The 72,089-nt window shown below is 42.6% G+C and overlaps 1 protein-coding gene across 2 annotated transcripts; it reads left to right on the plus strand.

The window, feature by feature from the left end:
* Positions 1 to 5,984: 5,984 nt before the first annotated feature.
* IL20RA (interleukin 20 receptor subunit alpha) lies at positions 5,985 to 55,540 on the plus strand. 2 transcript variants are annotated; one of them, XM_012927582.2, is made up of 7 exons: positions 5,985 to 6,189; positions 37,077 to 37,212; positions 43,900 to 44,078; positions 45,379 to 45,554; positions 46,088 to 46,232; positions 50,165 to 50,304; positions 53,499 to 55,540. In XM_012927582.2, exons 1-7 carry the CDS (start codon positions 6,099 to 6,101, stop codon positions 54,285 to 54,287), a joined length of 1,656 nt encoding a protein of 551 aa, XP_012783036.2. In that variant the 5' UTR covers positions 5,985 to 6,098; the 3' UTR covers positions 54,288 to 55,540. The 2 variants fall into 2 exon arrangements, with proteins under 2 accessions (XP_012783036.2, XP_036350058.2); XM_036494165.2 differs by lacking the exons at positions 5,985 to 6,189; positions 43,900 to 44,078 and having other exon boundaries at positions 37,143 to 37,212.
* The last annotated feature ends 16,549 nt before the right edge of the window (positions 55,541 to 72,089 follow it).

A 72,089-nucleotide genomic window follows, 5' to 3' on the forward strand; every position in this document is an offset into this window, starting at 1 on the left:
CCCCTGTCTTGACCTTTGCAACCGGTTGCTGCAGCCTGGCCTGCCCATCCTCAGTCCCAACTCTTGCTAGTGAGTGCTACAGCCTAGCCCTGCCCAGTCCACTCCCATTCCTGACTCATGGAAATCAGTAGGTGTGATAGCCTAGCTTGCCATGCCCCACGTCCCAGCCTGGCTCCTGTATTTGCTGATGAGCTTAGGTTGACCTGGCCCTGCCTGGTCCATCCCCTTCCAAAACCAACCCATATACTTGCAACAGGTGGAACTACCCTGCCCAACACCCAGGCCTGAATCACATGCTCACATATGGAATAGGAGCTATGGCCCACCAGGGAAGCTATGGCCCACCCGGGGAGTTCCCAAGTTTACCCACCAGAACCATCCCAAGACCCAAATCTCACACATGCCAGTGGGTGCCATGTCCTTACCTATAACACCCCCCTCTTTCCTGGCCTATGTATGAGTGGTGGATGTTGTGGCCAGGCCAGGCCTGCCACACTGTATTCTTGCGGGGTGCCTGCAGGTGCTGCAGCATGGGCCAACTCAGTCTGTACCCAACCCTTGTACCCCTGAGAGTTCCATGGTCATGCACAGCTCAGATTGTCACTACTCCCAGCTCCTAAGAAAACCAGCTGAAATTGCAGATAACAGGAGTGGGCCCACATACTCCCCCACAGAATCTAACCCCAGACCCAGTTCTCTTGCATTCTGGCTAGTGTCATGGCCTAGTCTAACATTCCCCGTGCCTATTAAGACTCTCACTGGCAGACACTGTGATCCAGCCCCTCCAGCTAGGCCCCCAGCCCAGGCTTTAATGTACACCAGTGAGTGATATTCAGCATTGGTCAATCCTAGCTATTCCAGGTTGATCTCCCACAGGGCTGGTGCTTCTGTCAAACCTTAAATGTCCTCACATTCTCCACCCAAGGTTGAACTGCAAAGTGGCCATTGGTGCCTGAGCCATCCAACCCAAGCTCCATTGCCCAGGACCCCACTACCGAGACAAACGGACCCACCTGGCTCTGAGCACATAGCCACCCAAACCTCCAACCCAAACCCTGCCACCTGTGTGCCAATCCCTGGGTGAGGCCAACCCCTTTGGCTCTGAACATCTAGCACCTATTTTTTTCTTTTGATGTCTTTCTTTGTAAAGTATCTGCTTAAACTTTTGCCCATTTTTACATTGAGTTATGTATCTTTTTCTGGATGATCAGTAGGTTTTACATTTTCTGGGTTTTAATCTACACATGAGGACATACACATACATTGCAAATATCTTTTCCTAGTCTGTATTGATCTTTCTTTTCACTCTGATCTTTTGAAAAGGAAATCTAATTTACCAAACTCTAGCTGTACAATACACTTTCATGGCTTGATAAAAATTGTGCAATCTTTTTCTTATTCTTCCAAGTTATCTTGCCTATTCAAGAAACATTCCAAAATGACCAACATTTTCAAAACTCTTTAAATCTTGATTCCTTCAGTTGTGGAACAAGGTTGTATCTGTTGAGACTGCCTCTGGGTTTGGACACAGCAGGTTGTTAGCGACCCATGCTTTTGCAGACCGGAAAAGCAGGATCTGCTGCTTCTTCCCACATGCTCTAGTTAGCATGCCTGCCAGACAACTGCTACCAGCTGAATGATTATCCACAGTTGTCTTGTTGAGAAGTTTTTGGATGATCATGAATGTCAAGGTCATTCAACATTTGCAAGGGTTTTTAATCTTTATTACCACCATTCCTTATAGAACTGACTAAAGTAAGTTTCAGTGCCATTCATAAATCCTTCGAGATGCTGTTGTTTCACTGCTTAGGAGTACTGTCTCTATTTACCATAGCAGTTTTCCACTTCAAACAGAAATGATTGAACCACATCATGAGTTCTTGGGCTAAAAATTTTTGAAATCAGGTGGAAATTGGCTAATCTCCGGGCTACATTATGTATCCAGAATGAAGTGTCTGTAACAGAATAGGCCATAAACTATGTTACATACTATGGAGAACTTCACAGTTATGCGCTACAGCTACAGGCAATAACAGGCATGATTTCATGAGAATGATGTTGAGAGAAGGAAGAATACATAACAAATGATTTGGGAGACAGGATAGGGGCTGACAGAGGGGTTCCTGTAGACACAGCACCATTCTACTTCTTGGACCTGGATGATACTTAACAAGGCATTCGCTTTATAACAATTCATTGAGTCTTGACATCTATGTTTGTGTGTATTTCTGCATGTATATTACAAGTTACAATTGCAAATATTATTCTAAATGCATAAGCCTGGCTGAATGTTGGCCTAGCAGTTAAGACATTGGTTAGGATGCCAGTGCCCTAGGTCAGAGTGTCTGGGGTCAAGTCCCCGATTCCAGCTTCCTATTGAGGCTGACCCAGCAGGCTGCAGGGATGACCCAAGTAATGGGCTTCCTGACACTCCCATGAGAGACCTGGGTTGAGAACCTGACTCCTAGTTGTGTCCTCAGCCCCTACTCAAGGACACTGCATGCGTTTGTGGAGTGAGCCAGTGGATGGGAGCTTTGTCTGCATGTCTGTCTGTCTCTGTCTGTTTTCCTCTCAAATAGATCATTTTTAGAAAAAGGAGAATTCATTTTTGAAATGTGCGATCCACTTCTCAAAAAAATTTTTTTGAAAGAACCAGAGGAATATCTGGTGAAGTATGATTCCATAAGACTATAAATATTAGGGAACATTTGGATTTATTCAAAGGCAAAAATGATCCCCAAATATCCACTCAGAAGAGTAAACTAAAAGCACGGCAGAAATTAGCCTTAATTAGTCCTTAATGCTCACTATCCATCTGTGACTCCGCTTTCCTGGCATTTATATCCCCTAATCTTTGCCAAGGAACTTTCACCAGTTCTTTCCTAATTATTTCCAAGTCTTCAAGTTCGCTATGCAAGCAGTCAAATGAATGCACCCTGAGCCTGTCCGTGACATACTTACCTCCTCCCACAACGTAATCTGCAGAGTCAACGTCACACCAAATTCTGACTTTTCCATCAGTTAATAAATGCCTGTTTTCCTGTGTGTGCTGTCTTCCAGGTCACACCGCAAGCACATTCACTTCATGAAGTTCTAGAGGCATGAGAGGGAATCTTTAAAACCACAGGCTTTTGAAGACAAGATTCTGAGCTCAGATTCCAGCTCTGCTGCTCATTAAGTGAGGGGCCTGTCTAAGCCTGCCCTCTGCTTTGGAAACTCAGGGTAGCATGACCAGCTAATACCTGTGCCACGGATTGAAGGAGGAAGCCAGATAAACTAAACACCAGAGTGTGGCCCAAAGCAAGAATTCAGGAACTTCATGGTGTTGTTCTCTATCACTCCTGGAAACCATTTATAGAAATAAATCTTAAAAGAAGAAAGAAAACGGACAAAAGGCTAAAGACTTCTAGCTGCTTTTAGATATCTCGAGAACTATGGAAATAGAATGAGTAGTTTTGTGAATCGGAACTGTGACCAGTTTATAAAAATATAAAGTGGAAGGTTTGGGTTCTGAATTTTGAAGAGCTTCTTCATGAGAATACTCCCCACATGGAAAGTAAGTGTCTTGTAAAATCAGCCTGTTGTGGTGGTGGAAGCCTTCGACTGGCTGCAGGGCAGGGCTCAGGTATTACTGATGGGGGGCATGCAGGCAGCTCCAGGCCCCTGGCTTCAGATCAGCTCAGCTCTGGCTATGTGGTCATTTCGTGAGTGATCTGGCACATAGAAGACCTCAGCTTCTCCTTCTGTCTCTGTAAAATCTGTGTTTTAAATTGATAATAATAACAATAAATAATGTTTGAAAGAAAAAAGAGTTATATAGAATAAGACAATACTGTATCTTTGATTTGTGGCATAGGTGCTTAGGGAGAGACAGGCAGGAAGTATTGATTTATGAACTTTTTGATCAGAAAGCCGAGAAATTCATATCCTAGTCCGTCAGGTCCCACAGGTTTAAATCACAATGGAATAAATCCTAGCTGTAGCATTGATAATAGGGGGCAAACGTATTTTAATAGACTGAGCGTTTCAGAAACGTTAGGAGGATCTGCTAGAATGCTTGAAGTCTGGATAAGGGAGAACTTAGACTGAACTTTCAACGTTAACAGAGGTGGATCAGAGTTTGTATATTAAAGGCACTGAGGGGCAGGTGTGGCAATACAGCATGCTAAGCTGCCGCCTATAATTCCAGCCCATGGTTTGAGACTCAGCTTCTCCACTTCCAGCTCCCTGCTAATGCACCTGGGAGACCAGCAGAGGACCACCCAGCGCTTGGGCCCCTGCCACCTACATGGGAGATCATGGATGGAGTTCCAGTGGACCAGTGGATGGACGATTCAGTGTTCTCTCTCTTTCACTATGAAATAAAGCAACTTTTTAAAAACAAAATGAAAAGAGCTGAGGAAATTCCCAAGTGAATGCCCAGGGAGTTCTCAGGCTGTTTTCAGCCTTTCAAACCAGGGGCATCCAGTACCAAGGGACCTAGGGCACCAAGGAAAGATGCAGGAGGGGCAGGCATGAAGCAAATGGCTCATACACCAGAGGTGGCCCACTCACTGCAGGAGAAACTCCAAGGCCCGGGTATACCATCCGCACCCACTTCCTGGGTGGGAGAACAATTTGGTGAAATCATGAAACGTCACTGTTCAAGTTCAGAAGAGTGAGTAGATGAGGATCCATCAGTGTCTGCTTCAGCCCCTTCAAGTTCTTCAATGGAGATATTGAAGAGTGAGGGACCCTGAAGAGCTTTGTTGCAAACATACTCCTGCCCTGTGTTTAACCCCCAAGGTTTTAGACGAGAATGGCAGAACCAAACTAGAGTTTCGATCATCAACAGATAAGCCCCTACATTGTTGGGAGACACCTCAATGGCACCATGATGGACTTCTGAGGGTACTCGGAAGACAGCTAGTCAAAGACTGGAGAGGAGAAAAACGGGAGGGAAGAAGAGGGGAAACCCCAATGCCTATTAAACTGTGTCGTAAAATAAAGAATTTTTTAAAAAGTAAATACAACAGTGACTCGGGAGAAGGCAGATGGTACAGGCAACATACAGGCCTCCTGAAACGTCCAGAAATGACAGGAGAAGCAGTGGGGCCTCCAGCAGGGGGAACCAAACCACCTTAGCTCTTCCAACAGCAAGAATTTGATATAAGGAGCTAGTTCCACCAATGCTGGGAAAATACAAAAGTAAAAGGGGGCCGGGTGTTAACAACCGAATAGTTCCATGGCATGGGCCTGGCACGCTTCGATCTGAACAAATTGGCAGCTCCAGCCAGAAGACCATTAAAGTGGCAGCAGGAAAGCCTTTCCAGTGTCCTCCTGCCCTCCAACGCCCCCTGTTGGTCAAAACCAAAGGAGTCCACTCGCAAGGGACACGGGTGCCTGCAGTCCCAGACCAACATCCCAGAGTGGCACATTGAGGGTACTCTGCCCCAGTCTCCTCCTTCCCCATCAGCAGATTTTTTTCCCCAATTATCGAGGACTCTTATTCCTCCTAAGATCTAGTTTTTGGGTCGTTTCTCTTATGCGTGCATTAGAAAAATTGCATTTTTATTGGAAGAAAAGAGATAAAAAGGATTTCAATTAAATGGTTTTATTCTATTTTTTTTTTTCAGCTTTGTAGCGCCCTAGAAAGAACCGCAACTGAAATAAGCTCTCAAGACTATTAGATGATCTCAACTCCTTCATCTCACTCTTCCTCGTGCCACTAGGCAGTCTGGGGGCCACAGCTCAGAGGTCGGGGTGCAGGTTGGCAGGGTTTACATGAAATGCAGCGCAGGGTACCTGGCACTCTTTCTCTGCGGCCTTGAACTCTGGCCATCAGATAAGGCCGAAGACCTAGATTGCTGGGCGAGGTTATCCTGCGAAAGGACCTATCTGGTTGGGGCGGTGCAACCGAACTGCAGGTGGAAACCCTCACCGGTTCGCTGGCGCTGAACGCCAGAGAGCCTCGGCCTCTGCAGCTGCGCGCGTACAGCGGCTCCGCAGGTGACTCGCCCGGACTGCCGGTGGGGCGCGGGGCCCCAGGAAGCTCCGAGCGCCCACAGCAGGCGAGTGGGACACAGCAGCTGTAACCAATGTGACCCAGCCCCGCGATCATGCGCGCCCCCCGCAGTCTGGGGCGCAGCCGCCAGGACTTGCTCCTACTGCTGCTGGCGCTGCTCGTGGAGGCGCCGCCGGGACGCGCAGGTACGTGGGTCGCGCACCCAGGCCGGGTGGAGCAGAGCTGGGGCAGCGCGCAGCCAGGCTCCGTCCCATCCTGCTTTCGCTCTGGGACAAGGCACTGGGGCAGCCCCCAGGAAACAGGCCCCGCGGCTCCCCTCGGCCTGGCTGCCGGTCAGGTTCGCCTTGACTGCGGGTTTCCCACTTGGGGCTGAGAGGATCCAAAGCGTGGGGCGGTCGTCCCAAATGGCACCCACCCGCCAGCGGCCTGCGGGGCGCCCTCGCCGGCGTGGCTCAGGCCCCTCACTCCCTGAGTTCCCTGAGCAGGGGAAGTTGCGAGGGGAAAACTCCCTGGAAGGAGACAGAAGGAGGCAGCGCTTCTGCAGCCAGATGCCTCTCTCCCTCGCTTTTTCCCTTATAGTTAAGGCCATGCGCAGATGCGTGCCCCCATGCTAAGGAAATCATAACGCCAACTGCAGGGTTTTAGTTTAAACTCTACCAAAGAGAGCCCATGAAATTTGGAATGATTCTATGTAACTTCTTCTTCTTTCTTTCTTTCTTTCTTTTTCTTTCTTCTTTTTTTGCATCTCTGGTATATGAGCAGAAAAAGATATATTTTTTTCAACCCAAGATAACTGGTATTCCCCACCCTGTCCTCTGAGAAGTGGTAGCAAAGCCTCCCAGGTTACTGTGCTTTGCTGATGTGCACCAAGGTCTGACCCAGTTTAACCCACCGCTGCAAATGCAGTAGTGAGTTTAGGAGCACAGTTGCCCATAAAATTGCAGACTCGCAGTTCCGTACAACTACAGACATAAGAAACATGCCTACGAATCTTCAAAGGATTCTTAAAACAATAGATATTACACTCACGGGAAAAGTCTCCTATCTAAATCCTAAGTCTGTAAGGAATCGTAATTGTCTTTTAATGTTCCCAGGTGAGCTGAATGAGAAAGGCCCACAATGGGCAAATACTGAGGCTTCAAGAAGCAAACATGAATTAGTTTTTTTCTGAAGCAGAAAGAGCAGAAGAAAATCCACTCTCTCACTGAGTCCAGGACTATAAAATGAGGGTAGTTCCAAAGTTGAAAATGCACCTTGAGAAAAAGATGTATGGATTCCAAATTTTTTTTTGCACCCAAACACACTTCTCTTTTTTTAAGTTCGTTTTCCATGGACACTTTTTTTTTGAAGTGCCATGTATCCTTGATCTCTAAACGCAATTTTCAAAAAGCAAATGAAATTCTTTTCACTCGCCTGAGATTGTGAGCTCTGTCTAAGGAATGCTTAGAAAAGCAGGTTAGAAAGTACTTACATGGAAGCATGTGTACAGCATGGGTGCTGTAAGCTGCCAGGTCACCTGCAGCGCCTGCTGAAGAAAGCAGGTGTTCTTGGAGTTCCCCCACCCCCAGGGAGGTGAATGCTTTACTTCAATGTAGTTTTTACTTCTTAGCACAAACATTCTGTCACACCAGTATGTGTTGGCTTGTGTGCACATGCCAAACGATCCCAACAGAGAGGAAGAAAAGACTCAATTTGTCAGCAATGTTTTAAGAGAAATATTGAGGTTTCGTTTAGGTCAACTTTTGAAGGGATTCCGAATGACTGTGCCACTCCTCTGAGACAGCTGTGACAGCTGTGACGCTGACTCATTCATTCCCAGCGCTTTCCCGGGATGAGATTTTTCACTCTAGTTTATCACACTCTGCCCTACAGTTCATCCATGCACCCCATTCCTTATAAAGATGAAGAACTGTGGACCCTGTTAGGTAAGACAAACATTCAAGGCCAAGGAGAGCATGGGATGATGACTTGCAAGGTCACAGCTGCAGGCTTTCCAGGAGCTCCCACTGCCCTTAGGACCATCCTGAATTCTCCTGCAAGCACCCAGTAGCCCACCCCTGCCTATGAGGCCAACTGTATACCTCCTACCATTGAATTCTAGCACCACTGGCCCTTTTCCAGTTATTGCCTAGGTAAGAGACTTCATACTTGCAGTTTCTGCTGCTAGAATTCACCTCACCGGTTCTATCCCTGGTTGACTCCTAATCACACTTGGCATCCAACGTCTACTGTGCCTCCCTCAAGAATGCCTTCCCCAAGTCCCCAAGGAGGAGAAATAATACAGAACGTGTTATGTTTGTCAATAAATGAGCTTGATTTTAATTTGGAAACCCTAAAATGAAATCTAATACTACTATAACGGTTGCATTTACTAGAATGCACATCCTGTAATTAACACAGTGAAAGTGCTGGTTGGGATGTGTACTTAATGTAAACACAAAAACATTGAGTATTTTATTTCACTGACAAATTCTTCTAGGACATTCTTCACACACACACACACACACACACACACACACACGATACTTTTCACTAAGCTATTGATTTTGCTCAAGTCTCACCCATTTTCCCATTGATGTCCGTTTTCTGTTCCAGTATTCAACTTGAGATCTCACATCACATTTTGTTGTCCTGTCCCTTTAGTTTTCTCTGATGGGTCCCAAGGATGTCTTGGCTTTTTTGAGCTTGACACTTTTGAGGGCTCTAGTCATGGTGTTCCCAAAATATCTTTCCATTGGGGTTTGTTTTATATTGCCACATAATTAGAATAAGGTTCTTCAGTGGAGGGGCACAAATATCAAGAATGATGTTGTTCTCTATGCATTATCTCAGAGCCTTTAGGCAGTCAACGTGTCTTATCAATGCACATGTTCACCTAATCCCTTGGTTAAAATGATATCCTCAGGGTTTCTGAATATAAAGTTGGTGTTTTTCACTTTGTGATGAATATATACTGTGTGGAGAGGAACTTTGAGATCATGCAAATATCCTGTTATTTCTCCAAATTTGCACCTACTAGTTTTCATATCCACCAGTGGAACTTTAAAAATATTGATTGATTGATTGATTGATTGATTTGAAAGCAAAAGTGATAGAGAGAAAGAGACAGAGAGATTATCCATATGCTGACTCATTCTCTAAATGGTCTACATGGTCAGGGATGAGCTACGCTGAAGCAAGGGCCAGGAACTCCATCCATGTCCTCACATGGGTGTCAGGGACCCAGGCACTTGGGCCATTATTTGTTCTTTTCCAGGCTATTAGCAGAGAGCTGTATCAAAAATGGAGTGGGTGGAATTCAAATAGACTGCACCACAACGCTAGTCTCTATCAACTGATTTTGACAACTACAACTATGTTGCCTCATAACGATTTTTAAAATTGCTCTTCTAGTTTTGGTTCTTTTCTTCCACATTTGTTAATTGGAATTCTCTTTTGCTTTCATTTATTGAGTCATTTAAATATCTCACTTTGAACTCATTCTATTCTCCAAGTCCTAATTCATTATTATTATATTATGTCATTTTCTTGCTCGAAGTTTTTTAGCTTTGGTGATTAAGAAAGTCTTCATTTGGCTTCTGGGTCCTTTTAAGAAGCCTTACTCTTTTTGTGCAATTCAGGAATTACCTTGTATTATCTGTGCCCTATACCTGGAAATAACCATCACTCTCCAAGGAGCTCTGTCTCCTTCTGTTGGAAAATAGTGTTCAGAAACCAAGAACTGAATACTAGACATGCTGATTACTACTGGAATATCATTTGTAGGCTTTACTAAAAGACAAAACTGGAAAAATAAATGCAGATACTAATTCTGTTAGACACACATCTATGTCCTGTCTATATCCTATATCTGTATCTAAACAAATAAACTATGTCCTCCCCAGTCTCTTTATCACTCTCTCTAAATATATATGTATATATACACAAAAATTTCTCTCCATAACTACATATATTAAAGAATATGCATTTATACTGATGCCACTGACTTCAATCCACAGCACAAGATTCATTCTAACAGTTATTTTTCTTTATTAGCTTCTTTCTCCAACACTGAGAAAGCCAGATGCCATTATCTGCAACAGGTTTACTTACTTGTTCAGTTCTGAATTTCTAGTCCATGCTCCTGTGAGAAATATACTTCCTAATGGGATTGCAACATCCCTGTGTGATCCTTTGGTCTTTAAGCTTTATTGCATCTGCCAAGATACTATATTAACCAAATTATCAAGTTAGGTTCACATGCTACTGTTTGAGTTTCATTGGGATTTCACTGTGTACCAACACTGAACACACCCCTCCCTCTCTTTTCTCAGTGTCTTCCACGCCAGCCACCTCCCCAGTGCAGTAATCCCAGGTCTTGTCCCTCTCCTGGTGTCCAATGTATCTGTTCAGTGTCTGTAACCTCCTGGGCTGACTCCTTAAACATGATGCTGAGATGCTTGGTCTACTGTACTCTCAACATAACATCTGAGCTGTTTATCTTCACATGATTCAGAATTAGATTCTTGATTTTAAAAATAAAAAGCATTTCTGATGCTTTCAAGGTGCCCTCGTTTCTTGTCTTTGTTGCCTTCTTTGGGACGTAGATTCTGGCCTCATATTCAAACTTGGAATTTCCTATTTACAATTTCACTGTGTGAAGGCAATTTTCTTTTTTTTTTTTAAAGATTTATTTTTTATTACAAAGTCAGATATACAGAGAGGAGGAGAGACAGAGAGGAAGATCTTCTGTCCGATGTTTCACTCCCCAAGTGAGCCGCAACGGTCGGTGCTGCGCCGATCCGAAGCCGGGAACCAGGAACCTCTTCCAGGTCTTTCATGCGGGTGCAGGGTCCCAATGCATTGGGCCGTCCTCGACTGCTTTCCCAGGCCACAAGCAGGGAGCTGGATGGGAAGTGGAGCTGCCGGGATTAGAACTGGCGCCCATATGGGATCCCAGGGCGTTCAAGGCGAGGACTTTAGCCGCTAGGCCACTGTGCCGGGCCCTGAAGGCAATTTTCTTTTGGTTCACTTAGAGTCTAGAGAATGAGAGTGTGACATCTTATCTTGGACTTGGAGTGTGTCTGATTGGGTCTTTAAGGCAACTAAGACTACTCTTTCCTAGAAAGAAAATTATTTGCACAGAATTGTTGAGTTTTTTTAAATTTTTATTGTATTACATTTGATTTTATAACACAGTTTCATAGGCTCTGGGATTCCCCCAATCCCTCCCCGTACCCTCCCCTCATGGTGGATTTCTCCACCTAGTTGCAGTATTACAGTTCAGATCCAATCATAATTCTTTCATTGAAAGCATGTACTTTGCATAGTGTCCAGCATCTTATTGTCCAGATAAATTCAATAGTTTCTTGGGGAGACCATCTTTGGTCTGAAGGCAGAGCTGGCAGAATATCATCCCGACCGATTAAAAGCCACAACATAACATCAACAACTGTTTACAACCTTATGGAGTTAAATGACATGGTACTGAGTGACCAATATGTTAGAAAATGCAAGTTGTTAGCCATATCCTGTGATTACTTCATTGACATTTCCGTTTTAGTTTATACACAACTGGCTGCTATACATCTTAAAATGGCTATAGGGTGCTATTCAGCTGCCTAGTGCCTATTTTCATTTTTATATTTAGCAGTTTATAGTATTGAAGCATAATTTTTACTGAACTTGGCAAATTTTGGGATAGTTCAAACTGGCTTATAACTAACAAAGCATATGTCAACAACTGAGGCACAAAACAGTTTTAGGAGGGGTGTGCAGAGAAATCTTCAATACCCCAGTGAGGAGTAACTTATTTTCGTGTCCTACCTAGGAAGGTATATATGATTCCAGGCTAACCATTTCCTGTTTGGTACTAAGCTTTGCTTGTTGTTCTCTGTCTATCTAATCTAATTTTGTTGTTGTTGTTGTTGTTGTTGTTGTTTTGTGGGGGAAGCTCCAGAGCGACCCTGATGGTCATTGCAAGAGAGGGTGGGGATCCAAAGTTGGAACTAAGTAAGGACCACAGAAAGCTCCTCTCCCGATTCCCAAAGGAAGTGTACTATTCTTCTGTTTCTGCAGAGTGCTCAGGGCTGCTGGCTGTTGTTCCAATGACATTGGCTCCTGTGGGGTAGGATTTGGGCTTCTTGCATCCCATGTGGTAGATCCAAATGGGGCTGGGTGACCTCAGAGTTCTCGGCCTCTGAAGGCACTCCAATTCCCCGTGGTCTCTTTGGCAGTTGGGATATAGTCCTTGGTGCCCGTGCTGATTATCCTTGGTGGCGATCCGGGAGTCTCCAGGGTTGGGATACAAGCCTCCTTCTGGCCCCCTGCTCCACTCTGGGTCCCCCTGCTCTGTGCACATGACCTCCTGTTAAGAGGTTGTCAGGATCGCTCTTAGAATCATTGAGTTTTAATGGTGATGTTCACAGCATTGCACTTTAAGACACAAAGGCAGTGCTTCAGCTGCTTCTCTGCTGCCTGATCAAATGCCAGTTCTGTCTGGAGCACAGAGAATGGACACACCTTGGCCTGTGCAGACTTGCCAATCAGTTTTCCTTTTGCTTCTTGGTTTCAACATGTCTCTATTTCCTCCAGCTGCCTCTCAACTGAGTAATGTAAAGTCCCATCCCAAATAGTTGTGTTTGATTTCAGCACATCCTTTTAATTCTCTCACCTCTGTAAAGATCCTATTTCCAAGTAGAGTCTCATGCTAACATACCAGAAGTTAAGATTTCAGAAAATTTCTTTGAGGCAACCTCGTAACACCTGCCCTACCCTCAAAGATTCGTAGGGTTATGAATAGGATCCATTGATTTGGCCTCCAATGTGGAGAAAAAAAGCTGATTTTTCTGCCCTGGGCAGTTTTTCTCATCTCCACCACACGAGTAGTCTGAACGGAAAGGCTCTTTGAGAATGCTGAAGGCAGAGAAGCAATCTTCTCATGCATTTTTCATAACATGCAAATAAGGGGGTGCTCAGTAAAGATGAGCGAAGATTGCAATTCTTCAGCAGAATGACTTCTTAGTCATGTGCCTGCCACCTGCTGCTCTAGGCAGGCACTTTAACTGCAAAACTCTCCCCTTACTCCAATAAGGGCCCTTTCCTTATGTCTCAACCCAGCATTCTCCTTGCCACCTCCACTTGAGGTTAAAATGTGTATTTTGTAAAATGTTCGCTGTATTGTCTATTAAGTGCTCAATTTGTTATTTTTAAAGTCAATACACAGATTTGAAGAACAAAATCGCATATCACATGCAATCCATAATTTAGGAGAATGAGACTGAATGATGCAGGATTCCCTTAAAACTCCATGCATGCACTTGGAGTTTTCAAAGCTTTTAAATAGGGACAGGTGTTTGACCTCATGCTTAAGACACCCATATCCCACAAGGGAGTTTCTGGGTTCTATTTCCTGCACTAACTCCTGATTTCAAATTTCTGTTGATGCAGATCCTGGGAGGCAATGGTGAAGGCTAAAGTCATTAGATTCCTGACACTCATGAGGGAGGCCTATATTGAGTCCTGCTCCTGGCCTCAGCCCCAGCCTACTCCAGGTCATTGTGGGTATCTGGCTGGAAAACCAGCATATTGGAGTTCTGTGTGTCTGTCTGTCCATCTCTTCAGTAAATGAAGTTTAAATATATCTCACCATAATATGATTTTAATTAGTATTCCTTTGAGTGTTTATTTTCATGGATTGTCATAGTTATGTAAAATATTTATTACATAATGTAAGTTCAGTTTTACTTAATGTATTAGCAAAAAAAAAGCACTAAATCTTTATCTGAGCATATTTTCTATCAATTACCAAGCAGTGACTATTCCTTTTCCTCACCTTCCTTTCTTATAAAACTAAAAATGAACAAACAAAAAATTAACAGGTGCAGAATCCCATGAAAAGGATGTTTTTCCTGAAGGTGGTACTTTGCAAGTGGATAGGAGTCAGGAGTTCTATGGCTATAAACTGACCTCAACGTCACTGGCTGTCATTGTGGTCAACTTGTCATGTGGCTCCTTGCAATGCTGAATTGAGTTACAGTTTGTTATGGCAGGAGCAAGACAGTGAAACAGGGGCCTTAAGTAGATAAAAATAAAAACTGAGGAAAGTCAACTTAGGAACATGTGATCTTTATGAATGAACAGAGCACCCCAGAACATGGTGTTTTTGTTTCGGTTTTTTGTTTGTTTGTTTGTTTTCATTTCATCGAGCCTAGTTTTTGTTAAGTAACTTTGCCATTGCTTCTCACCTTATGGAGGCCCTAACTGATGCAGACCGAAAAGTCACGGATTGATGACATTCTTCACAGTTCTTGGATGAAGATGGAATGGGGGAAAATGACATTGTCCTTCCTCTCTCCCTCTGCCTATCTTTTCCCATCATTTGTCATTTTATCTTTTCAGACTGATTTTTTCACTTCCAAATCTCCAAAATCTATGTGTTTTTAGACTCTCTTACTTTTTAATTTTTTATAATATTTTAATCTTTTTTATTAAAATGTTTTGATCTTGAAAGAGAGATGATATGCTTTCATCCATTGATTCATCCCCCTTGCCCCCCCCACTAGAAATTGGAAATTCAAGCCAGGTCTCCCATGTAAATGTCATGAGTTCAATTACTTCAGTCATCATTTCTTGGCCTTTTGGCTAAGATCAAGTGCAATTATTTCAGCCATTGCTGCTGTCTCCCAAAAAACTGCATTACGAAGAAGCCAAGAACTAGAGCTGGAACTCAAACCCAGAAGCTCTGAGGTGGGAATGAGGCATATTAATCCTTGTCTTTACCAATAGGCCAAACTCTTACCTCTTACATTTTTGTCTTATTGACTTTCTTTCTGAAAATATAAAACTATGAAGATTTTACTAGCCGGCTGACATTGCCTCTAGAGGAAATGAAAAGAGTGCTAATTGTGAAAATCATTTGAAGATATAGAGATATGTATTGTTATTTAATAAATACCTGTTGATTGAATTTGGAGTTTCTAATAGTTTCTCTTTTCCAAACCTTGTTTATCACAAGTGGTTTGTCTTTGGCCCTATTCTTTAATATTTTCCTATGGTGGCATATTATCAAGTACCAGATGCCCATATTCAAATTTCCTTTCCATAGTTATTATAATAATCATTATTACAAATTAAAACACTTTGAAGATCACAAAATGTGAAGAAAATTCAGACCCTATTCTTACATATTATTCTCAAAACTCCAGAGGCAGGAAGATACTCAACCAAGAGATACGTAAAGTAGGACTGATATCTGACAATGGGGCTGATATGTGCAAATTAATAGTGATATCCTATAAGTAGACATTGGGAAAGATATCTACAAAAATCTAACAATGAATTTCTTAAACTCAGCTTTTAGAAATGCAATAGAACTGGCATACATTCCTCAAAATATCCCACTAAGCTTTCATCTTTGGGGGAGAATCTCATTTTCAGACTTCTTCAAAGTCACTTTGAACAAATTTATATAATCAAGCCAGGGAATACTGTGTAGAGCAAAACCAAGCCTTGACTACTTAAAAGTGAAAGTGACTTTTTTACATTTTTAAAGCCAATTGCATTTTTCTTAGCATATTTGAAGACAATTATAGCTGAAAAGAACCATCTCCAAAATACCATGCACCATGCAATAGTCTGAAAATAGTCATAAACCCTCCCAAGCACACCAACTTAACGATATTGTGCTCTTTAATGGATTAAGTCTAACATATTTATTTTCAAAAGAAGATTCTCTTTTAAAGTCTTGCTTTCCTTCAACCACCAACAGCAAAATGCTCAAAACATGTTTAAGCACATGTATTTACTTATTGAGGTGACTACAAAGAAATAACCTGGATCTCTCTGTATGAGTTAAGCACCACTCACCCCCATAACTGTCCACCTAGCTGTCAGGATAAGGAGATCCTGATGGGATGTGTCTCAGATTTGTAGGACATCTGCTCCATGAAAGCTGAGCCTTCTCTGTGTTTCTGTCTTCAGTTGTATTCCAGAGTCTCTCACAGTTTCCAGCCTTTAGTAGGTGTCTAGTAATGACAGCTAGTAATACTCTGAATATGAACAAATCCACAAGGAAAATTATTTGAGTTTACCTATTTGTCTTCTATCACTCCTATCCCTCTATCTGTAATATGCAAGATTCATAATGAGCATAAAACCCTTTCTTTCCATTTCACTGTACTGGGGAGCATTTCCTGAAGGATGATGAATATCCCAGCGGAGCTCTGTAGCAATCAACACCATGTGTTGAGCATTCACCTGAGGGCTACACAGGAATGGGCAAGTCATCTGACCTCTCTGGGATTCTGCCTGCTCACCTCTAGGACAAGAACAGTAATTCCAGAAAACAAAATTGAACTAATAATTATTGAGTTCACTCTTTGTGCAAGCACTCTTAAGGGAGCTCTCAACAAAGAATATTATTTAATCACCCAAAGCAAGCCCAACAGGTAAGCAGTGTAGTTCCATTAAGGCACAGAAGTTAGCTTCTTCAGCAGTTCACAACTGGTAAGTGGTGGGACAAGAAGGAAGTTCCAATGTGACTTAAGGTTTCCTTTTCTAGAAATTCTTCTTGACCTGCCCACCTAAAGAATTACAAAGGTCAAAGACAGAAAGTAGGTGGCAGTCCCCTGTATACATAGGCAGTACTATTACAGAGAAAACTGAGGCAGAGCACAGTATAGCAATGAATAGTAAAGACAGAATGGTGAAGATGGGAGTTAGGGGAAGAAAATCAAGGTCAAAGGAAATGGTGTTAGCATCAACCCATGCTCTCTCCTGTTTTTCTCAAGAAAGTAGTTACTGAATTGTTTTTCCAGTGACATAACTTTTCAAGACACTGGTATATAATTAGGAGGCAGAGGGAAAAGGACAGCTCACACCTTTCAAAAGAAATGGTTTACAACCTGAGACAGAAGAAAACACAACTTTCCTTTCAGCAGGATGCAGTGAGAACAATATGTGAGATCATCTGCTTGAAAGTAGTCATACCTGGGAGAATCAAAATGGTGGAATAGGGTAAGGACACGTTTAAACGGACAGAGAAACATCTAATCAGGATGAAGCAGAGAGGACATATTCCAGCAAATAGGAAAGGACAGAACAACAGCAGAGGGGTACCTGGAGACTGACAGACACAGGAAAGCAGCGGACACAACGGTGTGGTGTTGCAGTGACTGATACTCCAGTGGCATTCAACTAACAGCAATCTGAACTCCACCAGCAGCCAGAACTCCACCAGCAACCAGATGGGAAAGGACTTTCACTGGGTGCTTGGGAGGCAAACCCAGACAAAGAACTGTCCGTTCTGTTGGTCCGTTTGATTTCAACAGGAGCAGAGACAGAGCAACAGATCCCAGATGGACAGTGCACGAATAGGGTGGATTTCACAGCCCAGTCAGCCATCTAGAGCCGAATTGGGAGTCATTTTGTGTAAGGAGGTAAAGGCAAGGGAAAGGACTGAGCATACACTGTGCTGGGAGTAAACTCATTTCTGACTCAGTGAACTGCAGCAACGTGACATTCTACAGGTTCCACCCAAGACAGGTCTAGGTAGCCATAAGACCTGACGGCCAGCAGATCAAGAACTGAAGTAGTGGTATGTCAGGTGCCATTTTGTACACTGTGGCAATAGCTTTAGGACTGCAGGGGACAAAGGTGAATTTCGCATGTGCTGAGCTCTCAAGAACTCACTGAGGTCCGTGGATTGCACTGGTCCCACAGGAAGATAATGACTGTGGCATCATATAGGTCAAAATAGGTCCGTGTGGCACCCAGACCTAACGTCCAACAGGTTCTGACAAGATCAGCGCCACCAACAACCTAACTATATAGACACCTGGTGTCTCTCTAATCCTGGGACCTGCTCCAACTGAAAGGGGGAGAAAGGTTGCAGAAACAATGGTGCAGCCTCAGCACGGTATCACAGGAGGTAGAGAGTGGTGAGCCAGGAGCTGGGGCTGTGGAGATCTAGAACCCAGACCTGGAACTCACTGGAGGTTGTGGCACAAGTGGCTACAAGCAAAGAGTTGTGTACCAACTGCAATAAGTAAAATCGCATTGTAGACCTGTGGATGACACAAGTTAGAAACCTGCCCCAAGGAGAAGTCTCTGCTAACCAGAAGTACAATGACCAAGAGCAAAAAAAGAGACAAAAGCACAATGAATATTACTGAAAACTCCCTGCAAAGGAACAAAACCCTATGCCAGCCTCAGAATTCACTGAGGAAGACATCGAGAAAATGGGGCACACAGAATTCATAACACTCATTTTAAAGATTCTGATCAACAATGAGAAGCATATACAAAAGTTCAAAGAATTTAAGGAAGCAATAAAGCAAATCAAGGTTGAAATATCAGAAATGAAGAACACAGTAGAGCAAATTAAAAATACAATGGGGAGTCTCCAAAATAGAATGAAACAAGCAGAAGAAAGAGTCTCAGAATTGGAAGATACTTCCTGTCACCAGGGGGAAGCAAACAAAAAGCTGGAAGCAGAGCTGGATCAGGCCAAAAAAAGTATTCAAGAATTGGAAGACACTATTAAGAGGCCAAATAGAAGAGTTATGGGAGTCCCAGAAGGTGCAGAGAGAGAAGCTGAGTTTGCAAATGTATTTAATGAAATAATAAGGGAAAATTTCCCTAATCTGGGGAAAGAATTGGGAAGCAAGATCCAGGAGGGACACAGAACTCCCAACAGGCTTGATCAAAAGCAATCTTCACCAAGACACATGATCTTCAACCTCTCTTCAATTGAACATAAGGAAAAGATCCTTAAATGTGCACATGAAAAAAAATCAACTAACATATAAAGGAATGCCAATTAAACTCACAGGAGATCTCTCACAGGAAACTTTACAGGCCAGAAGAGAATGGAGTGACATATTCCAGATTCTAAAAGAAAACAATTGTCGGCCTAGGATAGCATATCCAGCAAAGCTTTCTTTTGTCTTTGAAAATGAAATAAAATTCTTCCACAGTAAAGAAAAGTTAAAAGAATTTGCCTCTTCCAAACCTGCCCTACAAATGATACTTCAAGATGTTCTCTTGACAGAGAAGAGGAATAGCACCTGCCAAAACCAAAGGCAAATTGGAAGAACATCTCAGTAAAATGACAGTAGAAGACTAAACCAATGAATAACTCATTCTTAAAATGACAGGACCAAAGTACCATCCATACATGTTAAACTCTGAATGTAAATGGATTAAGCTAAATCGAACGTCATAGATTAGTAGACTGGATTAAAAAACAAAACCCATCTATTTATTGTCTAGAAGAGATACACTTCACCAACAAAAATAGGCATGGGTTTTGTTGTTTTCTGTTGGTTTCATCTCTTCAAAACACTTTCTTCTGATTAAATCATTCAATGACTCGTAAATCATACAGTAGCATCATTTTCTGCAAGAAAGTTCTTGATTTTCATTTCTTCAGCAACACGTTAGTCATTTAATAGCATGTTATTTAACTTCATGGCGTTGTTAATTTCTTTTTTCTCCCTGATGTTGATTTTGTTTTGTGGTTTTTCATTTAAGGGGATGTATAGTAGCTGTGTAATGGAGACTGTCTTATCTATAACATGTTATTTAACTTTATGGCATTGTAAATTTCTATTTTTCTTTCTATTGTTGATTTTGAAACATGACGTTTCATTTAAGGGGATGTACAGTAGCTATGAAATGGAGACTAACATCCAGATGTGAGGATACAATGTAGTATGCATTTCTACTTCCAGACAAAGATGGACTTTTAATGAAACTGTTCACTCTATCTTGACAATAGGGTTCTGGACTCTCTGCCATTGTCCATGCCCACAATGATGGACATATGACTGTGTATGAAGAACTATATTTTAGTAATGATATAGAGGAACTAGGTGGGGGGGAGGAATTGGGGAGGGGATAAGGGAAATGCCAGGAGCCTATTGAATTGTATCATAAAATGATAATAATAATAATAATAATAATAATAAAGTGTTACCAAAAGGCTGAAAAAAAAAAAAAGAAAGTACTCATACCTGACTTGCCTTTCTTTGGTGGTCAAGATGTAGTTATTTCTTTTTTTTTTTTTTTTTTTATATATATATTTATTATTTAACTTCAGTAATTACATTGTATTATGTGACACAATTACATAGATACTTGGGTTCTCCCCACCCCTCCCCAAACCCTCCCACCATGGTGGATTCCTCCACCTTGTTGCATAACCACAGCTCAAGTTCAGTTGAGATTCCCCCATTGCAAGCGTATACCAAACATAGAGTCCAGCATCTTATTGTCCAGTCAAGTCCAACGGCTTCTTAGGTATACCCTCTCTGGTCTGAAGACAGAGCCAGCAGAGCATCATCCCAGTCAATTGAAAGCTCCAACATACCATCAGCAAAAATTTACATCATTATGGAATTAATTGACATAGTAATGAGTAACCAACATGTTAAAAGTAAATGCGAGTTTCCAGTCACCTTCTGTGACCACCTCACCTATACTTCAATCTTAGTTTATACACAACATATAACATTCAAAACATAACATGTTGTACATAACATCATATCATCTTAAGTTAAGGCAAACATGTGGTATTTAACCTTTTGGGATTGGCTCATTTCCCTTAGCATTATGGTTTCCAGTTTGGCCCATTTGGCCACAAAGAACTGCATTTTGTTTTTTTTTATAGCTGAGTAGTATTCCATGGAGTAGATGAACCATAGCTTTCTTATCCAATCCTCTGTTGATGGGCATTTTGGTTGCTTCCATGTTTTTGCAATTACTGATTGTGCTGCTATGAGCATAGGAGTGCATGTTGGTTTCTCATAGAACAAGTGTTCTGGATATATTCCTAGGAGTGCTATTGCTGGATCATACGGTATGTTGAATTTGAGTTGTTTGAATATTCTCCATACTGATTTCCATAGAGGCTGTACCAGCCTGCAGCCCCACCAGCAGTGGAGTAGGGTTCCCTTTTCCCCACAACCTCGCCAACAAGTGTTGTTGGTGCTTTTATTCATGTGGGCCAGTCTTACTGGTGTTAGGTGGTACCTCATTGATGTTTTAATTTGGATTTCCCTTATTGCCAGGGAACTTGAGCATTTTTTCATATGTTTATTTGCCATTTGGGTTTGTTCCTTTGTGAAGTGTTTGCCCATTTCCCGTGCCCATTTCTTGAGTGGCTTGTTTGTTGTGACATTTTGGTTGTTTTGTAGCTCTTTGTATATTCTGGAGATCAGCCCTCTATCACCTATGTCATGTGCGAAGATCTTCTCCCATTCTGTGGGTTGCCTTTTTACTTTGTTGATTGTTTCTCTAGCTGTACAGAAGCTTCTTAGTTTGATGAGGTCCCAATTGTTTATTTTGGTCTCGATTTCTACTGCATTTGGAGTCTTTTTTAGGAAGTGAGGGCCTACCCCTAAGTGTTCCAGTGTGTTTCCAACATTTTCTTCCAAAAGTTTGAAGGTTTCTGGATGTAGGTTTAGATCTGTTATCCATTTAGATCTGATCTTAGTGTATGGTGAGAGATGTGGATCTATTTTTTTGTTTCTGCAGGCTATCAACCAGTTGTCCCAACAGCATTTATTGAACAGACCTTCCCATTTGCCTGGATTGTCGTTTGTCTTTTTGTCAAAGATTATTTGGCTGTATCTGTGTGGGTTTCCTTCTGGTGTTTCTATTCTGCTCCATTGATCTTCCTCTCTATCTTTGTGCCAGTACCACGCTGTTTTGATAACCACTGCCCTATAGTATGTCCAGAGGTCCGGAACTGTGATTCCCCCTGCTAACTTTCTGTTCTTCAGGATGGTTCTAGCTATCCGTGGTTTTTTGTGCTTCCAGATGAACCTTTGGATCATTGTTTCCAGTTCCATGAAGAATGTTTTGGGCAATTTGATTGGGATTGCGTTGAATGTATATATTGCTTTTGGCAGTATAGACATTTTAATGATATTGATTTTACCTATCCAGGAGCATGGGATGTTACTCCATCTTTTGAGGTCTTGTTCAATTTCTTTTTTAAGTAGTTTGTAGTTTTCTTCAAATAAGTCTCCTACATTTTTGGTTAGATTTATTCCCAGATATTTCATACTTTTCTCTGTTATTTTGAATGGTATCTTGCTGGTTAAGTCTTTTTCCATCTTGGGGCTGTTCGCATACACTATGGCTGTTGATTTTTGTTCATTAATTTTGTACCCTGCCACTCTACCAAACTCTCGTACAAGTTCTAGCAGTCTCTGTATTGAGTCTCTTGGCTCTTCTACATAAAGAATCATATCATCTGCGTATAGTGAGAGTTTGACTTCTTCGTTTCCCATTTGGATTCCTCTGATTTCTTTTTCTTGTCTTATGGCCTCAGCGAGTACCTCTAGGACTATGTTGAATAGTAGTGGAGAAAGTGGACATCCCTGTCTTGTTCCAGATCTCAGTGGGAAGGGTTCCAGTTTTTCTCCATTCAGTATGATGCTGGCGTTGGGTTTTTCATATATGGCTTTAATTATGTTGTGGATTTTTCCATCTATGCCTACCTTGGTTAGGGTTTTTAGTAGGAAGTGGTGTTGGATTTTGTCAAAAGCTTTTTCTGCATCTATTGATACTATCATGTGATTCTTGTTTTTCAGTTTTTGGATGTGGTGTATCACATTTATGGATTTCCGAATGTTGAACCATCCCTGCATTCCAGGGATGAATCCTACTTGATCTGGATGAACGATCTGTCTGATGTGTTTTTGAATTCTGTTGGCTAGGATTTTGTTGAGAATCTTAGCATCAATGTTCATCAAAGAGATAGGTCTGTAGTTTTCCTTCTCTGTTAGTTCTCTGTCTGGTTTTGGGATTAAGGTAATGTTGGCTTCATAGAATGAGTTTGGAAGGGTTGCCTCTTCTTCTATTGTTTTGAAGAGTTTGTAGAGGATTGGAGTCAGTTCTGTTCGGAATGTTTTGTAGAATTCTGGAGTGAAGCCATCTGGGCCTGGGCTTTTCTTTGTTGGGAGGTCTTTAATCACTGATTCAATCTCTACTTCAGTTATGGGTTTGTTCAGGTCGTTTGTTGCCTCTGGGCTAAGTTTTGGCAGGTGGTAGAAGTCTAAGAACTTTTCCATTTCTTGGTGATCTTCTGATTTGTTGGAGTACAGTGCTTTGTAGTAATTTCTAATTATGGCCTTAATGGATGCGGTGTCTGTTGTTATGTTGCCTTTTTCATCTTTGATGCTGGTAATTCTTGCCTTCTCTTGTTTTTTCCTTGTCAGTCGGGCCAGTGGGGTGTCTATCTTGTTTATCTTCTCAAAAAACCAGCTTTTTGATTCATTGATTTTGTGTATCGTTTTTTTTATTTCTATCTGGTTGATTTCCTCCCTTGTTTTGATGATTTCTTGTTTCCTATTGTGTGTGGGGGTCTTCTGCTGTTGTTTTTCCAATTCCTGGAGGTGTGTGTTTAGTTCCTGTATTTGGCGCCTCTCTTGGGCCTTGACATGAGCTCCAATTGCGATGAGTTTACCCCGTAGCACTGCTTTGGCAGTGTCCCACAAATTTTGGAATGTTGTGTCAGAGTTTTCATTGGTTTCCATAAATTTTTTGATCTCATCTTTAATTTCTTCTCTGATCCATTGTTCGTTTAATAGCATATTGTTCAGCCTCCAAGAGTTTCTGTATTTCCTGGGACATTTTGAATTGCTGATTTCCAGCTTCATTCCGTGGTGGTCTGAGAGGGTACATGGTATGATTCCTATCTTTTTGAAGTTATTTAGGTTTGCTTTGTGTCCTATCATGTGGTCGATCCTGGAGAAGGTGCCATGCACTGCTGAAAAAAATGTATAATCTGTGGCCTTAGGGTAAAAAATTCTATAGATGTCAACCAAGTCCAGTTGTTGTATTGTTTGTATGAGCTCTGTTGTTTCTTTGTTGAGTTTTTGTTTTGTTGATCTGTCTATTGTTGTTAGTGGGGTGTTAAGATCACCCACTATTATTGTGTGCATATCTATGTCTCCCCTTAAGTCCGTGAGTAATTGCTTCACGTAGCTAGGTGCGTTTGAATTTGGTGCATATATGTTCACAATGGTAATTACTTCCTGATGGATCAGTCCCTTCACCAATATATAATGTCCTTCCCTGTCCTTTTTGATGTGTGTCAGATTGAAGTCCACATCATCTGAAATTAAGACAGCTACCCCAGCCTTTTTTTCTCGTCCATTGGCATGAAATATTTGTTTCCAACCTTTCACTTTCAGCTTCTTCGAATCTCTTCTGGTTAGATGTGTCTCTTGTAGGCAACAGATAGTTGGGTGCTGTTTGATAATCCATTCTGTTAATCTATGCCTTTTGATTGGTGAGTTCAGGCCATTTGTGTTAAGAGTTAAAATTGAGAGGTTGTGATTTTGCCCTGCCATACTTGTTTTTGTGGGTGTTGATATCTGTGTTATTGCCCTTCCTTGTGTGGACTTTAGTGGGAAGATCTTCCTGTTTGCCATCTTTGCTTATGATTCACCTCCTTTTTTTCTGGATTTAGTGCATTTCTAAGGAGATTTTGTAGAGCTGGTTTTGTGCTGGCATATTCTTCTAATTTCTCTTTGCTGTGGAAGTATTTGATTTCGTTCTCAAATACGAATGAGATCTTTGCTGGGTACAATATTCTTGGTTGACAGTTGTTCTGATTCAGGATTTGGAAGATCTTTGTCCATTCTCTTCTTGCTTGTAAAGTCTCTTCAGAGAAGTCAGCAGTGATCCTGATTGGTTTTCCCCGGTATGTGATCTTTTCTCTGCTTCGTACTTGTCTTAGGATTCTTTCTTTGTCTTCGTTGGAGTGGAACTTGAGCACCATATGTCTGGGTGAAGATCGCTTTGGGTCATATCTGCTGGGAGTCCTCTGACCGTCCTGGATTTGGGCTGGGTTCATGTTCCAAGTGTTTTGAAAGTTTTCCTGTATAATTTCGTCGAGCACCATTTGCATTCCTGACTCTTTTTCCGCTCCTTCAGGAAGGCCAATAATCCTAATATTTGATTTTCTGAGGTTGTCTTTCATTTCTTGTATGGTCTTATTGGCTTTGTTCAGACTTGTCTCCAGCTGTTTCATGAACTGGGTATGTTCGTTTTGTGTGTCTTCTGTTTCAGAGATCCTCTCTTCTGCTGTATTTGTTCTGTTGGTTAGGCTCTCAATTTTGTGCTCTAAGTCAAGGATTTTACTTTTCATTTGTTGTATTTCTGAGGCTATGTGGTTCTTGAATTCCTTGAAGTCCTCCCAATTCTTCTCATTGTCTCTGACATATTTTAACATTATTTTTTTGAATTCCTTGTCTGGTAGATCTTCTATGTCTTCATCTCGCATCTCCGAAATAGACATTGGCTTTCGATCCTGTATTGGTAGGGTGTTGGCACTCTCATCTGGATCATTACCTTTTCTGGTATTTCTTCCCATTGTGTTAGTGTTTCTTTTTTGAGAGACCTAGGCACCAGTGTGCTGAGGGGTCTCCAAGCACTATCCTCTAGAGATCGGAGTCTGCAGGCGTGGAGTAGCAGGGTGTGGGAATTTTCAAGGCACTTTTGGTGCGTCTCCAGAACACTGGACCTCAGGGCGCCACTTCCAGGGCCCAGTGGATTCAAAGCGCACTCTCAGCTCGTCCCCTACAGGTATGCTACCACAGGGCGTGGGGGAGTGAAGGCACTCTCTGTGCGCACCCCCTGTGCGCGGGATCACAGGGCTCGGAGCACTGGACTATAGGGCGTGGGGTGTTCCAGGTGTTCTCTGGAAGCGCCTCCTGTGCAGGCCCGCCCACCCCAGCGCTTGCAGGGGACCGACCGCCCCAGCGCTAGCACGGGACTGCCCAGCCCAGATGGCGTGCTTGGGTTCCTGTGGTATAGCACCGCCCAGCTGAGTGCCAGACCGCAAAGGCACGGGGGAATATCCAATGTGCCTTTTGCCTTTCTCCCAGACACAGTTTTGGCAATTTCAAGGCACTCGCCCTGTGTCTCTAGACGCAGGAGTCTGGGGGTGGGGGAGGGGCGGGGAGAGGAGCACCAATTGTGTTCAGGCTTTGTGCATGCCCCTGGGGGGCCAACTCCCGAAGCCTCCAACCCACCACTGTCCCCACCCAACTCTCTCAAACCTCAGGTTCTTGCAGTCTGCCTCTTCCTCTGGTCGGAATTCTCGCCGCAGGTGTGTCTCCCAGCGACTGCTGTGTCCGTTGCTGTTCTCGGCGGGTGCGTCTCCCAGCGACTGCTGTGTCCGTTGCTGTTCTCGGCGGGTGCAGGCGGCTGGAACCTGGAGGCTGCGGCTGGGGCAGGTCCCGGCGGGGCTTGGCGACCAGGGTGGGCGGATGCCGGCGGGTCCCGGTGATTCAGGGTCCTGGTGACCAGGGTGAGCAGATGCCAGCGGGTCCCAATCACCGCTGGTCCTCCCGGCCACTGCGTCTGTGGGTCGGTCTCCGGATCGGTCGGCGGCTTTCAGTGTCTGCACTCAGAGGTGACTCAGCAGGTCAGGAGCGCAAAGTCGTCTCCCCTGCTCTTTCTTTTGTTTTTTCCCTGGTTGCTCTTCCGAGTTGTGTGGATTTTTTTGGTTCCACACTGTCCAGGGAACTTCACGTTCTTCTCCCTGTAGTTCTATGCTGCTCCACTTACTCTTTTGTTGCGTTCTAGCCCTCTCTGTCTGTGAGCTCTCTCACAGTCTTCCTCCTATGTCGGCCATCTTGCGAGTCGAGCAAGATGTAGTTATTTCTGACTTCCAAATTCTGAAATTGATTAATCATTCTCTGGTGCTTTCTGTATGCAATAGTTTTTATCCTCATCCCTACTGTAGGAAGCTGACCTAGGGTTAAATTAATTTCTTATGGCTAGTGAAAACATTTTTACTGCTTAGGAATACACTTGTAGCATATGGCAACCACTTGCCACGACTACTATGCCTTCATTCTAACTACTCAGCAGCTGCTGAGTATCTTCTGACCGTAATCCCCTGGCTGTGATGGAAGTGCACCAAGATAATGTCAGGCAGTAAAGACTGGTCAGTTCAAGCCATTCCACCCCAGTTCAGAAGCTCATGTGAGTCTGAGTCCTGCCTTGTTTCCAAGATTTAGGTCAGACCCAAAGGTCCCTGATCAGTTCAGTTCCGAAGCGCATATTTCACAAGTGCTGCGGACACAAAGACTCTTTAAGAGATGGTACCCAATAGCAAGTACCTCACTCAGATCCCCATGATTCTTTCACTATTCTTTTGAAGGACAGAATGGGCTTCGGGCTCTGGCAACTGTCTCTGGGCAGGGCTGGGCAAAACTGGGCAGGGTTTCCTCACTGCTAAGGCTTCTCTGGGTAACTATGAGCTTGAGAAACTTGAATGTCCCCAAAAAGGAAGCCCCCAGACTTGGCTGTATATTTGGTGATTCAATCTTCTGCAGTCTTGTTGGTTCCTTCACTATTCTCTCTTTTTTTAAAGATTTTTTTTTTTTTTTTGGAAAGGTAGATTTACCGAAAGGAGAGACAGAAAGAACTTCCATAAGCTGGTTCACTCCCAAAGTGGCCCAATGACCCAAGCTGAGCTTATCTGAAGCCAGGAGCCAGGACCTTTTTCTGGGTCTCCCATGTGGGTGCAGAGCCCAAGGACTTGGTCCATCCTCCTCTGCTTTCCCAGGCAACATGCAGGGAGCTGGATTGTGAAGTGGAGCAGCCAGTACACAAACCAGCACCCATGGGGATCTCAGTGACTGACAGGAATCCTCTCACTATCCTCTGCCAGCTTCCTCTCACTGTTTGATGAGTGTGCTGCCTGCAAGCCAGAAGATCTCAGCCGCCAGAGAGAGTGATGTGAGTAACCAGCAGCAGATTACAGGCCTGCTTGACCCTGAAATCCTCACCTTGTTTCATTGATGTTCGCTGGCTACTAATTAATGCACAGACTTTTTCTGCTGTATAACACAATGGAAATTTCAATTGACACCAGACACCTAATTAAAACTGCAGTGTGCTTGGACAGGGGCCCTGGTATTAATTTCAAAGACATTGCGAAAATGTCACATAACATTTTTGCTGCATGTGGATTTGAGAAAACTCTTAGAACCAACATAGCAGCCACGCTTTACAAAACTCTACTAATGAAGTAACTGTGCATTTATCCACTCCAAATCCCATTTCTGCATTCTCTTCCTGTTGGAGGGACTTTAGACAAAATATTATCTTTTTTTGTGCTACAGTATAGATGAGACTCCATTAGACTTTCTCAAAGACAGTCTATTCAGGCTGCCAAAGCAAAGTGTCATAGACTGGGAGAGGCTGACAAACAATAGAATGTATTTATTCTAGTTCTGGAGGCTGCCAAGTTCAAGGTCAGAGGCAACAGCAGTTTCAGTGTGTGGTGGTGTGGACGCACTTCCTGGTTCGTAGACTAAACCTTCTCCTGCATCCTACATGGCAGAAAGAGCAGGCAAGGTCTCATGGGCTGCTTCCTCAAGGGCATGAACCCATTCACGAGGGCTCCCCCATCACAACCTAATCACCTTCCGGCAGCCCCACCTCCAAGTGCCATCACATTGTTGTTGGGATTTGACACATATTTGGGGGATGGTGAAAGGGGAGACACACACATTCAGTTTATAGCACAAGATATAACAAAAACAAAAATAAGCCCTGAGAGAGACCACAAATCTCAATGATATGACATACAAGATACAGGTAACCGTTAAGTGGGTCCCTCTTGGTCAGCTCTTCACAGCTCTGTTAAAGCAGAAGCCATCAGCAATCCCTGCAACTCAAGGAGGCCTCTTCTTTCCCCTGCCCCAAACCTGGGTCAGGAAAGCTCAAGTTCTTATCCTTTCTCTTGGTCTTGTAAGTTCCATATTCTTTCTCTTTTTTATGATTTATTTATTTTTGCTGGAAGGAAGATCTACAAAAAGAAGGAAAGACAGAAGGATATTCCAAACACTGGTTCACTCCTCAAATGGCCACAACAGGCAGAGCTCAGCCGATCCGAAGCCAGGAGCCAGGAGCCTCTTCTAAATCTCCCATGCAGGTGCAGGCTCCCAAGGCTTTGAGCCATCCTCCACTGTTTTTCCAGGCCACAAGCAGGGAGCTGGATGGGAAGCAGAGCAGCAGGGATACAAACAGGGGCACATGTAGGATGATGGCACTTGCAGGTTGAGGATTAGCCTGTTGCACTATCACACCATATTCTCTTGCAAAACCAGTCTCCCACTCTATGTCTGCCATCAGGAAGGTTCTCTTTACTGAAGACCATGCAAACCCACATGACATCAAAGCATACCAGGTCTGTAAAATAGTCCAAGCCAACACTAGTTAAGTAATGCACACCTGCAGGAACAAGGACTCTTTCAGATCCAAAAGACGCTGCAGATAAACTGGGCCAATAGGCATACAGCAGAAACTGTCTTTGGGTACTGAAGGTAATTTGGTGTGGCTGGTGAATGTGATGCATTTGGAAGAACTGCAAAAGGAGGGGCCGGGCCAGACCATGAGGAACCATTGTACCAAACCAAAGCTTTGCTGATACAGCACTTCCCAGACCTGGAGCTGTGTGAGTGTTCTGACAGTGTTTTAGGTGGGCATGTGACATCTACAGAGAATCAGAGCTGCCTCCCGGGTCATAAAGCTACTTGAACAAAAATGTCTTATCTATGGATTGGCACATGACTTGTGTTATTCATATAGATGTGACCTATTTTCACTTTGGCACAGATCAGATTTCTTATCCGTACGAGCAATCTTGAAAATCAGCTCATCTTAATTAGAGTTTAAATTTCTTTTTTCAGAGGAAGAAAGATTTATGTGAGAGAGATGTAGTAGGGATGGGGGAGGGAGTGGAGGACAAAGTGGAAGCGAGGGAGGAAAACAAGGAATGGAGAGCAAAGAAGAGATCTTCCATCTACTGGTTTATTCCCAACATGGCTGCAAAGGCCTGGCCCAGCCCTGGCCAAGGCCAGGCTCTTCATCTGGGTCTCCCACATAGACAGCAGTGGCTCAAGCACAATGGCCATCTCCCACTACATTGCCTAGGCCGTTAGTAGGGAGCTGGATCTAAAGTGGAGCACCCAGGATACAACCAGGCACCCATATGGGATATTAGGATAACAGGTAGCAGCTTAAACCACTATGCCACATTGTCCCTTGCAAAGACTTCTTAAACCATGGGAGCATATTGAGCATCAAATTATTTTTCTTTTTAAAATGTGTTATTTCTCCTGTTTTTAGAAGTAGCAGTTCCTTGTTGTTGCTGCTGCTGCTGCTGTTGTTGTTGCTATGTTTAAATTACTCTTTGGCATCCTCAAAACAGATCATAGCAGATTCCTTCAGAAATCCTTTCTTGCTAATTGAGCTTTCACAGTGCTTTTAGGAGATCCTGTTTTCTCCCATGAATCAAGAGCCCCAGTCTGCTGCCCCCCTCTACCTGCACAGCCTGTGTCTGGTGACACCCCACTTCCCTCTGGGAGGCTCCTGCAGTTAGTCTTCCTAATCTGTCCATTTCTGTTCTTTCCCCCATCAGCCTTTGCTCCCTTTAGTAGAGAAGGGATCCATTTGAAACACAGACTCCTGGTAGTTGCTGCTGAAAAAGCTTCATTAATTTCCAGTGGATTTCAACTACATTTTAGAATCCTTCTCAAGGTTTACTGACCCGGCGGGGGGGGGGGGGTCGGGAGGGGAGGACAGGGAGGGGTCCAGCGCCATTGTCCTCCTGTGCTTGTTTTCCAGCTACACTGGTCTTGGATAGTTTCAAGGACACACTTTACTTGAATGAGTTCTTCCCTAGTTTTGAGTCTCTTGCTGGAATATAGCCCGCCCACCCCCATACCCAAGCTACCACCCAGCCAACTGGTGCAGGTTAAACTGCGACCTCCACCGCCAGCTATCAGACTGCTGGTTTGAGTCCCGACTGTTCTACTTCCAAGGCAGCTTCCTGCTAATGTGCCTGGGAAGAAAGTGGAAGATGGTCTAAGTGCTCAGGTATCTGCTACCCATGTGGGAGACCAAGAGTTTCAGACTGCTGGCCTTGGCCAGACCCAATCCCATCTGCTTCAACTATTTGGAAAGTTAATCAGCAGACAGATGGTCAGTATTTCTCTCTCTCTCTCTCTCTCTCTCTCTCTCTCTCTCTCTCTCTTTTTCTCTCTCTCTGCCATTCAGTTCAATCTTTAAACAAAGAGCGAAGTCCTGGTTCTTACTATCCAGGATCAGATTGAGAGAAGTTAAAGAGGTATTCTGGCAGGAAATGGAAAGCATCTCCATCTGCTGTTTCACTTTTCTAATACTCAAGCAGCCAGGACTGGGCCAGCCTGAAATCAGGAGCCAGGAACTCCATCTTGGTCTGCCATGTGGTGGTACACACCCAGATGCATCATCCCACCATCCATTGCCTCCCAGACACATTCACAGAAAGGTTGATTTGGAAGTGGAAGTGGAGTTCAGTCCCAGGGATGCAGTGTCCCAAGCAGTAATTTAACCCACTGCACCACAATGTCCTCCCCAACTACCTAGTAGTTTTAATACTTAAATTATTCTGATATCAATACATTAAAATAGTACATGTTTTCCTGTCAGCCTTGCCCTGTCTTTGTTTCAACTTAATTTGCGAGGGTAGCAAGGGAGCGAGGCAGTTGAGAGTGTGGATTCTGAACCCAGCTTTTTCATTGAACAGCTGTGTGGATTTGTGCAAGTTACTCAACTCCTCTGTACATCCGTTTCTTCAGCTGAATCATGGAGATGCTAACGAAAATCCCCCCCAGCTGGCTGCCATGGTGACTGAATGAGTTGGTTGTAGAAAGCAGATAGACTTATGCTGGGTGCGTGATAAGAAGTCAGTAGATGTTAGCAATTAGTTTTATGGTCTACTAGCTAATTTTCTACACAACAACATATTGTATCAACTAAATGACAAAGTTTTTTTCTCAATATTCTGTATATTTCTTAAATCGTGTGCAAATTGAATTTTTTATACATATAATGTTGACTATTACAACAGAGTCTTTTAGCCTGTCATGAATGAGTTTTTTTAACATTCATTTTAATCCTACCTGCAGAGACCTCTGAGGCCCTTTCTAAATCCAGAACTCACCCATAAGAACATGGGGTTTGTGTAGGAGAATTCTTACTATTGTGAGATTTGACCTGCTCCATCTCGGTCAGACCTCACAATAGTAAGAAACCTCTGTTTCCATAAAAGGCAAATCATGAAAATTCCCTAATAAAAACTATACAGGTGATTAAAATGATGGCCAACCCATTGCATTTGGTAAACACCCATTTCTGGAAGTAATAATCTTATGAACATAGAGACAAGATGTGCCTGATACCAAAAAGGATGACTAACATGGCTTAATTTGCTCTGATAAAAAAAAAATGGTTCATAAACCAACAGACCATGTCATAGCAAGGAATACTTTGTGTCCTGGGGAGATTTAGAGATGGGCTGATAACACAATGAGACCTACTTTTCCCATGATAGGACTGCTGCTGGATAATACTTTGATTTATTGGCAAGGGGGTAGTCCAAAACTGTTGTCTTTTCTGCCTATGCAATCAGAGAGGTAATGTGAGCCCAATTGGAGAATTTGCAGAAAAGCTGTGATGTTCTTTTTCTGAAAACAGTCTACAAAACAATAAAATCCATTTTAAAATGATTTTCTATTCAAAGTGTTTATTGCTCTTAAATCTTTGTATATTTATAATGAGCTTAACTAAGCCTTTATCTGTTCACTTGATCTTAGCCAAAAGGCCAAGAAACAATTTAGCATTTATCTTTTCATTTAAAAAAAAAAAGATTTATTGGGCCTGGCGTGGTAGCCAAGTGGCTAAAGATCTCAACTTGCAGGCACTGGGATCCCATATGAGCGCTAGTACATATCCTGGCTGCTCCACTTCCCTTCCAGCTCTCTGCTTGTGGAAATGCAGTGGAGGATGCCCCAAGGTCTTGGGACCCTGCAGCCACATGGGAGACCTAGAAGAATCTCCTAGCTCCTGGCTTCAGATCGCCTCAGCTCCAGCCATTGTGGCTACTTAGGGAGTGAACCAGCGGATTGAAGATCTTTCCATCTCTCCTTTGCTCTGCAAATCTGCAGTTCCAATAAAACTAAAAAAATATTTTTTTAAATTAAATTTAAAAATATTTATTTATTTGTTTATTTGAAAGACAGAGATCTTCCATTTGGAGGTTCACTCTTCAAATGTGCATGGCAACCAGGCTGAGACAGGCAGAAGCTAGGAAAGCATCCCATCCAGGCCTCTCATGGGAGTCTCGGGAGCCCGAACACTTTTAAAATAATCTACCACCTCCCCAGGAGCATTAGCAGGAAAATGGGTCAGAAGCTTAGGAACTAGGATATAGGCATTGCAAACAATGACTCAACTTGCTGCTCCACAACACCCATTCCAAGCATTTATCTTCAAAAATAAAAGTCTCCAAAACATTGTCACTGTGATTTTCACTTGCTATTAAAAGTCTAATTTTGTGATCTTTTCATTGGATTTTTTATTTGTTCATAAAGAGTAACACTGGGTCTAATGTTGTGGCACAGATAGCCAAGCCTCCGCCTGTGACCCCAGCACTGATTCATGTTCAGGCTGCTCCACTTCTGATCCAGCTCCTTACTAATGGCCTTTGAAAAGCAGCAGAAGATGGTCCAAGTGTGAGTCCCTACTGTCCATGTGGGAGACCAGGATGAAGCTCTTGGATTTGCCCTGGCTTAGCCCTGGCTATTGCAACCATCTTAGGAGTGATCCAGCAGACGGAAAATCTCTCTCTCTCAAGCTCCCTCACTCTCTCTCTCTCTCTCTGACTTTAAAATAAATAAGCAATAAACCTTTTGTTAAGATTTTTTCAAATAAAAATCTGAACCATTAACAAGAATCTTTTTTTCAATATCATTAAAATAAAAGTCACTTATTGGGGTTGGAGGAGACCATGTGTTTTCTTCCTCCAGTTTAATTTACTTCTTTTTATAGCTGCTTTAATTTTCAAGATCTTTTTGTATTTGTACTGTGCTTCAGTGGCACTTGATTACCTTAGAAATGTCAGCCCAAAGCAAGAAATACTAGCTCACAGAGTCTCCGAAATCGGGATCCTGGGATGGCTTTGCTGAGTGGTTGTATCTCAGGGTTTCTCACAGGAGTGGAGTCACAGTGTTCTGAAGGTTCAGAATGGGCCGGAGGGGCCCCACCAATCCTCGCCATCGTGCCTCTTGGTAGGTTTCATACATTCCTCACCTGCTGTGCAAGCCTATTACTTATTATGATCCTCTCCATGGCATTGGGTAGTCACCCAGAGAAAATGACCCAAGCAGGGAAAAAAAAGAGAGAGAAGATAGAAGTCGCTTAGAATCTAACCTTGGATGTAATACACCCACACTTGGGACAGATCCTGTTGGTCACACAGGTGAACCCAGTCATGAAGTGGGACAGAACTTTATAAGCTATCATTCCTTGGAGGAAGGGTTCCTCCAAGGAGGCCATCTTAGAAACTGACTGCCACCACTATGTATGGCTAAAGATAGAACTAACTCATGGGTAGACTTGAAGAAGGCGTGACTAGACAGTTCATAGCATTTATTATCAAATCTATTTCCTTTTCAAAAGGTATATGGGATGGTTAACTTGTTAAATGTTTTACCATTTTAGTAATTCCTGTTGGTTAACATATTATTAGTTTGGCAGTATATTGGATTGGTATAGCAATGATACAGCATTAATCAAAGTATCTGTTGAATTAATGGACATTAATGATTGAAAGCATATTCCAGAGTACAGTTTATTTCAGTGAAGCAAAAAGCATTAAATCAAAATGATCAATTCATAGCTTTGATTCCAAGCTATTTCTTAAAACTTTCTGGAGTATATTTTAGGCATTTTGAGAGATCTGTCAACTGTTTGCTTTTACTAACAGAAAAATAGAAAACAAAGTTTCAGAGGATGCTAGGTTTATGCAGCTTGAACATTGACTAAATATTCTGGGACTACAATACCTGTGATAACTTGTGTTTTATTTACAATTCCAAATTCATGTTTCCACAAGCCAGAACATTCTGTATCCTTACCAGCTGGTTCTACAAAGCCGTGTTTTGGTAATGTCTTCCATCAGTGATATAATAATGTACAGCTTTACGCCTTTTAGGATGACAATTTCTCTTCACATATCAAGGTTATGTAAAAGTGTAGAACCACAGCATGTTAGATCTGGAAAGAGCCTTGGCATTTTTTTGTGAAGGGATGGGAGATACTAAATCCAATGTTACTGCTTCCCCATTTTCTACTTCATATTTTTAAAAAAATGAAATTTGGAATATAGTAATACCCCTAAGCAATTTTAAATCATGGACAGTTGTTTACTGAATTTGATACCCTAAAAATGCCAAAAAAACAGCCACACTATTCCAAAGAATTTAAATTAGAAGAATTGAAAGTAAAAATAGACATCAGGCAAGCTGTATCCTTCCGAGATTCTCTCTACACCTAGTACACATATGCCACACACTGAGCACTTGACAAGCATCTCTTTTAGTATTTAACTTTCTTCTTAAAAGTAAAACACATTTTGAAAAATAATCAGGTTTTAAGAATCATTAAAATTTGCACATGCACATATACTTGTAAACACACAGTCAACTACTTAAATGTTGAAGAGCTTACCTTGATTAGAATACAGGCCATATTACAAAGCTCAATACTAAAGCAAAGAATATTTTTCTTTCTTTTCATCTGCTGTGGAAATAACGCATCACTTAGAGCTAGTATCAACCAAAGATTACTCCAAGCATAAAGCTGATACTTTTCCCTGACATTGCCCCGAGCGAATTTACACAAGAATTATGGCCCGGAGAGGTGGCCTAGCGGCTAAAGTAGTTGCCTCGCACACTCCGAAGGGATGCCATATGGGCGTTGGTTCTAATCCTGGCAGCCCCTCTTCCCATCCAACTCCCTGCTTGTGGCCTGGGAAAGCAGTCAAGGACAGCACAATGCCTTGGGACCCTGCACCCATGTGGGAGACGTGGAGGAAATTCCAGGCTCCTGGCTTCGGATTTGAGCAGCTCCTGCCATTGTGCTCACTTGGGGAGTGAATCATCGGACGGAAGATCTTCCACTCTGTCTCTTCCTCTCTGTATATCTGACTTTGCAATAAAAATAATTAAATCTTAAAAAAAATAATTGTGAGACTTAGCCAAGACTGGACCAGCTCTCGGGTATTGGGCTAAATTTTTTTTCCTGCATTTGATTTATAATATCAAAAATTGATATTTTCCAAGGCCATTAACTAGAAATGCACAGTTACAATAAGATAAGCTCTTTGTAAAGCATGATTGTTTATTACTTGGTGCGCCGTGGTCTTGCCAATATTCTAAATTAATATTTTGAGTCCTACATGTCATCACTGATTTTTTTTCATTTATTTTGATTATCAGCCTTGCTTTCTTTTACTAAAAAGAAGTATCCTCTGCTCTTGTCCCTTTCTAATTTAGGGATTGTTTCCCAACTCTTTGTTATTTATTTACATGGATTTTCTATGTAAGGATCCTTTAGGATGAAGTTAGGTAAACAAACCAATATTTAATTAGAGTTAAGCTTTTCATTGTTATTCTAATTACTGCTTTATCATATGCTTTGGTAAAACTGATTCCAAATCCAATCTCCAAAATTCTGGCATTTTCGCTTCAGTTATCTGCTGGTGCATCACAAATGATTCCAAAACTTAATGTTCAAAAGTAATCACTTTATTATTTCCTACAGTTTGGGGGGATTGACTGAGGCTCAGTTGGATAGTTCTGCTGGCCTTTCCTACAGCAGGTGGTACTGGCATGGTTTCATTCTGGTCCCTTTGGAAAGTCGTGCTCAAGTGGGCTATATTGATAATTGGGCCTTCCCTCTGTCACCTCTCAGCAGACTAGCTATTGTTTTACATGGTACCCAGGGGTTTTAAAACATCAAGACATCCTTAAAGGTTACTCCCATAGACACTTTCGTCACCTTTGTGTCCCAGGGGAGCACAGGTTCAGTTTGAGAGGAAATTCATGGGGTATAAGGACTAAAAGCCATGGCTCATTTGGAACGTCTCTGGACAGGATCTAGTGTTTATCCTACACACTGTCTTTTCCTTGCCTTCCACCAAAACCTTAATCCCTTTTGACTTCCTTTTCAGTTCCTTGTGTCTCTGATGATTTGCCTAAACCTACTAATATCACCTTTGTGTCTGTCAACATGAAGAATGTTCTACAATGGAATCCACCAGAGGGTCTACATGGAGTTGATGTTACTTACAGTGTTCAGTATTTCATGTGAGTTGAACCTTTCGCCTTTGCCTAATTCGTAAGCATAAGAATCTGAATCCTGTTCAGTATGCAATGATAAACCATTTATATTATTCAGTTGGTGTTTAAGAAGAGAAAGGTCTTGGCTATTTCAAGTTAGGTTGTCTTGATGTACTTTTTATATTAGCTTAGAAAACAGTTTCTTTATGGAGAGAGAAGCATTGGCTCAGGCAAAGGGGGTTAGTTAATTGAGGAAAGAAGTTGGTTGAGACATTATTGTTGCCTTCAGGAAACCAATTGCCAAATTCGACATAAATAGTTGTAACTATTAAAGACTGTAATGGAGGGCTAATCTCCAGAGTATACAAAGAGCTACAAAACAACCAAAATGTCAAAACAAACAAGCCACTCAAGAAATGGGCATGGGAAATGGGCAAACACTTCACAAAGAAACAAACCCAAATGGCAAATAAACGTATGAAAAAATGCTCAAGTTCCCTGGCAATAAGGGAAATCCAAATTAAAACATCAATGAGGTACCACCTAACGCCAGTAAGACTGGCCCACATGAATAAAAGCATCAACAACACTTGTTGGCGAGGTTGTGGGGAAAAGGGAACCCTATTCCACTGCTGGTGGGGCTGCAGGCTGGTACAGCCTCTATGGAAATCAGTATGGAGAATATTCAAACAACTCAAAATCAACATACCGTATGATCCGGCAATAGCACTCCTAGGAATATATCCAGAACAATTGTTTTATGAGAAACCAACATGCACTCCTATGTTCATAGCAGCACAATCAGTAATTGCAAAAACATGGAAGCAACCAAAATGCCCATCAACAGAGGACTGGATAAGAAAGCTATGGTTCATCTACTCCATGGAATACTACTCAGCTATTAAAAAAAACAAAATGCAGTACTTTGTGGCCAAATGGGCCAAACTGGAAACCATAATGCTAAGGGAAATGAGCCAATCCCAAAAGGTTAAATACCACATGTTTGCCTTAATTTAAGATGATATGATGTTATGTATAACATGTTATGTTATGAATGTTATTTGTTGTGTATAAACTAAAATTGAAATGTAAGTGAGGTGGTCACAGAAGGTGGCTAGGAACTCGCATTTACTTTTAACATATTGGTTACTCATTACTATGTCAATTAATTCCATAATGATGTAAATTTTTGCTGATGGTATGTTGGAGCTTTCAATTGACCGGGATGATACTCTGCTGGCTCTGTCTTCAGACCAGAAAGGGTATACCTAAGAAGCCGTTGAACTTGACTGGACAATAAGATGCTGGACTCTGTTTGGTATACGCTTGTAATGGCGGAATCTCAACTGAACTTGAGCTGTGGTTATGCAACAAGGTGGAGGAATCCACCATGGTGGGAGGGTTTGGGGAGGGGTGGGGAGAACCCAAGTACCTATGAAACTGTGTCACATAATACAATGTAATTAATGAATTAAAAATAATAAATAATAATAATAAAATAATAATAAAGACTGTAATGGATGAGCCTTTGACTTCATCTCTACCTCCAAAACCTATTGAAAAGAAGAAAGGATGCAAAAACAGGCAATGTATCTTCAGGCAACAAAAGAAATGGCAACACACTCCAGATTATGAGCCACGAAGCATCAAAGCCAAACATGGTGGAATCTGAAGATAAACAACTGCAGAAAATGAATTCAAATGCATACCTTCTCAAGTTCCAACAACAGAAAATAATGTTGGAATGAATGTCACAGTTCTAAAAGGTCTACCTAACAATACCACTATGAGGAAATTAGGATTTCCACACCAGAAATTGAGGAGATATCTCCCCTAGAGCCCCAGTTTGATGCCAAAGCAAGCCAGAGAAGGAGAATCTGAAATGGAAATCAGATTCAAAGAGCATGTGCAGGTGGAGGCCAGGTCACAATCCAGAGAAGCCTGCAGTGAGACACGTGCAGGAGAGAAAGCGGCTGGTGATGACTGGGAGGCAGCCCAGGAAGATCATGATCTGGTGGACATGTCGTGAGCCACATATGCCTCCTGCCATCTAGAATATGTGGGCAAAAGTGAGAAGTTGTTGGACGGAAGCAAAAGTTCATCTGTAGAGAGCAAAATCTCATTACCTGACCCCCTGCTCCTGCACCCATCCACCTAATATCCAGCAAACAGTTTGTTCCATTCAGAGTAATAGACCAAAAGGGAGCAGCACAGAATCCACTCATAAATACAGAGAGCAGAAAAAAAGAACCCAAGGGCAAAGTTACAACAAGCTCTTCCCAAGAAAATAAGTGAGGACTTCAGATAAGTAATTTTTCATAATTGTATCAGGGTTTATAAATATCTAGGGGTAATGCTCAAAGAGAAAAGTGTGAAAGAAGTTATAAGTTAAGAAGATAATTCTTAAAGCAAGTAGGCAGAACTCAGGAAAATGTTGGGAAGTCAAAACATATAGAAAATGAAAAGCATGTTTTAGCTAACTAACAGTAACGGTTGAACAAGAAGTGAAGGTTACTTGAAATCATGTATCATAAATTCAAGCTACATCTAAAGACAACCTTAAAAAAAAACAGCAACAAGACATATCCTGGTGAAGTTCTTGAACTTTAAGAAAATGAAATTATTTAAGCTGTCTTTACACAGGCAGCACTCAAGCCAGGCAGTACTCCCTGGCAGTACTTAACAGTGTGCATGTTCTAAAGGAAAGAAAGGTATGATCTAAACATCTTGCCAAGTTCAATAGAAAGATCTTTTCAAACAGGTGGAAACTCAGATTTCACTCCCCTGATATCTTCTTAGGGAGACAATGGCCCAGGGAAAGCATAACTCAAGATAATATCCAGCCAACAGAGAGAATATGAGGAATCCAAAATATCTTAATGTCATGGTTGTGGTTGAAAGCCTGGTAGCATGCATGGATTCTATCTGAATGTGGAACTGAAACCAAATAGAGGTGGGAAACATGATGAGAGAACTTTCTTGTCAATCTCTGAGCTTCATATAACAAACCACAAGATGGAAAAGAGCTAGAAGTGCGCTGAGTTATACAGTAGGAAGTCATAACAGGGATCTAAACTGAAAAGGTAATCCCATCTCAGAATCCGAAGGGGATTCTTGTAGACCACCCCCTGGATACTTACCTCCTCCTTATATAAATGATGAAATGTTTGCATAAAACCTACACCCAAACTCCTGAACCTATTAAATCATCCTTAGGCTGCTAATGCAATGATCGCCGTGCTATATTTAGGTAATAGTTTATGCATGCATACTACAGATGTGCTTTTTCCCAAAGTATTTTCAATCTGTAATTGGTTAAATCCATGGATCCAGACCTCATGTATAAGGAGAATAATTTTCAAAAGTCATTTTCTTAATTTAAAAGTGTTTTAAAATAACTTATGTCCCTTGTAGTGACAAAAGTTTTGGATTTCAGTAATTTCTTTCATTTTACTTCAGCTTTTTTTACAATTAGAGTTCAGAGTACATTTATTACTTTTACTAAAACTGTATGATATGATCTAATTTTGTGTATAAAGCAAGCTGACCACCCTTTGTTTATGCATAAACAGGACAAGATGTTCACCAGTTATGTCCACCAGATATTTCAGGGTAATGATTTTTGGCATGATTTATTTCTCTTGATGATATTTTTTTCTGAATTTAAAAACATGTATCATCCTGACTAAAAGATCAAGGTTTTTTTTCTTTGAAAAGAAAAATTTCAACCACAAGCCAGACAGAACCATCAGGCACCTTTTCACGTTGACCTGATTGACCTAGAGCCTTATACTTGTTTTCAAGGAGCTCCTCAAGAGCTGGTGTCATGGGAAGGAAGAAGACATCACTCTGCAAAGTGAAAGAGCCCTTGAGCTTGTTCTCATCTCCTCCTCCATTAGGTGGAGCAAGGAGCTTTCGTGTGATTCAGCCAGGGATTTTTTAGAAAAGGACAGAGTCATCACAGCTCTGCAAAGAGACCATGTGAATTGTGCAACTTATGAAATAGAATGTTCAAAGAGAAGCTTGCCATGTCAGAGATCTTGCATGCCCATGCCTGTGGAACTGCACAGGAAAAAGGGCACATGGTTCCCTGACAGAATGCTCCAGGCTTGCATCTAAATTTGCATTGAATTCACATCCAAGAGAAAAGCAGTTCAAATCACATATCTGAATTTTACTCATTGGGATCTGAGTGGATCCCTTGGTCATATTGGGTATTGGTTTCTTCATCTCTCAGATGGGATAAAAGTCATGGCATCTGCCATTTGGGGTTTCAAGAAACTTCAAGGAGCTACAATCATGTACAAAATCCTAAGCACAAAATCCTAACAGCACTTGGGAAATGTTTCTTCTTGTAAAAAGCAACGAGAGACACGCCTCCTCCCAAGGACCCCACCTGAATATCAGCCCTGCATAAGCATCACTGCTGGACTGTTGGTTGTGTGGTACCTGTCCTGTCATTCATTTTGCTTATCTCCACTAAGGCGCATGTTCTTCTTCATCAGCATCTATCATAGGAAGCTCCCCCGCAGAGTAAGGAAGCTGGAGGGTAGGGCCAAACAGGCAATGACAATATATTTCAAACCACAAGTCAAGACCTGTTGCTAGGTGATAAAATCTAGCCTAATGGAGAAGGCCCTGGCCTCCTAGGTGATAAAATCTATTTTGAGGGAAATGACTAGTGTTTAATGGAAAGAGATAGAAAGGAATAGAGTAACGTAGAAAAGGGGAAGGCAGGGGAAAGAAACTGAAACACATGGTATATAATAGGTTTAGGTGTTGTAAGACTAGTTTTAAAATGTCAGATCCTGTAGTTGTATAGGTTGTACCATACAAAATGTCAGATAATGTAGTCTTTGAGTTGGGTCATAATATAAAATGTACCACAGTTAACAACCTTTGAAGGACAGATATTTGGTTAAGATGCTGCTTGGGAAACCACATCCTACATTGAAGCACTTAGATTCGAGTCCTGGAATTGCTCTCAATTAAAGCTTCTTGCTGATATGCACTGGGGAGGCAGCAGGTAATGATTAGCATATGTGAGTCCCTGCCACCCACATGGGAAACCCATATGGAATTCCTGTCTTCTGGCTTTGAGTTAGCCTAGCCCTGGCTCTTGTAGACATTAGGGGAATGGCCCAGAGGATGAAAGACTCTCTCTCTCTCTCTCTCTCTCTATCTCTCTCTCTCTCTCCCTCCCTCCCTCATTCCCTCTCTCTCCCTCTGTAATAAACATGAACTGTTTTTACGAGTCTGAAAGCCCCTCAACCATGGTGAACACTTAGACAGATAAGTCCATCAATAGGATCTGACTATGTTTCCAATGTCTTTCAGCAAATAAAATACTTGAGAAATAGGAGGCAGTGCTGTCATCACCTGTTACCACATTCTGAAGATGGAAGACATCCTTGAGCACTGGCATGTCCTTTTTCTCAAGACACACTCTTCCCTTTTCAATTTTGATGCCATTTCTCTTCATCCTTCTTTAGCTGCTGTCTCCAAGTCTACTCTGTACACGACCTTTAAATCCTGACGTGCTATCCTACACCTTGCTTTGTCTCTGCAGGTAACTTCGTTCATGACCATATCTTCACTGAACTGTTTAATTACCCCTGATGCCCAAATCTCTACCTGCACTCATGCATCTCTCTGGGACATCAGCATTGTCATAACCCTGATATATTTCAAGTACCACATGTCATAACTCCCTATCATTCCTTTGTCCTAGCCTTCCCATCCTCATTTCCCAAATTTGCTCTTATTTCCTATTCCTAATCTTGGTACAAATCGGTGTTATCACTGTTTCACGCATCTGCCACAGATAGAGATGCTTTGACTACCTCTATCTGCTTAGTCATCAAATCCTTCCCCCTAGTAGTTCTTGATTTTGCCATGGCCATTCATTCTACTGGCAGCTTCCTTGTCTGGTCAGCAACATCTTCCACCTGCACCTAGCAGTTTCCTCTCCCCTGCTCTCCAGGATGTCATACCTAACCTGTCATATTCCCCATGCTAACAGAGCTAGCTTATTAAAGCCTTTGTCTCCCGATGTTTTAACACCTTCCATGCAACTTGGTCCCTTTCACCAGTGTGTCACACATAACTTAAACTCCATCTCGCCCACCTCACAGGTGCTAAAAATATTTCCTCCTCCCCATTTGCTTTGAATGTTGCATTTTCCATAGAGAGAGGAAGATCATTATGAACAACCTAGTCAACATCATCATCATCATCAAAAAAGACTTCGAAATGTGCTTCAAGCTATGAATCTTCGCCAAACTCCTGAGACCCATCAGATTTTTCAAATTTGTGAGAATATCAAAGTAATTTTTCTTCCAAGAAAAAAAAACAGCCTGTCACATGGGGAACTAAAAACTTACATTAAATAATTACCAGAATAATGGATCATACAATATGTTAAAAATTATTATAGCCAAAGAATAAAAATAAAGCACACTTTCAAAATGTACTATCTGTATTATAGTTCAAAGAAAAGAAAGGTGATTACAGAAACTCTGACTCACGCTCCTGACAGCTAATGAAAAAAATTGCCAGCAGCAAAAGTGCATTCTTTTTTATCTCAGTGACAGGCACTTTTGTTTTTCTGAAGAGAAGGTCTTCTATTCCATTTTCTATAAATGACTTGCTTTTTTTCTAATTAGAAAGCATAGCGGACACCACATTATTAATTCAAAGTTTCCTTCTTAACAGCTATGGACAAAAGAGATGGCTGAATAAATCTGAATGCAGAAATATCAGTAGGACCTACTGTGATCTTTCAACTGAAACTTCCGACTATGAACATCAATATTATGCCAAAGTTAAGGTCATTTGGGAAACAAATTGCTCCAAGTGGGCTGAAACTGGACGATTTTATCCATTTTTAGAAAGTAAGTAACACGGTTGTCACAGTTGTCAATTCAATAGCTGTTTTGATATCCAGTTGATCTGACTGCCTGGTGTCACATGTAATCACAACCTGAGACAACCTTGGCCCAAGGAAGGGACTCAGCTGGGCTTATTCTGTGCCAGCAAGTTGAGTGGGCAAGCCAGGGAGCTCCCCTAGGAAGGAGTCTCAGGGCTTCAGATTTAGAGTAAAAGGTTTAACCAAGTGAACTCTAAAGTTTCTCCCAGATGCAAAACTGATACTAGATACTAATAGTGTCAAAATCCAATTTGGTTCTCTGTTTAATGGCGACTGTGTAATTTAAAGAGAAATCAAATCATCATAATAGGGTAGGTATGTATATAAAAGATGTGGAATGTATTGGGGTGCATCCATAACGTGCCTGAGAGTGTTAGGTCAGAAATTTGGGAATGCAATAATGTAATTTCCAGGTGCAACATAAAATGAAAGCCATAGCTTCCTAGTATTTGTTTTGCAATCTTACTGCTCCCCTTTATAACTCAGCCATGAGGAACTCACCATAATGATCTCTGCACATGACACGGAGGCTCTGCAGCTGGCGCCTGTTCCCAGGGCTCAGCCAGATCTGGAGTCAGCCAACTACAGCCCTCAGGCCAAACCTAGGGTTTCTGTTTGTCTACAGGCCCACAGCTCAGAGTGGTATTTATCATTTTTAATAATTTAGAAAAAAATATTGTGTGATGTGAAAAATACATGAAAATCAGATTCCAGGTCCTCTTCACAATTTCAGAGTTACTGGAACCCAGGCCATGCTCATTTCTGCAGAAATCCTCCAGGGTTGCTTTCTCACTCCTTCCAGAAGACAATGGTTCCAACAGAAATCATACAGCCACAAAGCCTAAACTATTTACAGACCAGATCTTCATGACTGAAGTTTGTTGACCTCTGTTCTAAAGCATTCTAATCACATCTCTGATTTTTCCACTTTTTGAATCATGTCAATGTTGTTTAACATGGACTTTTCATGTCACAGGCATATTCCACTTTTGGTTATACTCATCTTCCTCTAGTGTTGCTAACTGATGTGGCTAGAAACTCAATGCGTACAACCCTTCAATCTGCAGTTTTCACCTAGTGCCAACATGTGTCTGATGATTGCTTTAGGCTCAGGTGTAACTTGGATCTACTTTGATACATTCTAAGGTTTCTGCAAGAAACTGGGTCTCAACTCTTTGAATAGAGAAGTCTTTGAATATACTGCAGCTTTCTCCCCAGTGATGTTTATATTTGAAAGTGATAACCCCTTTCCCATCCCGTTTTAGCACAAATCGGCCCCCCAGGCATGACTCTGACCCCTGAGGAAAAGTCTGTTTCTATTGTCCTGACGGCTCCAGAGAAGTGGAAGAAAAATCCAGAGGACATCCCCGTGTCCATGCAACAAATATACTCCAACCTGAAGTATAATGTCTCCGTATACAATACCAAATCCAAAAGAATGGTAAGACTGAGACAGAACATTGAGTGGCCTCTGTGGATGCCACTTTTTATAGTACAGCTGGAACCAGAGGGCCACTGCTTGTAGTTCCCCATGTGAATTTGGGAAGATATGACACTCAAAAGTGATGTCCTGTAACATACAGTTAAAGCCGACACACAGAAAGCTTACAGAAATGACTTCAGCTTTCCTGTAGAAAAACAATGTGAGCAGTGTGTGATGTTGGAGTGTTGCACTTCACTTTGCTTCTCCAAGAAGGAAAAATAAAAGTTAGCCAAAACATAGGACCAAGCTGAATGAGAAATGCATCCAATGTTACTCAATGGATTCATTCCTAGAATCAGTGCAATTCCTAAACACAGTGCACTGAGCTGAAGGAAAGGGGTATTTTGAAAATGTTGCTAAACTAAAAAACTTGTAGTGGCAGCAAACGAGGCAATGAGGTCTCCATCTTGTATTTCCTTCTGCAGTTAGTTGTCTGAGGTAGTTCCAGAAGTCTGCCTCTGACTGCCACTATTTGCTTTCCCCTGCCCTAGTGGTTCCAGTACGTGACCAACCACACATTGGAGCTCACCTGGCTGGAGCCAGCCACTCTGTACTGTGTGCAAGTGGAGTCCTTTGTGCCAGGGCCACCTCGCCCCACTCAACCTTCGGAGAAGCAGTGTATCAATACTTTGGAAGGTAAGCCACAAAAAAACCTCTGCTGGCCTAAAGAAGAAATCAGATAAACCTAGAAGGAAGACAGTTTTGACAAGGTTTTGACAAATGCACCTCAAGCAGGTTGGGACAAAGGCAGAAATACCTATCCTTAGAAATACATTGAACCTTCTGGGATGCAGACAAGCAGGTTGTGACAAGGCAGAAAAAGATATCTGTCACCAGTACTGCATCAATCAGCCTGGACTTTGCTTTTGAACTTGGCCAACAGCAGGGAGTTTTGCTTTTGAACTTGGCCAACAGCAGGGAGTGTTTTTGCCCCTCAGGGAGCTCTCAGCTCTCCTGCCAAAAATCCTCCCACAGTCTCACAGCTTCCTGTCTTGTGCAATTAAGACTTCTTGCACATGTCTTTTTGTTTTTGTTTTGTTTTGTTTTGTTTTTGTACTTTAAAGTCAAAGTCACACTGATTGATCGAAAAGTTCTCTGGCTTTCATAAACATCAGTCAATTTTATTGCTAAGAAGCTGCAATCACCCATATCCAAGCACTGGTTGGAAATCCAAGCAGTTCCACTTCCAATCCTGCTCCATGTCGATGTGCCTAGGAAAGAAGCAGCAGATGCCCAAATGCTTGTGATCCTGCACGCCCATGGGGGACCCTGGTGGAGTCCCAGGCTCCTGGCTTCTGCCTGGCCCAGCCCAGACTTTTTCTGCCATTGAAGAGATGAACCAGCAGGAGGGAGGTGTCTCTTTCTCTCCCTCTTCCTCTGCGCCCCATAACTACCTTCCAAATGTAAAAACTCTTAGAGAGAAAAGATAAAATCAGACACTTGAATACAGAAAAAAGCTTTGGTTCTCCATTGGGAATTCAGATTACAGGCGGTTCAAGTTGCCTTTGGATACCCCTTATGGCTTCATGAGGATCTTAGAGCAGCCAATCAGGAGTTATTTCCTTACTTTTACCCAGCTTTCCTGGACATGCAGGTGACATTCCACCTGTTGGGAAATGGCACTGGGCTGTGAGTGTGGCCTTCTTTCATCCCTCAGGGTGAGAGAAGCTTGAAGGTAAAATCTGAATCCGCAAAGAAAATGTTTTACAATGCTCTTCCCCCATAGCTTCTCAGCTCCTCCCCCAAACGTGCTGGGCAACTACTCACAGCCTTGCCTGCCACCAGCCATGAAGAGGAACCCGGCTTTCTTCCCCACCACCTGCAGGATACAACTATCCCACAGGGGAAAACCAACTGTAGAATAAAACGGGAAAAGAGGAAAGTGTTCTCCTGAATCTCTGTCCTTCTCAGGCCATTTCTTTAAGATGGAGTGTTCTCAACCATGTGTTTAAGAAAATTAAATCGCCCACTCAATCAAAACAGCCCAACAATGCAGATGGGAGATACTGCTTCTGTGTTTGGAGAAAGTACTCTATTTACCAACGGCTTTTCAGCACCACATGGCAGGAGTGGATTGACTGGGAGAGAGTCACTCATTCAATTAGCAGGGCTCAGACAACTAGAGCACAGATTAAATTAAATGCTTCCCAGTAAGCAGATGGAGCCCACTGTCTCCCCGGCATAGGAGAAAGATCAAAACTGTGGAGTATTTTTTCTTATTTCAAACTTTCCCATGACCTGCCAGCCGTTAGATAGCCAGAGATCCCTTTGCAGACACTGCTATAGGACCGGCTTCCTGAAATGAAAACAGGACCTCTTCAGCTTCTTCTTTGGAAACAATCTCTGCTCTCCAGTCTCTAACATGCAACTGCAGGTCGGTTCATTAGACTGTGTGCTGGGGTGCATGTGTGGTCATGACTTCTTTGCATTAGGACAGGGTCAGCCCAAGGACAAGGACCATATCAAGAGGATGGAATCAAGCTGGTGTCTAGACACCTGCCATGTGCACCTCATAGTCTTGGCACATTGCTGTGTGGTGCCTGTATGTGCATGTTAGAAAAGCCTGCAGTTGGACTCCAGTGGGATTTTTGCTGCTATCTATTGTTGATCACCCCCACCATCTGTAACACACCTGTTTTCTATTTTTACTTATTTATTTCTTTACTTAAAAGACAGTGTGACAGACCAAGAGGAGATAGAAGAGAGAGCTCTGCTGTGTGCTAATTCACACCCAAATGGATGCAAAGGTATATATATATATATGTATATGAAAGGCAGACTGACAGACAAAGGAGGGGGGAGAGGGAAAGAGAGGGAGAGAAATCTTCCACTTACTGGTTCACTTCCCCTATACCTGCAACAACCAGAGCTGGGCCAGGTTGAAGCCAGGAGCCACAAACTCTATCCCAGTCTCCTACATGGATAGAAGGGGCTTGAGTATGCTGACTCCAAGGCACATTAGTAGGACGCTAGATTGGAAGTGGAATAGCTAGGACTTGAACCAGGCACTCAGATATAAGATGTGAGGAGCCCAAGTGATGTCTTAACTTGCTGCACCTCAATGTCACTTCTCATCAGTGTTTCTAAATCAAAGTCCACCTTTCCTTGGTAAGGCCCATCCACCTTGTACCTTGTACAAGATGATCTGCTTTACTCAAAACCTACTGATTAAAAATGTTACTCTCATCTAAAAAATACCTAGAATAATATTTGGCCAGATTTCTGAGTGTTGTAGCCTAGCCATGTTTACACATGAAATTAACCATCTCAACCTCTATAGGAATTTCCCATATATAAAGATATTTTAAATGTTTTGTGGAAAATGACTAAAAGACAAGTTCATTTGGTTGCAAAAATGTTTGAAATCCATGCAGTGTTTTTGTTAATATATATTTTTTCATGAATCATATGAACCTTTTCTTTAATGTTTTTACTTGAAAGGTGGAGTTACAGAGAGAGAGAGAGACAGACAGACAGACAGAGATCTTCATCTGTTGTTTCACTCCCCTAATGGCTGCAAGAGCTGGGGCTGAGCTGGGCTGAAGCCAACAACCACAAGTTTCTTCTGGGTCTCCCACATGGGTGCAACAGCTCAAGGAAATCAGCCATCTGCCGCTGCTTCCAAGGCACATGAGCTTGGAGCTGGATGCAAAGTGGAGCAACCTGGTCTTAAGTCAGCACTCTTATGGAATGCTGGTGTAGTAGGCAGTGACTTAACTCACTGTACAACAATCCCCGTCCTCTTTGACAAACTTTTTGAAGACCCTGTATGTGTATTAATTTCAAATTTTTTTGCACAAAAATAAGCATATTTTAATTCCCCATCCATGAACTTTTTCTTCAAAGTTTCTTGAAATAATTTAGTCATGGTAAGTCTCAAGTCATCAAGTTGATATTCTGGCCAATAATAGGCCAGGGTTGCTTGTTTCTTAAAACTCTTCACCAGACCTTGTCATTCCTCTGTGGCCTTTCACTCAACCTGAGCCTAAGCACAACAGGGCGTGGAAGGACACTGCTACCATTTTCAGTGTACACCTGCTCATCCACCTCCCATACACACCCTCAGGAGAAAATCTGGGTAACCAATACCAGAATAGTTCTGTGACTCACATATGAGATAATGCCATACATTTGTGTCCTCTGTTGAATGAATGAAAAAGATAGAGTCGAGTGCATATTTAAAAGTGGGGCAGCTTAAAAGAATCTTCACAGAGAGTGTTTTGTTTGGCTTGAAATGCTGAGTTTTGCAAATATCAGGTGCACTTGCTTCAAATGGAAAGCATGAAATGTTCAACAAGATGTACAATGCTGAGTACCTTCTGAGTTGGATTACTAATATGTCCTTACTGTAAAGACTGGAGGGGAGTCCAGATAATGTCTTAAGACCAGCAGTTATCAGTGAGAATTCTGAGACCCTGTATCACCTTGAGCTAAGACTTCTCACTGTGCAGGTGAGAACTGGGTTCCTGAATGTAATAATCTACCCAAAGCCTCTTGGCATGCATTGCCAGGGACTTCCCACCCCACATAAACACAACTCTGTATCCCTTTCCTCCCTTTTTCTACAGATCAAACATCAGCGCTAAAGGTTAAAATCATCTTCTGGTACGTTTTGCCCATATCCGTGGTCGTGTTCCTCATTTCTGTAATGGGATATTCCATTTACCGATATATCCATGTTGGCAAAGAAAAACACCCGGCAAATTTGGTAAGTGTCAGGGTAGGAAAAACCTATAAGAGACACAGCTCCATTTGAATCTAAATAGCTGATAAATTTAAATTAGTTCCAGTGATGTGTTGGTTTCCAAACATGACCAAAGATTAAGATTCTTTAGCATTGAATGCATTTTATCCTTCACAATTGGATCTTGGACCACTTCCTCTTGTATACAGTTTGGTTAAGACATGAGCCCTGCTCTTCCTGAGGTTAAGAGTGAGATGACAGCAGGTTCTGGGATGCTGAAGGTATAGGAAGGCACTGAAGCCTTTTGCTGGGGTTATATTTCCATGCCAGAACTCACCTGCAAAGGGTGAGTGAGTCAGGGCATTACTGCAGGCAGAAGAAACAATAGCAATAAAGGGTGCATGTGTGGGAAACAATATCATATCACTAAACTAGAAGTTTCCTGAGAAAAGGAAAGGATAGAAGAGAACGGAAAATGCATAAAGGGCCAGGTGGTTTGAGGATTGGGGTGCTATGGCAAAGGGCTTGGGTTTATGCTGGTGGCAAAGAGAAATCCTCCAGGGGGTATTAAGTTAGGAGTGTCATCATCAATATTATGGTTTTGACTCAACTGGATAGTGGTTCCAGAAGAGCTTTAGGGGAAGGAAGACTAGAAACCAGATAAGCAGCTAGGGGCTATGTGTATGAGCAGAAAGATGGAAGAGCGGGATGTTGGCCTGAGACAAACAGGGAATGTCAGAGCACTTGAGATGAGTAGGAGTGGACCTGATCCTTTAGGGCAAGGAGAGGAAGAAAGTAGATGAAGGAGGAAACACCGTTTTATTAGACGATCTGCCACAGACCTCCAAAAGGCCAAACAAAAGGTTAACAATAATAATTATTTCCCTGGGAATTGTTTAAAGATGTGCTCTCGTGTGTGTGTGTGTGTGTGTGTATGTGTGTGTGTGTGTATAACATTATTGTTCCTGTTGATTCAGCGTTTAAATTGTTCTATCCTTCCATTTTTCAGAGTTAAGCTTTATACAGGCAACTTAACAATACCGATACCCAAAGTAAGCTTTTTAATGGCACAGGGAGACCTTTTCCTGGGAGGAAAATTCACAGACTTGATTATGTGATTTTTTTTAATGGAATTTTTGTCTTAAATGAGTTTACATTCTATTTGGTGGCAAGTAGTGTGGCTCAGTGGGCTAAGCCATCTCCAGAACACAGTATCTTCTATGAGTGGTTCAAGTCCCAGCTGCTGCACTTCCAATTAAACTTCCTGCCAATACACCTGGGAAAGCAGCAAATGATGCCTTACTTGAGTCCCTGCAACCCACATAGGAAACCCCTGGCTCCTGGCTTCAGCATAGTCCAAAGCTGGCTGTGTGGACATTTAGGGAATGAAACAGTAGATAGAAGATATCTTTCTCTCTCTCTCTCTCTCTCTCTCTCTCTCTCTCTCTCTCTCTCTCTCTCTCTCTCTCTCTCTTTCCCCACCCTCTCAATCATGCCTTTCAAATATCTACATAGATTTTCCTTCAAAAAGATTCTGTGGGTCTGGAGTGATAGCCTAATGGTTAAACCCTTGCCTTACATCTACCAGGATCACATGTGGGCGCTGGTTCATATCCCAACTGCTCCATTTCCCATCAAACTCCCTGCCTATAGCGGAAGATGGCTCATGGGAAATCAAAAAGCTCCTGGATCCTGGTTTTAGCCTGGCCCAGCCATGTGGTCATCCAAGGAGTGAACCAGTGAATTGAAGATCTCTCCATGTCTCTCCCTCGCTCTGTCTTTAACTCTGCCTTTCAAACAAAACAAATCCTTTTTTTAAAGTCCATGTACCTTCAGCAATACTTTGCTTATAGTTATTTTTTCAAATTAATGTAGTATTTTTATATAGTCATTTTCCTATTACTAAGGTAGAGAAAAAGATTTTCCATTTGTTGTTTCACTCCCCAAATGCCTGTAATAATCAAAGCTGAGCAGGACCAAAGCCAGAAGCCCAGATCCTAATCCAGGTCTCCCATATGAGTGACACGGACCCAGCCTTCGGTCATCACCTGCTGTTTCACAGGAAACACAGTAGCAGAAACCTGGGTGGGAAGTGGAGGCACCGGGACCAGAGTCAGGTACTCTGATATGCAGTGGGAGTGTCCCAGGCTCCAAATGCCTGCCTGCCCTCTCTCCCTAAGGAATATTTTAATCCCAAATAATATCTCAGTCATGATTTAGAATTTCTATATATGTCGTAAGTGGCAGGCGACTTGCGCCTTCCAGCTTTATTAAGTATAATTAAGATGCTGCCCAAGGGAAGTAAGAACCACCGCTCATGTTGCTACTCCTTCTCTGCACCCGGTTTTCATTCCCACTCTTATGTTTCATGTCCACAGGACAGGGAACTTCAAAAGTTGATGGAAAATGGAATCAAAGATAAATTGATATTGGTGCAAAAATGCTGAAATCGATGTGTGTAAGTGGTCATTAGGAAGTTCAGGGAAAGTACACATGGTGAAAAAAATTACACATGGTTTTCAAGCTTTTTTTGTACCAAAATCAGCTTAATTGTACTTTACACAACTGTTCCAAATACGCTCATATGGCCCACAAGAAAGTCTGGTAGCCTGCAAAATCACAACTCATCAACAAGAACATTGAATATTCTGCATAATGAAGAAGGCAATTTTGCTAACTCTGTCTTACCCTTTGCTATCCTTCCTATGACAGATTTCAATTTCACAGAATTAAAACACTTCAAGAAATCAAGAGACACACCTGTAATTCCTCAGCCAGTTGGAGGAGAAGCCACACACAGAGCCTGTGACATGGGGTGTTTTGTGTCTCTTGTCTCTGAGTTTATGATTCTGTTTATTCCAAGCATAATTTTCATTTTCATGAGTTGATAAGAGTAAGTCTGTTTGACAATAGGATGTGGACTCTGCCATTGTCCATGCCCACATCCATGGACACAAGAGTGTTTATGAAGAACTATGCTATAGTAATAACGTAGGGGAACCCAGTGAGGGGGAAGGGATTTAGGGAGGGGATAAGGAAAATCCAAGAGCCTATGAAACTGTGTCATAAAATGATAATAAGAAGAAGAAGGAGTAAAATTTTTAAAAAAGAATAGATCTGTAAAGTGGTCTGGTGACACTAGCCATTCTACTGAACAGCTGTTCTTAATATCTGTCTAAAGTTTAAAAAATGAGAAAACCATTCTCTTCTCTTTCTAGATTTTAATTTATGGAAATAAATTTGACAAAAGATTCTTTGTGCCTGCTGAAAAAATCATGATTAACTTCATCACCTTCAATATTCTGGATGACTCCAAAGCTCCCCAGAAGGATGTGAGTTCTGTGGAAGAGGGCAGGGATGGCTCTAGCGTTCTGGATCTGGGCTCTGGGAGGCTGCTGCAACCTCAACGGGAAGACGCAGAAGTGAAGCGCTTAGGGTATGCATCCCATGTGGCGGAACTTCTCTGCGACTCGGCAGACAGTCCCAGAGATCCTGTCCTCATCCAGCGAGAGCCACTCAGTGGAATCATACCTACAGATCAAACTGTCACCATGTGTGAAGAGGACGTGCAAAATGACACTGAGTGGGAACCTGGAGATCAGGAGGTCAGCACACAGAAGGAGGCATCCATACCAGAAACATCATTCGAGCAACAGGCCAACTCAGGCCCACAAACATTCCTGCATTCATATACCCCTCAGCTTAGAGACTTGCAGCACCTGGCACAGGCACGCAGAGACTTGGAGCAGGGGTCAGAGGAAGAACCATTGATAACCCTGGTTGACTGGGACCCTCACACTGGCCGTCTATTTATACCCTCCTTACCCAGCTTTGACCAGGAGCCCGAGGACTGGGCGCATGCTGAGTGTGCCCAGCCCATGGAGGAGAGCCTGTTATCCAGACTCATGGAGAAGCAGGCTCCCGACGACAAGCCACCCGAAGAAAGTGAAACCTATCTCATGCAGTTTATGGAGGAATGGGGGTTGTATGTACAAATGGGAAATTAACCCAAGATTTCCCTTTTCCCCATCCGTTACTGTGTCAAAACATGCGAGCGCAAACAAATGTGGGACCCAGTGATCAAGCACTTGGGGTAAAAGAAGTTTCTTCAGATGTGTCACTGACAGTGAGAAGGACTGGTCTCTTCTCTGTTCTCTAGCACTTGTTTTTTTCTGCCTCCTGTGTGCAGTTAGCTTACATGCACGTCTCTCCCCATGATAATGCCATTGCATTAGACGTCTTACGCATTCAATGCATGCTTTCCAGGTTGGCTGCGGAATTTATCCAAATGGATATGCTATGGTCTCTTTGTTTTTGAGTTCCTAACAAGCACACATCTACAATTATTTTCTAGCTACTTTTCAGGTGTATTTAGTGTTGTCAAAATTTTATAAAGATCTTGAATTTTAGAATCACCACATTTTCAGAATTTGATGTGAGAATCATGAAGCACTTTCTTGAAAGCACAAATATCACTAAGTCAGGGGTAAGGACCTCTGTCTGCTATGTAATCATGAATAATCCATGGTTAGAGTGAATAAGCCAGGCATGTGCCTTACAATGCAACATGCTTGGGGCTACTTCAAGAGGCTGTGCTTAATACTTTATGGGTAGTTGTGGAGTGTACATGAATTGTTTTTCTTTTGTAGTAGAAGCAAAATATCACATCAATAATTTACTAGGAGACTTTTTGTCATCCTTAATAAGAGAAAAATTCTGTGATGTTCTAAATTTAATTACAGCCAGGAGAGTGGAAGAGAGGAAAGATGAAGAAAGTCAATTTTTTGGCAAGGGCTAAAGTGGAGGCACAGCACAAAGCGCTGATTTAAGTTCCAGCTGCTCCACTTCCAACTGAGTTCCCTGCTAATATATCTGAGAAAGCAGCAGGTGCTTACCCTGGAAGATTCCAGGGAGAGATCCGAATAGAGTTCCAGGCTCCTGGCTTTGGCCTGGCCCACCACCCAGCTGTTGCGGCCATTTGTGAAGTGAACCTGAGGATAGAAACTCTGTCTCAGTATTTCTCCTTCTCTCTTCATTATTCTATCTTCCAAATAAATAAATAGATCTTTAAAAAATCAGTTACCAACTTCAGCTGAAAGTGACAAAAAGCTTTCTGGAATTCCTAAATGAAGGTTACAACAGTAACCCAAACCCCATCAGGAGCCCCAAGGAGCCACTGCACGCTGCTTAGTTCCCAACCAATCCCTGAGCAGCAAATTCTTCTTGTGGACAATCCTTCCACCCCAAACGTGCCTTGCTCTCTCCAGTCCTACCCTGACACCTACAGCCAATGCAGGTTCATTGCAAACAACTCATATTTCTTAGCTCTAACTCCAGTGGGCATTTTTGCCACTGCGGGTTAGCCTTGTTGTGGGTAGTTGTGGGAACTTATCGCAGGACCTGTTCCCTTTTTGGCTAACATCTTAGTGGTTCAGTGAGCCCCTTCATTTCAGAGATCCCTTGGTTTGGAGAGTTTGGGTTTAGCATTTCTCCAGACTAACCTAAAAGAAAATGCCACATTTTATAATTGAATATTGCATTTATTTTGTAGAAATGTGTTTTTGGAAAGATATTTATATTGTCTGAAAACAAGAATATATTGGACAGTGAAAGTCATGTTTTACTATTGTCATATGAAATAGTTCACTAAAATGGGCCAATCGTCGGAGTCTCTGGCGTATGTATGAGTGCATACTACATACCCACAAACTGGCAGATAAAAGTTGTATGTTATATGGAGTACCACATGATGCTTGTATACACTTTTATACTGTATAATGTCCAATCAGGGCAAACATATTTAGTCAAACATTTAGCATTTGTTTTTGGTAAAAAAAAAAAAAAAAATTCAAAAAAGTTTTTACTTTTTTTTATTTTTAGAAATATGCAGTATCAACATCCATATAATGCTACTTTGAGATAGAACACCAGCATTTCTTACTCTAACTTAGTGCCCTTCAACTTAGTGCCCATCCTCTCCCTACTTTCTCAGCCTCTCAATGAGTTCTGAACTCTGAGGAGTTCAGAGTGGTCATGGGTTCTTTTGTCTTTCTATGCCTGTCTTATTTCACTTAACATAATGATCTTCTGTTTCACCCATAAAGTTAGAAATGACAAGATTTTACGTTTTTCATGGCTGATTCATATTCCATGATATATATATATATTTATATATATGTATTTATATATCCCATTTTCTTTATACATTCTTTATACATTCATCAGATGATGGACACAGTGCTTATTTCCATTTCTTGTCTATTAAGAACAGTACTGTAATAAACATTGTAGTGCAACTGTTTCCCTTGGGCATAAACCCAGTAATAGCTCTGCTGGCTCATATGGTAGTTCTAGTTTCAGTTTTGTCAAGGAAGCACCATACTATGTTTCTCTGTGGTTGTGCTAATTTACATCTCCACCAACAGTATACATACGTTGTCTTTTTTCCCACATCCTAATCAGCCTTATAACCTTTTATATTTTTATAATAACCAATTGAATGGAAGTGAAGTGATACTTCACTGTGGTTTCGATTTTTATTTCCCTAATATTAGTGACGTTGGACATTTTCTTCATGTGCTTCGTCTGTGGATCTTCTTTTGGAAAATGCCTTTTTAAATCTCCCCATATTCTAATTAGATCATTGGTTTATTTTTTCTTTGTTTTTCGCTACTGAATTGTTTGAGGTCCTTGTATATTATTATTAACTAGAACATACAATTTGTAAACATTTTTCCCTACTCCCTGATTGTCTGTTTATTTCAAATTATCTTGCTATAACCAAAGCATGGCTATGCTCATCACAGAGCCAAATCTATAACAAACTTATCAAAAATAAAAAAGCAAGAAAATAATTCACACTACTAAGGCTCAGCACAATGGCTCAGTTGACTAAATATTCACTTTGCACATCCGGGATCCCATACAGACACTGGTTTGTGTCCTGGTTGCTCAACTTCCCCTCTGTCTCTTTGCTTGAGCCCTGGGAAAGAAGAAGAGGATGGCCCAGTGCCTTGGGACCCCACACCCTTGTAGAAAACCCAGAAGGAGCTCCTAGTTCCTAGCTCCCAACTTCCGATTGGCTCAGCCCCAGCAATGATAGTCACTTGAGGAGTAAACCGGTAGGTAGAAGCTCTTTCTCTCAGTCTCTCTTTCTCTCTGTAAATCTACCTTTCCAATACAAATAAATAAATATTTAAATTAAAAATAAATAAATAAAACACTACTGTAGAAAAATCACTAAACTACAAAGGAATATCTTAAGGGAGAAAGGGACTACCACGTGACCAGAACAAAAAGGTCAAATCATAGTACTAAAACCATACCTGCCAATCATTTGCCTTAACTGGATTAAATTCTCAGCCAAAACCATAGGCACACCAAAAAATAAAGCTATTGACCAATGTTTTGGAAAAACATAAATTCAAAAATATTCAACAAAAGACTAACAATATGAATCCAATGGCACATTAAAAAGATTATTTATCATGATCCAGTGGATTCGTCTCAAGGATGCAAGAAGTTCAGCACAGCACATTTCCACCTACTATTAAAACCAGTAAACAAGCACAAGATATGCCAAGGAAAATGCTAAATGAACATATGAGGAAGATTATTCAAACCTTACATAAACTTACTATAACTGAAGTATACTATTAAGCAATACTTATCTAGTAAAATTCCAGTAACTCTGCTCATCTTAGCCTTTGCCACTTGTTTACAAAATTAAACTCTATGATGCACTGCCTTAAACTGTGTCAGTTTGTGAAGCTGAAACATATAGGAAGCAGGCAGTCATTTAGCATAGTAGTTAAGACACACGTTAAAGTTCCTGTGTCCCGTAGAGAGTATGTATATAGTAGAGTAGCAGGTTTCCATACTAAACTCTGGCTCCTAATTTCAACATTCTCCTATTGAAAATCTGGAAGGCTACAGGGATGACTCAGTTGAGTTCTTGTCACCCACAGAGGAGACTTGGATTAAAGTTCCTCTTCCCAGCTTCAGCCTGGTCCATTCCTAGCTGCTCTGGGCATTTGGGGAGTAAACTAGTAAGCAGAGACAGTGTCTCTCTATCTAGCTGTCTCTCTATCTCTCACTTCTCCCTCCCAAATAAATAAAAATTTTAAGAAACATAAATCTGTTGGGTCTAGCACAGTGACTCAACTAGCTAATCCTCCCCGCCTGCAAGCATCAGCACCCCATATGGATGCCAGTTCATATCCCAGCTGCCCCACTTCCCATCCAGCTCCCTGCTTGTAAGCAACAGAGGATGGCCCAAAGCCTTGGCACCTTGCACCCGTGTGGGAGATACAGATGAAGCTCCTGGCTCCTAGTTTCGGTTCGACTCAGTTCTAGCTGTTTGGTAATTTGAAGAGTGAACCCGCAGATGGAAAATCTTTGTGTCTCTCCTTCTCTCTGTAAATCTTCCTTTCCAATGACAATAAATAAATCTTTTCAAAACCATTTTGTTTAAATTCTCTCTCCCTCTCTCTAAAAAAATTAATGAAACTGTTAATGGGCTTTCCTGATTTATAGAAATAGCAGAGCCCTGTAACATATCTTGAAATATATTTGTCTTAATCACGAACTGATAATCCATTCTTTCTGAACAACAGGTCTGACTCACATCACCTTATTCATATTTTTGGCAGAGGCATACAACTCTGCTAATAAAGATGGATTCTGGAGTCATGGTCTTTTGAAACGTCCACACATCTAAATAAATTCTGATCTAATGGTTTAATTTAGGACATAATTGCATTAATCAGAGTGTCCTGTTCTCAAATTTTGTGGAAATGATTCAGCCAGTTTTGAAGAGTAAATGTGTAACAGGAACTGTAAAAGAAATCCAGCAGTGGGACAGATGAGTTGTCCCAGTGAGCATGGGTGATGGTGTATCTTCTCCATTTCGCTTCAAAAATACTTCTTATTGAGCACTATGGAGTTTTTCAGTGTTCTCATCTGTGAAACATAAATAACTTCCTCCCTAAGGATTAACAGAAGCCACTGGGCACTTCCTGAGTGTGACATGAGTGTGCGTGGTCATCGTCACTAACTCCCAGAGCACAGACCATCACCCGTTCAAAGGCAGACCATGCTGATCTTGGTTTCCTCGCTTGAAAGGATACTGGCAACCTGTTTCTCACCCTGTTCCTTTCAGCTGAAATTCTTCTGCAGTTGAAGGATTTATGAAAGGAAGTCTAAATCTGAGTTGCTTTCACATCTCTAGTGGTTCTCAGTCCATCAACAGGATCTCTGATTTTGCTCTTCAGGACCTGGCAACAAGCAAACAGTGAGGATGGGAGGAGAGGAAGGTCAGGACATCCTAGATGCAGTGTGTGGGAGGAGCCTGCTGCCTGTCACTTCTCTGGCCAGGGCCCCGCCAGCTCTAAGAAGTCTTCCTCTGGGTCCCATGGGATGCTTCCATAGGCCTGAGCTTCTGATAAAGCCAGGAAGGGAAGTGTCAACACCTTGACAAATCCTGCTCACCCTACTGCCAACTGTTTCTCAGTTCCAGGAGTCTCTAGTCGGCTCCCACATCAGACAACTTTCCTTTGTGGAAACATTTACACGTGGCTGTGTCTGCATGATCCTGATGGACAAGAAGACTCCTGGGAATCCAATGAAGCCTACAGCCATGTCCTACAGTGGGAGTGCAGTGGCTTTATCTCTGCAGGCTGCACACATGTGAAAAAATAACTGATGACCCAGGGGTGAGCTCCACTTGAAGGAAATTAGTTCAGAGCAAAACTGTGTGCACAGCTCAAAGCACAGGTTTGCCCAGCATAGTGGATCTAATGAGAACATTAAACAGAGGACTGCGTCACCAGGGATGGGTGCTCTTGGTCGTAAATCAACTTGTCTCTGGCCCACGCTTCACCATTCCCACATCTTACAGATGAATTTCCACTAAATTATCTTAAAAGAACTGTATTTCTTTAGTTCCTTCTTGGTTCCTCCATAGTATATCTTCCATAAATCTTCCATCTTTACTTTTTTTTCTCCTCAAAGGCTTTGTTCAAAAACATGTGCCTGTAATTTTTTCTTAATGATTAATGCTATGGCTTTGGATATTAATTTAAGAGAGGAGATAGATATTAATATGTGCATATTCATGGTAGAATAAGTAGCAATAAATGGGGGAAAGAAGACAAATTACCTCTAACACTCCCACGCAGATATAATCACTGAAAAGATTAAGGTTAGAGAAATAACTCTCAGCTGGGGGTGATTTCATCCCCCAGGAGACCCTCTGCAGTGTCTCTAGACATTTTTGACTGTCACAGTTCATGGGGAGTGGCAGTAAACCTGCTCACTTTTCTGTGATGCACAGGGCAGCCTTCCCTCCCCTCCCCCTTCTCCCCTCACCTTCTCTCCTTCCCACCCACCCCCCATCAAAGAGCCATCCAGCCCAAAATGTCAGGAATGAGTGTGTGGGTTGAGGAACTCTTAGGTAGAACTTTCCAGATACTTGCTATACATGTATATGTATAATTGTGACTCTGTATGTGTAGGTTCTGCACCTGTGCATTCAACCACAGGTTGAAAATATTTGAAAAAAAAAATTTACATCCAAACTGAATACGTGCAGCTTTCTTTCCTTGTCATTATTCCCTTAACATACACAGTAACAATGATTTGAGTAATATTTGCATTTTATTATATAGTGTAGCTGATCTAGAAATGGTTTAAAGTGTTCAAGTACCTGAGGATGTATGTAACATGCACATTATGTGTAAGGGACGTAAGCATTGCGATTTGGGCACTAAATGGAAGCCTTGGGACCAATTCCCCACAAATACCAAGGAACAACCATGTATTTTCCTGCAAACTTGGGATCATACTGAACACTTATGTATCTCTCTCTTTTCACTCAAAACTACATAACTATCTTATTATTGTTAGACTTATACTACATTTCTAATGCACCAATCTTACTTCAACTAGAACTTTTGTGAAGGCAGATTTTAGGAATTTTTTTTTCTAAGCATAAGGCTTTTAAAATGTCTTTAGCCAAACACCAGTTAGAGCTATGAACTCAGTCTTCAAACCCCCTACAAAAGTTATTTTTCTGAACCCACTACCTCTCTGAAGCAGCCATATATCATCATCCATGGACCCCCTGTGCTTGATTCAAGTGCTGTTCCTCTTAGAACAAGCAGCACAGCTCACTGTGACAGGTGCTTGGAGGCAGCCTGGGCAGCACAAGCTCATATTTTCTGCCCTCTCAACAGGAATGTTGCTCCTTCTGCCTGTGGTGGCTATAAAATTATGGTCATACTTTGTGAGATTTAGACACAACAAACTGCCCAGTCGGTGTTGCTTTCTGGTTTTCATGTCAGTAAAGGTCCTGAGTTCGGGATCTCCCAGCACTACCAACTTACTGGGCTCTCTTTAGGGAGAGGACTTGTGTTTCTCACTGAACAGAGGTGCTTTGGGTTGTGCTCGTGTGGTGCCAGAAGGCCTCCTGCACCCCCAGGAACTGGATCTCTGGCTCTGCTGAGTCTGATAGAAGAAGTGTTTAATCTCCTGCCCTCCTCACCTTTTGATTTCTCAATCTGCATTCTTTGCAGTGGGAGGCCTTCCACATGCCAACGCAGACAGTTGGCATGCAGCTCAGGCTTGTCATTTTACACACAGGCCGCTATGCCTCATGAACCCTGATGAGATCAACACCCTACTTCATTTCTGTCTCTGGAACAGACTTCCACAGGACACAGGAATCAGAAGTGGCGCTGACAGCTTGACCCACAGTGAAGATGATTCACCTATTATTCCTTCTTTTCAGGCAAGTACTTGCCACCCTATTCTGAAACTGATGTGAAATGCAGAAAAATCAGGATATTTGAAGCGCAGGGCACAGAATATGTTAAATTCCCATCTATCCACCAATGGATGTGTAGGGTATCAAGTCTTTACTAAATGCATTTGGTTGTTTGCTTTTAAAAGAATGTGACAGCATTTGACTAAAAAAATACATTCTTGCCTGACACTAAGTAAGTCTTCAATAAATATCAGCAATTTTTTTAAAAAGGACCAGAAGACATACATTAAAATGTTTGTAGAAGCAGTGTTTATTTGTTTACGTATTTTATTTTTTTTAAAAAAATTATTTTTACTGCAAAGTCAGATATGCAGAGAGGAGGAGAGACAGAGAGGAAGATCTTCCATCTGATGATTCATTCCCCAAGCAGCTGCAACGGCTTGTGCAGTGCAGATCCACAGCCAGGAACCAGGAACCTCTCCAGGTCTCCAACGCGGGTGCAGGGTCCTAAGGCTTTGGGCCATCCTCGACTGCTTTCCCAGGTCACAAGCAGGGAGCTGGATAGGAAGCAGGGATGCTGGGATTAGAATCAGTGCCCATATGGGATCCTGGCGTGCTCAAGGTGAGGGCTTAAGCCACTAGGCCACTGCGCTGGATCCAGTTTATGTATTTCAAAGATGGAGTTACAGAGGGAGAGACAGAGACAGCTTCCATCACCTGTTTACCCTTCTAAATGGCTGCAATGGCCAGGGTTGGGGGACCAAAAAGAAATCAACAGGCTGTAACCTCATCTTAGCTCCGGTGTGGGTAGCAGGAGTTCCAGTGTGGCTTTCCCATGGCACACTCTCAAGGAGCAGGATTAGAAGCGGAGTAGCAAGTACCCAAACCAGTGATCATAGGGAATGCCAGTGTCAAAAACAGGGATTTCACTTGCTGCACCACACTGTTGGCCCCTCACTTTTTTTTTAAAGATTTATTTATTTTTATTACAAAGTCAGATAAACAGAGAGGAGAGACAGAGAGGAAGATCTTCCGTCCAATGATTCACTCCCCAAGTGAGCCTCAACGGCCGGTGCTGTGCCGATCCGAAGCCAGGAGCCAGGAACTTCCTTCTGGGTCTCCCACACAGGTTTAGGATCCCAATGCATTGGGTCTGCTTTCCCAGGCCACAAGCAGGGAGTTGGATGGAAAGTGGAGCTGCCAGGATTAGAACCGGCACCCATATGGGATCCTGGCGCGTTCAAGGTGAGGACTTCAGCTGCTAGGCCACGCTGCCGGGCCCGGTCCCTCACTTTTTAGTGTAGAAAGAAATCTAGGCCCAGCGCAATACCCTAGTGGCTAAATCCTTACCTTGCATGCACCACCTGGATCCCATACGGGCACCAGCTCATGTCCTGGCTGTTCCACTTATCCAACTCCCTGCTTGTAGTCTGGGAAAGCAATCAAAGATGGCCCAAAGCCTTGGGACCTTGTACCCATGTGGGAGACCCTGAAGAAGCTCCTGGATCCTGGCCTCTGATCAGCTTATCTCCAGGCATTGCAGCCACATGGGGAGTGAACCAGCAGACAGATCTTTCTCTCTGTCTCTCCTCTCTGGAAATCTGCCTTTCCAATAAAAATAAAATAATATAAAAAGAAAGCTTTGAAAACAAGTGAATTATGGCTGCACATGAACAAAGAATGAATTTCACAAATACAATATAGAACTAAAAATGATTTTTCCTAAAGAATATATAGAGGATAACCCAAATTATATAGTGTTAAAACATGAAGAATTGAATGCTAGATACTTTAGGGATGCAGATGCAGGTGGTACCACACTGGACAAAGGCAGGGAAAGAGAACAAAGCTCAGGATCATGAGTTCCTCTGGGGAAGCCAGGGGCAGAGCTAGGCAAAGCTCACAAGGGCTTCACTGGAATCGGTAACTGCCTCCTTAGTCAGGGCTTTCAATCTGATTGTTCTTTGATGAAATGAGCATTATGCTATGCACACACTAAAGGATGTCTATGTAATTCCAGTAATGAAAGCCCCTGATTTTTAATGCCATTTTTATAGGTCCCATGGACCATATCAGCTTCATGACACTGATCAAGGCCTTCGGAATTATGAGAGCTGTTACACGTTTTCCTGTGAAAGTCAGAAACAAAGATATTTGTTCATACTCTGCTTACAAGGCTTTTTGGTTTCCAAAGTTTTGACAAAGTCTAACATTCTGAAGTGATGAGCACCTTTGGCAAATTGATGACTAGAGTTTCTATGTTAAAGGATATGGGCTTAAAATCCTGGATTTGCTAAGAACTGTCAGTCAAAAACCAAATATCTGAGCCCTGGCAGGAAAATTAGGAGGACCCATGACCAGAACCCACAAATTTCTAAGCTGCATCCACCATTCTGCTCTCAGATAAGGATGCAGTAATAAAGATAGATCAGGCAGTTCCACTGTAGAGTGTAGATGAATCTCATCATTGTGCAACAAGTAACAGTTGATCTTTGCTAACTGATTTTAGTACACAAGGAAGAGGGGCTAGATGTCCTCCCTTTACTTGTCAGCTAGCTGTTCCTAAGGGATAAGCTTGCCTTGGTGATGAATGTGTTTGCATTTTTTTAGTCCCCTGCTCCCTGCCAGCTTTTGGCCATCAGCTTCCAAAATGAAAGGCTCATCAAATTACACATTTAAATAACACTTGTTAAGTGGAAACATCTTCAACATAGGCATAATGAAGAAACAAGTAATTAATCCTTACAGGATGAAAGAAAGAATATAAATTATAAAGAGAAATGAAAATGTAATGAAGACTTTCTTTTTCCCTTTTTCTGTTTTTTTACTGTATAAATTTTATTTTTGATACTTTTTACATATTTGATTAGGGTGTGAAGGATCAAGCGCTTTAGGAAATGGGTGAGACCATTGTCTTGACATTCTCTTTTTCCCTCCTATACCTGGGGCGAGGGTAGAGATAAGGGGAGAAGCCACACCCAGCCTCCCAACCACCCCAGGGTCCCCAATGTGGGACATGCTCCGAGGATACTGCTCAAGTGGTTTTGATAGTTCAACAGTTCTGTATTGTTGCCGATCTTGCCACTCCAATCACAAAGAAGTCTCTCCAGAATCCACTGGCTGACATAGTCCACCTTAGAATCTCCATTTGCCCAGGTATTCACTGCCAGCGATTGGCTGGAGTATTTGATCAATTTGTTCTGTCCTCCGTCCTCTGTTATGGTAACAGGTGTTCCCCGCAGGCTCCAGTGTACTGCCAAATCCTCCATTTGCATCTGGATATGTTGTCCACTGCTTCATCTAAGCCACAGAGGAGGCCTAGTTCTGACACATACATTCCACGATCAGACCACGGAACCTGCAATTTCCTTCATGTTCGAAGTTCTGAGTCAAACAGTTCGGTTGGGGGAATTCCCAAAGAAATCTGAGGTGATCCCAGACCTGATTATTTTGTGTGCATGCCAATAGAGGGTCCAGCACAGTCTGTCGCCCAAATCAGTCTACACATGCACTGTTAGTTGCAATTGCTGGGTTAGTTGTTTCCAGCCCTGTTTTCTATCCAAACTAATAGGTGTTTCAGTCCAGCCTGATCCTGCCCACTGCACACTTGGCCCCAACACAAACTAGTGGGAGTTGTAGCCTAGTGAGAGCAACCCACAATAGCTCCTGCCCTAGCTTCTGTGCTTGTCAGCATGTACAGCAGATTGGTCCAGTCTGTCCCACATCCATTTAGTTCTCATATGTGTCAATGGGCATTGAAGCCTAGTTCAACCCAACCAGACCCACTACCCAGCCCATACATGTGCTGGCAGGTGCCACTCTCTGTCTAACTCTGCCTGTCCTAGTCCTGGTTCTCATTCTCACCAGGGGGAGTGGCAACCCAAGAGGGAGGTGCCCACCATTTCCCTACTGGATCCACTCCTACTCCTGGATCTTGCACTGTTCAGGTGGTACTGCGGTTTAGCTCAACAGAGCTTCCCCCCGTGCTAGCATCTGCTAGCTGATGCTGCAGCAAAACCCAACCAACCCTCACCCCCTCTGGCTTATGCATGTACCAGTAGGTATTGTCTGCCCAGCCTGGCTTGTACCCGATCCAGCTTACATGATGACTAACAAGTTTTGTAGCCCCGCCCAACCTGGTCTGCCCCTAATCTCAGCTCTCACTCTACAATTCTCACCCTGCATCCTCCTACCGAGTTCACCACTCTCTCCCACATCTCACGTGTGCTAGTTGGGTGCTGCGGTCCAGTCTGATATGTATGGCCTCTTCACCTCAGCATTTGCCAGTGGCTGATGTAGCCTGGCCCAGCCCAGCCTGGCCCCAGTTCCAGCTCACACTGGTGGGGTCTACAGCCTAGCCCAGCCCAGCCAGCCCAGCTTAGTCCTAGTGTGAACTGGCTGGTATTACAGCATGATGAGGCCTGACCCACACACCATTCTGACTCTCGGATTTGCCAGCAGGTGATATGAACTGGTCTAGTCTGGCTTACCCCAGACCTGAGCCAAAAGTAAGACTGTGGGTACCGTAACCTGGTCTGGTCTGGGCTGTTCCCTTTCTTGATTCTTGTGCTCACCTGCAGAGACTGTGTTCCAACAGAGGTGTTGCCAAGTTCCTCTCTCAGAACCTCTCCCAATACCAGATCTTGCGCACACCAGTGGGTCCATGGGCCAGCCCTACTTAGTCCATCTCCTATCCTATCAGGAACAGTGGGCTTTCCTGATTGGCCCTCACTCATTCCAGTTCTTATTGTTGGTTGTTTTAGCCCAGCCTAGCCTGATCCATATCCAGACACAGCTCACACATGGCTCAGCAAGGACAGAGACCTAGCCCAGCCAATCCTACACCCATGCTAGTTCTCACGAGTTCCAATGGGTGCTAGAGTCTAGCCCAGTCTTGCATGCCTCAGACCCAGTCCACACCAATGCCAAGGGAGACTGCAGCCATATCCAGACCAGACCACGTCCCAAACTCTGGCCCCCATGCCCACCGGAGAGACCCACAACCCAGTCAGCGCATCCTCTTAGCTCCCCAACCAGACCTCTCCCAGCCACCGGGACATATTCCAGCACACATCTCACGTGTGCCAGTGGTTGCTCTGACCCAGCTTGGCGTAGTGCCTCCCCTGCCTTAGCCTTTTGCCTTTGAATGCTGCAGCCTGGCCTGGCCCAACCAGCCCTAAGTCCCAACTCTCACTAGTGGATGCTGGAACCTTGCCCTGCTCAGTCTGCTCTCATCCCTGACTCAGCAAACTAGTAGGTGTAGCAGCCTACCCTGGCCTGACTGCACTCCAACCTGTTTTCTGCACTTGCCAGTGAGCTATGGTTTGCTCAGTCCCATCTAGTCTCCCCCCCTACCAAAACCAACTCACACACTTGCTAAAGGATGTAGCTACCCTGCCCAGCCTGCCCAACACCCAGCCCTGGACCAGGAGCTCATCCACAGGAGCTATGACCCACTAGTGGCATTTCCCAGGTTCCCCCGCTGAAGTCACTCCCAGACCCAGCTCTTACGTATGTCAGCGGGTGCTTGGCTCTTACCTAACATGGTCTGCCCCATCTGCCTCGGCCTTTGTATGAACTGCAGTGGTCCAGCCTGCCCCACACCCTGTTTAGGGTGCTTATGAGGGTACTGTAGCCTGGCCTGCCCCACTTGTTCCCAACCCCAGTACCAGTGAGCATCAGTGAGTTCCATGGTCTTTCCTAGTTCAGCCCATCACCATCCCAGCTCTCAAGCTAACCAGCAGGACTTGTAGTTCCATATGGTTGGGTCCACATGTCCCCCAAAGAATCCACCCCCAGACCTGTTTCTCATGCATACTGCTTTGGTGTCATGGCACAGTCTAATGTGACCCATTCCCTGATCTGACACTCATTGGCAGTCTAAACGAATATTATCTGTTTCTGAACCAATGACCTAGAAATCCCCAAATGCAGATAACACTAGAATGTAAGTTTCTTTGTTGGGGTCCTGTGAGTTAAGCTACGACTTGTGACTCCAGCCTCCCTTATAAGCACACTGAGTTGAGACTCAGCACTCTCTTGCTCTCGCTCTCTTTCTCTCTCTCTCTCCCCCCTGTCCCCACCCCCATCACTCTTTGAGTTTCAAACAAATAAAACCAAACTTCTTTTCAAAGTTTCTTTGCTGGAAGTGTCAGGGAATATTGTTAAAAATAACTTAGTCGATATCTCATTTCATATCATACTCAAGGTCTTAGTCATGCCTAAAGCTAAAAATCATATTATTGCGCTTTCTCAACAGGTTGAAAAAGAGAAAGTGAGATGAAAGGAGAGAAGAAAAGGGAATGCCTTTGTATCGCTAGCATGTTGCAGATTGCGTTCCATCAGCTCAACTTTTACATGATCACCCAAATGTATTGCAGAAGTACACATTATTTTCTCTTTGTGATACATGGCTTGACTTCTAAAATGTAAACTTCCTTGAAAACTGGAATTTTTGTTGTCGTTGCTATTGCTGATAGATATGTTCCCAGCACCTAAAGCAGTACCAGACACATGGCAGTGACCCACATAGATATTTGCTGAAATAATGTATGAATCTATAAAACAAATGATAGGAACTAAGCCCAGCAGTGCAATGGATTAAGCTGTCCTGTGCAATGCTGACATCCCATATGGAAGTGTTGGCTCATGCCCCAGCTGCCCTGCTTCTGATCCAGCTTTCTGCTAATGTGCCTGCAAAACAGTGAAAGATGCCCTCAGTAGGTAGGACCCTGCAACTCATGTGGGACACCCAGATGGAGTTCTGAGCTCCTGACTTCAAGTTTGATCAACTCCAGTTATGTGGCCATTTGCAGAGTGAACCAGTGGATAGAAGATGGCTCTCTATATACTCCTTGATCAATCTGTCTACCTCCCTACCTATCACTCTACTTTCAAATGCATATTTTAAAAGCACATTTAAAAATTTTAGGAACTAGCACCCAAAATTACACCCACATGCACATAGTTAACTGATATTTAACAAAGGCACATAAGCAGTTCAGTGAACAAATGACAGTGCACTAAAAAAATAAGGCTGGAACAACTGCCAAAATAAAGATGAATCTGGAACAAGACCTTCTACCTTTCACAGAAATGAACCCAAAATGAACCACAGACATAAATGTTACATACAAAACTAAAGCTCCCGAAAGGAAACATACACCAGAAAGCACAAGTGACCTTGTGGTGGGTGATGGGTTTGTAGCTACTCCTAAAAGAAGACAGTCCTGAAGGAGGCTCCTGGCCAAGGGAAGGGCAAGTGCTCAGACTCTGACGGGGACGCGTACTCATGCTTAAGAAGGCAGCTGTCACCGTGAAGCAGGGGGAGCCTGGGAGGTGAGGGCAGAAGACAAGCAGGAACCAGATGGTGGGAGCTTTGTGGCAAATCCCTTACAAATTTGTCTGGATTATTCTTGAATGCCCATGAAATCCACTAGCACTTTAGGCAAGCAAATAATGTGATCTGATACAGTCAATATACATCAATTCAACTTGAATCAGAATGACTTTAAAGGCAGAGCAATGGGCATCTTCAAATCCAGAAAAAGAGAACAGGGAAAGAGACAAATGCTTTGTTTAGGTTGGGGGCCCTGTAGGGTGTGTGCTACTTTACTTTTTACTGTTTGTATTTATGCTTTTTTTGCTAGAGGTTTGGAAAAAATCATGATTTTAATCTGAGAATACTAATTTTGACATGCCTGCACTGTTATCATATGAAGATACCAAAGCACATGAAAAGATCTGTCAAAAGGCTGGATATGACTTGGAAAAGAATCATTCTTGTAAGTTAGAATCAAGGCAAATCTAGCTAGAGGAGACTATAGACTACAAAGAAGGAAAGCGACCAAGAATTGTAGTACATGTAAGCACTTAAATAGCAAGTGGGGAGAGGATGATGAGAAATAAAAGGAAATCCAGATGCTGTGACATTGGTCAACTCTCAAATAGATGCCCAAGTTCTACATGAGAAAGCCTGAGTTAAGTTCCCAGTCTCAGCGCCTGACCCCAGCTCCCTGAAAATGCAGACTAAGAGGCAGGGTTTGAAGGCCCAAGTGGTTGTATTCTAGCCACCCACATGGGAGACTAGGATTGGGTAATGAACCAGCAGGCTGGAATTCTCTCTCTCTCTCTCTCTCACTCTTTCTCTCTCTCTCTCTCTCTCTCTCTCTCTCAAACACATTTTTAGAAAAGAAAAAGCTAAAGCAGCACTCTTTGATTTCGACCAGGTTGAAGCCATGAACAGACAAAGAGAAACTGAGACCCAGAAAAATTCATGTAACAGAAATTCTTGGGCAAATGCACAAGAATGTAAGATGCTTACCACATATTAATAACAACAAAGGGTTGAAATAATTTGCATTTCCAACATGAATGATGAATTAAGCTAATTTGGTTACTTCTGTACAAGGCAAAATTAGGCAACAATTAGAATAAAAGAACATTTGCACATGCTATGAAGGAGAAAGTTAAAAGCAATATAATGTATCCCATTTTGATCAATTAGATGTACATTTTCATAAATGCAGATTTATAAATAAGTCCACCCGTGTGTACTTTTGCCTCCTGCTTATCTGTTTTCATTTATCATCATGGGTATGTATTAATACTTGTGACATTTTAAAAGGTTAGTCTTTTAAGTGCAGAAATTCTGTTGTGAGCACATTTATTTTATTCTATTCCCTCAGGAATAGGGAGGCCCAGAGTCTCATTTTAAAAAGCTATTGGAAGGGTCCAATGCCATAGCCTAGTGGCTAAATCCTTGCCTTGCAACCATCAGGATCCCATATGGGCATCAGTTCATGTCTCAGCTGCTCAGTCCTATCCAGCTCCGTGCTTGTGACCTATGAAAGCAATTGAGGACGGCCCAAAGCCTTGGAACCCTGCACCCACATGGGAGACCTGGAAGAGGCTCCTGGTTTCTGGCTTTGGATCAGCTCAGCTCCAGCCGTTTCGGCTGCTTGGGGAGTGAATCATTGGATGGAAGATCTTTCTCTCTGTCTCTTCTCTCTGTAATTCTGCCTGTCCAATAAAAATAAATAATTGGGGGGAGGAATAAAAAAGATATTGGGTGGGAATGTTGAGAACAAAATGGTTGGCAGCTTCCCAAAGAAATTATAAAGGACACGTGTCACAAGTTCAGACAAAAACATTCAAAAATGTATTCTAACTAAGGAAATCAAGCCAGAAGGCTCCCGTGGATGCTCGCCCACTGAAAGGAGGGAGGAGAGGAATCCAGGGTCAGGAAAATAGTGACAGCTTTTCAGCTCAGTCACAGAAAAGTAACTCATTCTACCTTGTGAACTTGACACTTTAAGAATCCAAGTGAACTTGTGTTGTAAGTGGAGTGATTTATTTTTTAGGATTTTAATACTCTCAGAGAACAGATACTCATTTATGAAACCTGCCTTGAGTTTGCATTCAAAATAGAAATACAAATGTACAATTGTGCATGCACTTTAATAATTTTCAACAACTTTGCATTTAAGTGCCATTTGGGACCAGGAAGTTAATATGATGGCTTGCATTAATACAATTCTTGCACAAAACCCAACATATTTGATGGGGATAATTAGAAATTATAAATACCTCTGTGTCATATCCATATATCCAGGGGAAAAATAGGAGGAAGTACCTCAGAATTAAACCACGGGGTCCCCAGTAAAATTACAGAAAAGTCCAGAATTTGTCTCAGAATGCACAAACTCAGCTCCCAAGTTTTTGTCCATCCCTTGCCCTCAATTCCAGGGCTGCTCAAGCAGTCCACACACTGTGGAAAACCATCTTCCCTCTGCCTGCTAAGAATCTTTCTCTGCAATTCAGAAAGTCAAGCATCAGAGCTGCCAACTAGGGAAGCATGGAGCCTGCTGAACAGCTTCATGGAAGGTGGGCGGTTAAGCGCAAGAGAAAGGAGGTGAGGGAGGCAGCACACAATTAAGTCTTTCCTGCCACCAGCAAAGCCACAGACATTTACATCCAAAAATGGCTCCATCCGATCCCACAGTCTTCCCAGCCAAATCTGGCATTTCCTTATCCCTTCCACTGA

The sequence above is a fragment of the Ochotona princeps genome, chromosome 1, assembly GCF_030435755.1.
Source record: "Ochotona princeps isolate mOchPri1 chromosome 1, mOchPri1.hap1, whole genome shotgun sequence".
NCBI classification, from domain to species: Eukaryota; Metazoa; Chordata; class Mammalia; order Lagomorpha; family Ochotonidae; genus Ochotona; species Ochotona princeps.

What these genes read in the sequence shown, in the direction of transcription:
- IL20RA (XM_012927582.2), top strand. Translation starts at nt 6,099, where the DNA reads ATGCGCGCCCCCCGCAGTCTGGGGCGCAGCCGCCAGGACTTGCTCCTA. An exon ending in TACAGTGTTCAGTATTTCAT is followed by an intron (nt 37,213 to 43,899) that starts GTGAGTTGAACC and finishes CCTTCTTAACAG; the next exon opens with CTATGGACAAAAGAGATGGC. An exon ending in ATACCAAATCCAAAAGAATG is followed by an intron (nt 45,555 to 46,087) that starts GTAAGACTGAGA and finishes CCCCTGCCCTAG; the next exon opens with TGGTTCCAGTACGTGACCAA.